Source organism: Manihot esculenta, chromosome 3 (genome assembly GCF_001659605.2).
Source record: "Manihot esculenta cultivar AM560-2 chromosome 3, M.esculenta_v8, whole genome shotgun sequence".
In the NCBI taxonomy this organism is placed as follows: Eukaryota; Viridiplantae; Streptophyta; class Magnoliopsida; order Malpighiales; family Euphorbiaceae; genus Manihot; species Manihot esculenta.
Window position 1 is genome coordinate 5648888 of NC_035163.2, and position 52419 is coordinate 5701306.

Here is a 52419-nt window from a genome sequence, read left to right on the forward strand (position 1 = left end):
ATGAAATGCATCACAACACAACTAATCATATCAAGGATGAACTTGTCACCATTTAGCCCTCTACATAAACCAATCATGCCAGGGGCGTAGTGCAGGCCACACCTGGTCTTTCTCTTATACATAACATAACATAACATACATATTTCATGGTGCCGGGGGCGTAGTCCAGGCCACTTCCGGTCTTTCTCTTACATAGTGCCAGGGGCGTAGTGCAGGCCACATCTGGACTTCCATATCATATCATCATGTCATAACATAGGAGGGCTAATGGATCATTCAACATTCATCCACATCAACAATATTTTATGCAATGCAACATATTCGTGATTTCTAATGCAAGCAACCTAAGATATCACATGGCATCCGTGATGCATGAACATGCTCAAAACTGATTTATTTATTTAAAAGCATAAGAGTCATTCCACTCACCTCTGGCTAGCTCTGACACTGACAGAAACAGCTGACTCACTGCTGGGGTCCTCGGTTCCTCGGGTCCAAACCTACACAGGTGGACTCAAATGAGGGACCAACATACTAGAACATAATTCTAAAAACATCCCCCAAAAACCCCCTAAAACATCTCAAAACATCCATGCAAAACGTGCAAAGAAAGGCTGGACAGGGCACTTTCGGCGGCAGGTTCGGTGGCCGAAAGTCCCTCCAGAGCTGAAAGTCAGGCAGGTTCGGCGGCACTTTCGGCGGCCGAAACTCCCAGACAGAGGCGAAACTCATGCATGTTCGGCGGCACCTTCGGCGGCCGAAAGTGCCAGACAGAGACGAAAGTCTCTTTTCGGGGGCAACTTCGACAGCCGAAAGGCCTGCCTTCCCAGCCATGTTCGGCAGCCGAAAGTTCCTTCGGCTGCCGAACCTGGTTTCTGCCAAAGGGCAGAAACTTGGCTCCTTAATGCACATTTGCCTCCCAAAACTTCCAACATGCATAAAACTCAATCAAATCATGCAAATATACATACATTGGCTCCTAGGGGCTTCAAACTAACTTAAACCCCAACTACAACACACAACAACAACACAAATCCAACATACATGCTCAAAACATAACATTAACTCAAAAACCTAACTATGAGCTAAACATGCATTCTACCCCATAGATCTTGCATAAAACTTTCTTTAAACATGAAATGAGCTTCAGATCGGCTCTTACCTCTTGAAGATCGAGAGAGAGACGTCCTAAACTCGGAGGTGGGAGATTTTGAGTTCTTGAACCTCAAATCTCCAAAACTTGCTCAAATCTCTTCAAAACGACATAAACCTTATTAAAACATGAAGGATTGAAGGAAAATTATCAAAAACGAACCATGGAGGAGCAAGAACTCACCGTGGCCGAAAATGGGGAGAAAACTCGCCCGTTTCGGCCATGGAGCTCTTATATAGGGGGCTGGCCAGTTCACGTTCGGGGGCCGAACGTGCCCCCACATCTCATGCATGTTCGGCGGCTGAACATGAGGTTCGGCGGCCGAACCTGGTTTCTTTCAAACCAAACTTTCGGAGGCCAAAAGTGCTCCCAAAACCTATCCACGTTCGGCGGGCGAACATGACTTTCGGCGGCCGAACCTGGTAAAGGTTCCATGGTCTTTTTCATTTGAAAACTCAAATTCATTCTTACTTAAAAATCATTAAAACATGAAAACATTTGTGAAAACATGATTCTACCCTACTAGAGGCTTCTGACATCCGAGATTCCACCGGACGGTAGGAATTCCGATACCGGAGTCTAGCCGGGTATTACACCCGTGTCTCCCAGGTACACTCCTCAATATTGTGGTGATTCCAAAGGACTTTCACCATCGGGATTTCCTAGTTCCTTAGCTTTCTGATCTGGGTGTCTAGGATCCGCACTGGCTGCTCAACATAGGTGAGATCCTCTTGGATCTCCACATCAGGCTCACTAAGAACCTTGCTCGGATCTGACACAAATTTCCTCAACATAGAAACATGGAAAACCGGATGGATTCTCTCCATCGAAGCAGGCAAGTCCAGCTTGTACGATACATTCCCAATCTTTTGCAAGACTTCGAAGGGTCCGATGTACCGTGGAGCTAGCTTACCTTTCTTCCCGAACCGAATCACCCCTTTCATTGGAGACACCTTGAGCAATACCAAATCCCCCTCCTGAAACTCTACTTGCCTTCTGCGAATGTCTGCATAACTCTTCTGTCTGCTTGCAGCAGTCTTGATCCTTTCTCTGATTATGGGTACCACCCTGCTGGTGATCTCTACTAGCTCAGGCCCTGCTAAGGCCTTTTCTCCAACCTCTTCCCAGCAAACAGGTGATCTGCACTTCCTTCCATACAAAACTTCATATGGAGCCATCCCGATGCTAGCATGATGGCTGTTATTGTAGGCAAACTCCACCAAAGTTAGATGCTGCCTCCAAGAACCGCCAAAATCCAGCACACACATTCTGAGCATATCCTCCATTGTCTGGATGGTCCTCTCTCACTTTATTGTGATTAATACTTAACAATATTATATATACCTATTACAATTTCTATTGAAATTAGTGGCAATTAAAAAAAAGTTAAAATTATGATTTTTTGTACTAGTCTAAATAAAAAAAAATAAAATTTGAGATTTTGAGCTAAATTACACTAATTTTTAAAAACTTGAATTAAATTACAAAATAATAAAAAATTTAAATTTTTATATTATAATATTAATTTACATAGTATTAAATACAATGAAATAATTTACATTATATTGTCAGGTCAGTAAAATACATTCTCTCAATTCAAATTTTATATTTGAATATAATTATAACAAAAAAATTTACAATTTTAAAAAATTTTATAAATTTTTTTAAAGTTTTAAATTAGATTATAAAATAGTAAAAAATTTTAAATTTTTCATATAAATTGCCATTATTTAAATTTTAATAATATAAACATTTTAATTATGATTATTATAATTAGCCTATATTGCAAGTATTTATGACTTGTGATAAATTTGTAGGAATAATAATAATTTAAGGATTATTTGGAATTACAGCAGAATTGTTATACATCAGCGACAGTTGTTTTATGACATTTTTGTCATTTAGTGACAGAAACGCGAAGGAATATCAGCATCGCTGGACTTAGCTCCAAATGTTTTCAGTCGCAAATGTCGTCCTAATGATATTAAAAGAAGTAAATTTCGGTTGAAAATTGACAAGGGTATCAAAAGCAACCGTTGGCAATTTATCGCATAAGCTTTTTTTTTTAGTATAAAAAAACTCTTAACCGATGAAAATATTTTATCACAAAAGTCTTTTTTTTAGTGAAATTTAAATTGAAAAAAAAAAACCCAAATTGTTTTAATCCAATGTTTTTAGCTAAATCAATTCTCAAACTTTACCTTTATGACTAAATAAGATATGATCTAATTAAAAATTATTTATTAACAACAAAATACTATTTTTTAATAATAAAATTTATTTTTTAAAATTTAAATATATAAATTAATAGTTTAATTAATATAAAATTAAAGAAATTAAAAATAATAAATACTTTTTAAAATTATAAAAATAATATTTTATTAAATCAGGACTTATTTAGTTATGTAGATAAATTTTAATAATTTATTTAGCCCAAAAATAGTATTCGCCTTATTTGGACGTTCATCAAAAGTTCAAACGGTTGATTTGAACTTTTTTTTTTAATTTAAATTTATTTTATAATTTTTTTCTTGAATAATAAAGTAAAAAATTTAAAATTAATTGCAATTTTAGTCAATTAATTAAATTAAATTTAAAAATTTAATAATAAATTATAATATAACCTTTAAATTTTTATGTAATTAATAAAATAGTTTTTTGAAGTAACTATTTTTATTTTAACTATGTTTATTAAATTAAACTATGTTCTTTTTTTGTCAATTACATTTATTTTTCCTTTTTAATAAATTAAAGAATTTTTAATTTTACTTTAAATTAATTACAAACATATTTTAATTTTTATATAAAAAATAATATTGTTAAATTAATTTTAACAGTAATAGTATTAGCATTTTTTACTACTAAATATTATTAAGCATGCTCAATAAGAAACTTAAGAGTATCATTAATTTTAAATACTGTTAAAATTAAATAATATTATTATTTTTTACTATAATATTTATTAATAACAATGTATTGTATGAGAAATTTAATTTAAGAACAAATTTTCATAATATTTTAATTATTTAAAGAGAAATAATATAATTGATAAAATAAGACGCAGATAAATTTAATAATAACAAATAAAAATATGGCTGATATAAAAATTTTTATTTTGAATGAGTATTTTATTAATTAAATAAAATTTCATTTATTGTCGATTTTGTTAAATTTAATTTAATTTAATTTAATTTATTAATTAAAATTGCAATTAATTTTAAAGTTTTAATTTTATTATTTAAGAGGATATAAATATAATTTTATGTCAGCATTTGATTTTTTTCTTTTCAATATGCTTTAATTAAAATATGAAAACTTTAACTTATTTAAAGATTTACTAAAAATTAAGATGGATTTAAACTTTTTTCAATAATTATACTCTAATTTATTTTTGAAAAATAATTTATATTTAAAAATATTTATTTAAAAATAATTTTATAATAAAATAATTTTTTTTTATAATCAATGAATATATTAAAAATGAATCAAGTATTAACATTCAAATCAAGTAGAGGCTCAATAATGAGAGTAGCCTCCTCAACTCAAATACATACTTAATTAGAAACAAAAAGCAAATAAGCTAATGCATGAGGAGGACCATTTCCAGCTCGCTAAATAAAGGACCATCCATAGAGTTGAAGCTATGTAGTTTGAAGAAGACAATCCCGTAAGACATCTCTTAAAGCATTATTAAAAGAAAAGCCCGATCGTAGTAATCTATAATGCTTCTGCAATTCGATTCAGCAATGATCTAAAAGAAACATAACTCCAAAGCAAGTTGTAGCCCGAAATCCATGGCCATAGCCTCACAAACAGTAAGCTCCCACCTATCATTAACATAGGTAGAAGCACAGGCTAGGATTTTTCCTTGGAAATCTCGAAACACCACTCCAAAGCCCACCAAACCGTTCCTCACAACCCCTCATCCACATTCATCTTTATTAACCCTTTCGGAGAGACCCACTTGTCAACTGGAAGCATTGGAGACCCAACAGTTGCTTCTGTATCCACTGAATAGAGTTGGTGGAACTTAGCATGCATCAAATTAGCACGACAGCTTATGGTAGTCCAATGCCATTCTTTTTTATCAAAGAAAAGTTTATTCCAACCGCACCAGATTTGATAACATACATGCACTACTAGACACAACTCGTCCATCGAAGCCAGGTCACCAACACTTGAAACTATCTTCAGAGACCGTGGTAACCCAACCTAGTCCACATGAAGACCAGAACCTATCGACCATTAAGCAATCCCGACATAAATGAACAAGACTCTCTAGCTGATCACACCGAAGACAACAAGCAGGGACAGATGCCAGACACTGATGAAGAATGTCCTGCGTGGGTAAGATATCCAAAAGAGCATGCCAAACAAAGGTCTGAATCTTTGGTGGAACCAAAAATTTCCACATTGCTGATATATTGTTTTCATTGGGAAGAAAGAAGAAGTGCCATATCTTGTTGATTCAATTTTAATGCAAGAGCAATGCGATACCCACTTTTAATAGTATAAAACCCCCTTTTTTCATAGTGCCAAACCCAAGTATCCTCCCGAGAGAACTTGAACATAGGGATGGAAGTTGTAACGACCCAGAAACTGGACCGCTACCGGCGCTAGGATCCAGATCGGCATAAAGCTGCCGGGACCCGTAGCAAGCCTAACATACATCTTGTATACCTGTTATATCTCATACATGATCAAACATATACATAAAAATTTTTAACTTTTCTATCATTCACCAAGCTTAACCTGTGCATGCACAACTCATAATCATAAACCCCACACTGGAGCCCTCATCAAATGCTCCAATGGGGTAACATATCATACATTAAGCTTGGTTTACATGAATATCAATAAATCATTTCATAAAAAGATCATGTACTCAAAAAGGGATAACATACTATAGGGCCAAGCACAATTCCATCCTCAATATAATTTCTTACATTACATGACTATTCAATACATTACATCACAATATCCTCATGTCCACAACTAACTATTACATAAAATACTTCTATTCCTGCTGATCTCCTGGTCTATCCCGTACCTGCAAATCTGGGGAATTTAGGGAAAGGGGTGAGCTACTAGAGCCCAGTGAGCAGAATAGTAAAACATTAAATTTAACATTCATGCTTTAATGGAATGCATCACAACACAAACAAATCACATCAAGGATGAACTTGTCACCAATAGCCCTCTACATAGCATTCAAATGTGCCAAGGGCGTAGAATGGGCCTCACTGGTCTTTCTCTTACATAGTGCCAGGGGCGTAGAATGGGCCTCACTGGTCTTTCATACCGTATCATCATCATATCATATCATATCATAGGGAGGGCTAAAGGATCATCCAACATTCATCCACATCATCATCATATTATGCAATGCAGCATATTCGTGAATTCTAATGCAAACAACCTAATATATCACATGGCATTCGTGATGCATGAACATGCTCAATTTTATTTATTTGCTTTGGAAATAAAAGTCCATTCTACTCACCTCAGGCTAGCTCGGACAAGACCCTGAAGCAGCTATCTCACTGCTGGGGTCCTCGGTTCCTCGGGTCTGAACCTACACAGGTGGACTCAAATGAGGGACCAAACATACATGAACATAACTCTAAAATACTCCTCAAAAACCCCCTAAAACACCTTAAAACAATCACAGAAATCATGCAAAGGAAGGCTGAACATGACACTTTCGGCGGCAGGTTCGGCGGCCGAAAGTCCCTCCAGAGCTGAAAGTCATGCACCTTCGGCGGCACTTTCGGCGGCCGAAGGTTCCTTCCAGAGACGAAACTCATGCATGTTCGGCGGCACCTTCGGCGGCCGAAACTCCCTTCCAGAGCCGAAAGTCCACTTTCGGGGGTAGGGTTCGGCAGCCAAAGGCCTGCCTCCACAGGCAGGTTCGGCAGCCGAAAGTCCCTTCGGCTACCGAACCTGAGTTCTTCCAAAGGGCAGAACTCAGCCTCCACAACGCACATTTGCCTCCCAAACCATTCAACTCAAAAACCAACACTTCCAAAACATGCATACACACATACATAAGCTTATAAGGGTCTCAAACTAGCCTAAACCCCAACCAAAACGCATCAAACATACATATACAACACACATTGTCCATATACTCAACATTTACCAAAAACTCAATATTAACCTAAACATGCATTTCTACCCTATAAACTTTCATAAAACTTATTTAAAACATGAAATGAGCTAAGGATCTACTCTTACCTCTTGAAGATCGAGAGGAAAGGCGATCCAACTCGGAGATGGGAGAGATCTAGCTCCTTGAACCTCTAAGTTCCAAAACTTGCTCTAAGCTCACAAATCTTCAAAAACCAAGCAAACACTTGTTACAACTTGAAAGATTGAAGGAAAATCATAAAAAACGACCATGGGAGAGCATGGACTCACCGTTGGCCGAAAATAGGGGAGAAAGCTCGCCTGTTTCGGCCATGGAGCTCTTATATAGGGGCTGGCCAGACCACCTTCGGAAGCCTAAAGTGCCTCCAAAACTCATGCAAGTTCGGCGGCCGAACATGGGGTTCGGTGGCCGAACCTGAGCCACTTTCGGAAGCCTAACTTGCCCCCCTAAACTATCCAATGTTCGGCGGCCGAACCTGGAAATGCCTCCATGATCTTTTTCATTCAAAACTCAACTTCTTTCTTGCTTAAAATCATAAAATACATTAAAACATTTTATAAAAACATGATTTTACCCTTCTAGAGGTTTTTGACATCCGAGATTCCACCGGACGGTAGGAATTCTAATACCGGAGTCTAGCCGAGTATTACAGAAGTAATGCGATCAACATCAACCGGAAGAAAAACAGCTCTGAGCAACTCTATATTCCAACACCTAGAATTGGTGTTAATTAATTATGATACCATAGCATTGAATAGCAAAATCTATTGTGGGGATACAACTTTAAAAGACAAAGGTAATGAAATCCAAGGATCCAACCAAATGCGGGCTTTAATATCATCTCCTATTTGCCACCGGAGACCCCGAGTTAAGATGTCCCTTCCAACCATAATACTCCGCTAAGTGAAACTGGGAACTGACTCCATTGCAGAATCAAGAAAAGAGGACCGAGGGAAATAACGGGCATTTAATAATCAAGCAACCATAGATTCAAGATTTTGTAAAATTCGCCACCCTTGGTTAGCCAATAAAACCTTATTGAAGACCTCAAAATCATGAAAACTCATTGCACCTTCCTACTTTGGTCAACACAATTGAGCCCGAAACAATAGGACATCTTTCTTTCATTATGATGTTGACCCATCAGAATTGACTAATCATAGCCTGTAGCTCATTACAAGGCCCAACCGGTGACAAAAAGCATTGCATAATGTAGGTAGGAATAGCCTGAACAACTACCTTAATCAACAGCTCTCTTTCCCGTCCGGATAGTAACCGCTCTTTCCAACCTTATAACCGCTGCCATAATCTATCCTTCAAAGTCGAGAAAACCATATTTTTATTTTTTTTCCAATCACCGTAGGCAAACCAAGATACACCTTATGGGTATCCACTATGCGCACCCCTAAAGTAATTGCTAAGGAACACTTTAAAGGATCATCCATATGAGCACTAAACACTACTTTGAATTTGTGAAAATTAACCTTTTGTCCAGAAAGAAATTCATACCATTGTAGAATATCAGAGATAACAGAAACTTCAGCCAATGTGGCTAGAAGAAATAAAATGCAATCATTTGCGAACAAAAGATGTGAAATACAATGTGCTCCTCTACAAATGCGAATGTCATGCAACTGATTCTCCATGATTGTTGTATTTAAAAAACTTGTAAGGCCTTCTATGAAAAATAAGAAAAGATAAGGCGATAAGGGGTCCCTTTGTCGAATACCTTGTGACGGAGTACTGTGGCAGACCAGATTCCCATTAATAAGCACTAAATACATAATTGATCGAACACAAGTCATAACCAAAGACACCCAAGCTGGCGAGAAGCCTAATGTAACGACCCAAAAATCGGACCGCTACTAGCGCTAGGATCCAGGTCGACTTAAGGCCGCCGGGACCCGTAGCAAGCCAAACATTCATCCTGTAAACCTGTTTAATCCCATACATGATCAACAATTATATAAAAATCTTAAAACTTTCTCATTGGTCATTCATTCACTCATTCATTCATTCATTCATTCATTCTATCATTCTTTCATTCATTCATTCCTTCACCAAGCTTAACCTGTGCATGCACAAATCATAACATAAAACCCCTCACTGGAGTCCTCATCAAATACTCCAATGGGGTAACATAACATACATTAAGCTTGGTTTACAATAATCATCATTTAACATTTAAGATCATGTACCACAAGGGGATTAACAATTATACTATGGTCAAGCACAACTCTAAACTTCCATAAGCAACATTACATTACATTTCTATACTATACTTTTACATTACATCATATTCATGTCCACATCTAGCTATTACAATAATATAACTCTACTCATGCTGACCTCCTGGTCTACCCTGTACCTGCAAACCTGGGGGTTAAGGGAGAGGGGTGAGCTATAAAGCCCAGTGAGCAGAATAGTAAAACATCCAATTTATCTTTCATGCTTTAATGAAATGCAACACAGCACAAACAAATCACATCAAGGATGGACTTGTCACCAATAGTCCTCTACATAGTCCAATCGTGCCAGGGGCGTAGAATGGGCCTCACTGGTCTTTCTCTTAACATAACATAACATAATGTCATAGTGCCAGGGGCGTAGAATGGGTCTCACTGGTCTTTCTCTTAACATAGTGCCAGGGGCGTAGAATGGGCATCACTGGTCTTCCGTACCGTATCATCATCATACCATAACATACGAGGACTAAAGGATCATTCAACATCCATCCACATCATCATCAAGTTATGCAATGCAACATATTCGTGAATTCTAATGCAAACAACCTAGTATATCTCATGGCATACGTGATGCATGTATCATGCTCAAAATTTATTTATTTGCTTTAAAACATAAAGAGTTATTCCACTCACCTCTGGCTGAAGCTCTAATGACTCCGAAGCAGCTATCTCACTGCTGAGGTCCTCGGTTCCTCGGGTCCGAACCTACACAGGTGGACTCAAGTGAGGGACCAAACATCCAAGAACATGACTCTAAAATACTCCCCAAAAACCCCCTAAAACACCTTAAAACAATCACATAAATCATACAAAGGAAGGCTGAACAGGGCACTTTCGGCGGCAGGTTCGGCGGCCGAAAGTCCCTCTAGAGCCGAAAGTCATGCACCTTCGGCGGCACTTTCGGCGACCGAAGGTTCCCTCCAGAGACGAAACTCATGCATGTTCGGCAGCACCTTCGGCGGCCGAAACTCCCTTCCAGAGCCAAAAGTCCTCTTTCGGGGGCAGGATTCGGCAGCCGATACATGCTACCATAGGCAGGTTCGGCGGCCGAAAGAGCCTTCGACTGCTGAACCTGAGTTCTTCCCAAAGGGCAGAAACTCAGCTCCAACATGCACAAAAGCCTCCCAACTCATTCAACATGCATTTACCTATTCTACAACATGCATACTCAAGCATATAAGCTCCTAGGGGCTTCAAACTATCCTAAACCCCAACTACAACACATCAAACATACATAACCAACATACATTACTCATAAACACACATTTAACCAAAAACTCAACATAAACCTACACATGCATTTTTACCCCAAGAAACTTCATAAAACTTGCTTAAAACATGAAATGAACTATGGATCTACTCTTACCTCTTGAAGAACGAGAGGAGAGATGATCCTAGCTCGGAGATGGGGAGAAATCAACTCTTTGGTCTCCAAGCTTCAAAACTTGCTCTTTTTATTCAAATATCTTCAAATCAACATAAAACTTGTTAAAACATGAAAGATCGAAGGAAAAACATCAAAGATCAACCATGGGAGAGCATGGACTCACCGTGGCCAAAAATGGGGAGAAAACTCGCCCGTTTCGGCTATGGAGTCCTTTTATAGGGGCTGCCAGACCACCTTTCGGCAGCCTAAAGTGCCTCCAAAACTCATGCAAGTTCGGCGGCCAAACATGAGGTTCAGCGGCCGAACCTTTGAAACTTTCGAAAGCCTAACTTGCCCCCCTAAACTATCCAATGTTCGGCGGCCGAAGTTGAGGTTCGGCGGCTGAACCTGGAAATGCCTCCTTGGTCTTTTTCATTCAAAACTCAATTTCCTTTCTTGCTTAAAACCATAAAATACATTAAAATATTTTAGGAAAACATGGTTTTACTCTTCTAGAGTTTTCCGACATCCGAGATTCCACCGGACGGTAGGAATTCCGATACCGGAGTCTAGCCGGGTATTACACCTAATTTCAATAACATGTTCTCCAAAAATGACCATTCAACTCGGTCATACGCCTTTGTCATATCAAGTTTTAGAGACATTAAAGAACGACTAGATGGGCATCTATTTCTCATATAGTGAAACAATTCAAATGCCACCAACACATTATCCGTGATTAAACGACCAGGTACAAACGCTGACTGAGAGGAATCCACCACATCCCCAATAATAACCTTCAATCGGTTAGCAATAATCTCTGTAATAATTTTCATAATTACATTGCATAAACTAATCAGTTGAAAATCAGATATGAGTGTGGGTTGTTTCACTTTCGAAATCAAACAAATATGGATATTGTTTAAGCCAGTTGGGATCCCACCCCCATGGAGAACATGCTGAACCAATGACACAATTTCATCACCAACAACCCCACAATATTTCTGAAAGAACAATAGAGGTAAGCCATCAAGACCTAGGGCTTTGATAGGATGCATCTGTTTAACTGCTAGCAAAATCTCATCAGCGGAATAGGGATATAGTAATTGACCATTCATAGCTGGATTAACCTTACTAGAATCAAAATTCAAATTATCATTAAACCCTCCACCAGATTCTGTGGAAAACAAGTGTGAATAGAACTGAATAACGTGGGCATGTAAAGCGCAACCCTATTCTTCCTGACTAGAGGAATCTGTAAGCAACTGAATATAATTATTCTTCATGTGCGACGTAGTTACAACATGGAAATATAGAGTATTATGGTCTCCTTCCTTTATCCACAATTGCTTAGACCGTTGACGCCACATCATCTCCTCTCTGCATTCAGTCTCAGCCAGTTTAACTTTCAATGCTTATCGACAAAGTTAGGGCACACCCATAGAAACTCCTTATCTATTCAACTCAGAAAAAATCAGCTGACGTTGAGAGTGTAAATTACCAAAGGAATTTCGGCTCCATACCTGCAGGCCTGTGCTAGAGTTAGGTACCCATTCCTTCCATTTAGTGGCAATTGTTGAAGAATCACCTCCTTTCCAACTAGAACATATAACATCCAGGCAGCCAGCATCTCGAGTCCACATCGCCCCAAACCTAAATTATCGTCTATGTGTGCATTGAACCTGAGACAGACCATCCATATGCAGTAGAATGGGCAAGTGATTAGAACTAGAAGTCAACAAATGCATAAGGGAGGCATGTGGAAACAATTCCTTCAATGTAGAAGAAACAACAACCTTGTCTAAATGCTCCTCAATGAAAGCTTGTCCCCTTCGGCCATTATCCCAAGTGTAAGGGTACCCTGAAAAACCCAAATCTGCTAAACCGAACCTCCAACAACACCTCTCAAAAAGCATCAATAAAATTTTCAAGCCTATTAGAAGCTCCCGCTTTCTCTTAATGAGCCATTATCTCATTAAAATCACTCATCACCAACCAGGGAAGAGAGGAAGCTGAACAAAGTCAGCAAAGAAGCTGCCAAGAACAGTATTTATTCCTCCACTTTGCAAAATTGTAAAAACTAGAGAATCGCCATGGTGCTAAACCACCACCTTGAGTAATTGAGAAATACACATGTTGTGCCGAGAAAGATAACAATTGCAAAGAAAGAGTATCATCCCAAAAACATGCCAACTCCCCACCACCATTAACACTCCAAACTACAAAAAGATGTTTAAAATCAAGAGTAACTTTAATAAAAGCTATTCAATCCTCACTTGAACGTGTCTCCATGAGGAAGAGAATGTTGGGAGTGTAAGACAAACATAATCGTTATGACCAACTGCTGAGGGACTCCCTAATCCTTAACAATTGTAACTTATAATTTTCTGCTCTAGGCTACCTTACGGTGCACCAGTGGCTATCTCTGTCAACGATACTGCAGTATGGGATAAACATTGCTTCTTACCAACCTCCGACTATCCCAAGCATTCCGAAACTATTAACTAGTCCACATCCCATTTGGGAGACACTATAACTAATGGTTCCACAAAAACTTGTCCCCCAACCCATTGCTTACAACGCCAACCAGCTCGCTTCTTAGACGATGTAGGGCTTCCTTCAATATCCACAATATCCCTTTGTCTAGGAGTGTCAATCACAGACGAATTAATGTCACGTTCACTATCCCCTAGTGCATGATCCTGACTAGCCGTCCCTTTGGGATTAAGAGCATGCAGAATCTAATGCAACGTACCTGAATTGTGCAAAAAGGAATTAACATCACTTTCCAAACGCGTTCCCGAAGCTGTAGAACCCTCCATTGATGGACCAACCGAGTTATTGAGGAGATCAGCCACTAATTGGGCTCCATTATCCTTATCAAGTTTGTTTCTCAATTGAAAAGACTTCTCCATGGACACAGGCAGACAATCCCCATATTGTGGTGTTGTGACAACATCCCTAATTGAACACTCCTTCTAAACATGACTTATGCAGCCACAACTATAGCAGAAACGAGGAAAAAGGCGTTCATATTTTATTGAAATCCATTTCACAGTTTTATTATCCAGTTTCAACAAGACACCACGACGAAGCAGTTGGGCTAAGGGAATAGTCACTTCGAAACGTAAGGCAGAAGTCCACCCTAAACAATCCGAATCATCGAAAGTAACAAACTTCCCTAACATATTAGCAATGAATTCAGCAGTTTTGATTGAGAAACAAGTAAATGGAACACCATATGCCCGTGCCCGAAAAGAAACCTTCGTAAATTTAATTGTAGAAAAGGCATCATCCTCACGCATAGCTTACAATAACACCAACTGATCATCAAAGCACCATGGACCCCCATCTAGCATGTGTGTTTTATCCTCCGCAAGGAAGAACTGGGAAAGAAACAAATTAGACTCTATCTATCAAAAGCCAAAACCCTTCTTTAAATGCCAGCTTCGTAATAGAGTTGAACGTAGAGCTGACACATTGAACAGCTTATCAGTTAACACCTTGTAACATGAGTTAAATTAAAATAATCTCTTATCAAATTTTAATATTTATTTTATAAAGGTCTGACCAAGTGTAACATGAGTACAATGACTCAAAAGCGTTTATGACACAGGACGATGGAAGAAATTTTTTTCATACTCACTCAGTGTTCTAGGTGCTTTATTATTATTATTATTATTATTATTATTATTATTATTATTATTATTATTATTATTATTATTATTATTTTCACACTTGTATTGCTTTGTTTAGAATAAAAGTAAAGTAAAATAACATATAAAAAAGTTTTTTTTCCATAAAAACTCAAATTTTATAAATATATATATATATATATATATATATATTTATTTTTAAAATTTTATTTATTATAATTTTGAATTAATAATACTTATTTTATCTAAAATATTTTAAAAAATAACATAATTGGGATTTCTTCAAATATATATTATTATTTCTACCGAGAAATATTTATTTTTAGTAAATCATTCTTATAATATATAAATACTTTTAAAAAAATATGGCACTGCATGTTATTTAACTTTTTTAAATACTTTCTAATAATTATAATTTAATTTTTTTTAAATGGGAATAATTTTTTTTTAATTATTAGTGATTAGATTGATAAAATATTTTGGTTCCAGTCAAAAGGATTTGTACACGTGGTAGGTGGGAAAGTTGAGGTGGCTGTTTCCTTACTGACACTCAATCAAGGAGGAAGCAGTGGGTACACGTGGCTATGGATATGGTTCCTCACCTTTTTTTTGCTCTCGAGATCTTTCTGATGCTGACTTTGCTTTAACTTTATTTTTACTGTTTCTTCTTTTCTTAGTTCTTATATTATCTCAATTTATTATTATTTTTTATTTAAATGCTTCGAGATTATCCACAAGGATTTAATACTGTGTGGTCCTCGGTGAGTCGGTGGGACTGCCTTCGATGTGAGCCAGCCGCGACTCGCTCGATAGAAGTCGTTGGGTTGGTAAATTTTGTTTTTTTTTTTTAAAGAGATTATTAAAATTTGTTGAGAAAAATAAATATGCATTTATGCAACTGAATTAAATTTTAATTAAAGTAATAATTATTTATTTATTTTTTATCATATAATAAATTTACATCTCAAGACCCAAAAATACATAAATATAAAAAAAAATTACAGAAAAACACCAAAAACTTAAAATACAAAAATCAAAACAATTTAAGATCAAAGCAATCCAAATCAAATTAAAATAATAAAAAATAATTAAATCAGCTGAAAGTGAATTAAGCAAATTACTTGAAAATGGAAAAAATACAGCAGTTAATTTCATAAAATTAAAGAAATTAAATAGTAATTTTTTTATTATTTAATTGTTATTATTATCATCATCAAAATTGCATTACAGCATTGCAAAAATGTGCAAAAATATTGTAATAATGTCTGAAGAAAATATAAATTACGTAATATTTAATTTTGCAGTAACAAGTTTTTTCGACTAAAGTTTTATCATGGTGTAAGTCTAATAATTAGCTATGGTATGTATTTATAAGTGACATAAGTAGATATCAATCAACTGTGAATATAAATGCCATTGATATTCTAATATTTAAAATTTAAATTAAAATAATTGATTAAATTAAATTAATTTTAATTTAAAAAAATAATTATTTTAATTTAATTTAGATTTGGTTATAAAATATTTGATGAATTTGAATCATTAGTTAACAATACTATATAGTTTTAATAAATAAAGAGATCAGATTCTATCAATATTGAAAATACTTTAATAAAATTTTAAAATATTAAAAATAATGTATACAAATAAAAGATTTATTAAAAATCAGACCGATTAAATTAAATTGAATTAAATTTTACTAGTTCACTTTATATTATTTTTTTTCTAGTTTGATTTGATTTTTATATATGCTTAAATTTTAATTTTTTAATTTTATTCGATTTGGTTCAATTAAATTAAACCGACAGAATACTCATTCTGCTAATATTTCACCACATAAAACTTAAATAAAATAAAATTATTTATATTTCGTCAAGAATTTTAATTAATATCGTCTGATTAAAATAAAATTTAAAAAAATTAAAAATTAAAATTTTTTATTAAATTTTTAAAAATTAAAAATGTTACAAATGGTAAAAAAAAACCATTTATAATAATGAAATTCTAATATGGAAAAATATAAAAAAAAATAAAAATATGTAAAATATAAAATTAACTTTCTAATCGAACTTTGGTATAAATTTGTAGCTCTTATTGTATTTTTAAAAGTTATCCATTTTAAAAAAATTTTTTTAAAAAAATTATTATGACATTTAATGAACATCGTATGAAAAAATTAAATTATTTTTTATCAATTAAATTCGATCTAAATTTTTTATAAAATTTAAAATTATTTATTATATACCATTAAAGACACGCCAAAGATCATAAGATAAAATTATAAAGTTAGTTTCAAAAGTCTATATTAAATATCAATTTAATTTCCTTTTATTAAATAGTATGTCTCTCATGTGTCGATCGCTAAATGCTAAACTTATTTAATAATAATGTGCACTATAAAATCTCACATTATTACTAACAATCACATTAAAATACAATAATAATAGTAATAATAATAATAATAATTATTATTATTATTATTATTATTATTATTATTATTTGCTTACGCTCTGGGATCGGATTATTATGATGGAGGATTAGTTTGGGATTGTGATAGAAAGGAACCCAAACTTATGTGGGAATAGAATGTAGTTAAGAAATAAGCCAAACAAGTTGGATTAAATGTAATGGGAAATGAAGAGGATGTCCGTCCATAAATCAGATAAGTAGCTAAAGCCTAAAGCATAGTGTTAGGTTGTCCTATTAATGAAACATTAGCCAAGATATTGACGTTGGAATTGGAATATATGAAGGAGTTAGTTCAATTACCGGTTCCTCCGCCCATTCTTTAAGATCTTGTGCTTACCATTTGTCCCCCCAACACCCTGAATTCTTTAATTATTTATAATTCCCAAATTAACAAGCTCATATTTCTTGTTTTACAAGAAAGCTTCTTCGACTTGCAACACTTCTTGTTCAAAATTCTTCACTTATTAAGGACTATAGAAAGTGAGAGGTTTACATTTTATTTTTTAAAATAAAAAATTACTTTACACTCTTAATAATATATAATAATCATTTAAAATAAATTATAAGTTATCATTACAATATAAATTCACGTGGCAATAATTTAACAAGTAAATAATGCAGTTAACCATTTTTTTTTTTTTTTTGAAATAGGGGGTGGGGGGAGTCGAATCTTTGACCTCACAAGACTACAAGGATGCACTTTCCACCAGACTAAGCCTCGGAGTGTAGACACCTTAACCATTATTAGTTACAATTCATTGTATTTTTATTATGCTTGTAATCGCGGGACTACTTACCTACTAGTTGATGACATCCTTTATTAAGCGGCTGCACACATCATTTCTGAATTATTAGAAAATTTTATATTTATCTCTATATTATTATAATTTATATTTATCTCTATATTTTTATAATATAAAAGGAAAAATATTATAGAAATAAATATATATTATTCTCTCACACTATGCAAATTTTAAACAATTATTAGCATTCGCTTTATCTTGCAATATATTGTTCTGACTCGAGCGTCTCGAGCGTCTTTCTTACAGGTCTAATCTATTAGAACATAACTCTTTCCAAACTACATTATATATAAAAATTAATATATATTTAGTTTTATTTTTAGAATTAAATAATTTATTTTTTATATTTTGACTCCATCAAATTGTAGGTCTTTTTATTTAATTTTTTATTAATTATCTTTAAAATAATTAAAATACTTTTAAATATATAAATTTATTTAATTTTTAAGTTATATCAAAATTAATACTTATATCTCTTTAACTTTTTTAAAAGTAAATAATTTAATCATTATATTTTAACTTTATGCCTTTGTGAAAAAAAAAAAGACATCTAGTTTAATGAAATTAAATTATAGAAATTAAAATGTTAAGTTTTAAAAATAAGGAATACATATGTTAATTTTATATAAATAATTTTTTAGTAAATAAATTTATTTTTAAACTATAACAAATAATAAATTATATAATTTTAACTATAACTTTCGACGCAAGTTTTCCTCTGTGGTTCCTTTGTGACTCAATACTCTCGTCTTTTCATCCTCCTTAAACCTAACTTTTTCTTTCCCCTTCCCTATAAAAGACGATCTGCATCAATTGACTATCGATGAAGAAGAAGATGTTGTTGTCCCTATTAAGAGTTTCAGAAATATTCCGATCGTCACTTATGATTTTTGTATGGTGGGGATGTTTCTCACATATAATCCAATCAATTTTCAGAATATGCAGACCTTTTTAGCAGATTTATGACATTTTTTAGAAGAGGTATCTATTAGGGAATTAGAGGCAAAAAGATATCTATTTCGATTTTTTAATAATGTTAATTTTGAAAATATAAGAAATGGGGCTCTTGGTTGTACAATTGATTCCTACTTGTTTGAAAGGAGATACAAAGTAATGAAAATCCTCTCCATATCCCTCTAACTTATTCTGATTTTTGGGTTCTGATTAAAGACCTCCCTTCTGGTTATTATAACAAGACGTTGGCTAAATCGGTCGGGGATTTTGTTGGCCACTATAAAGAGTATGATATGAAAAATGCTTCAGCTATGTCGCCGGGCCCTATGAGAGTTAAAGTTTGTTTGGACATTCGGCAACCATTGAAACGACGGAAGAAGTTTGTTGGAGATGATGGTACTATGTTTACTGTGAAGTTTCAATACGAAAAGCTGACTATTTTTTGCTATCTATGTGGAAAACTGGGTCATGTAGAGACTTTCTGTGACTTGCGACTGAGGTTGAAGAAAGAAGATATCAAGTTTGGTTGGGTGAGTTCCTCAGAGCACCTGTTCGTCGGAACTAGAGACCGACAAGCTTGTGGCTGCGTGATTCCGGCAATTCTACTCCGTCAGGATTTGTGGCAAGATTGGCATCAACTAGCAATTTTGAAAATACTAATTTGACAGCACATAATAGGCAATTCTCCTTATTTGGCAAAAGCCAACCCATTATAAATAAGGAGACTGAGGACCATATTATGGACATGAACAAGAATTCTGTGGGCCAAAGTAGTTCTGATAAGTTTGATGAGGAGATTGCAGCCCGAAAAAATGATGATGCTAAGAAAAGGCCAAGAAATACTAAACATAAAATTGTTACATGTTTTCCTTCCTCTCAACAGGATGTCTCTAACAACATCCCTGTAAATGTTAATTTGACAGGCAACAGTGAAACGGCTCATCCCGTCAAAGGTCGGGATAACCGAAAGCAATGATCGTCCTGAGTTGAAACTGCCGAGGACTCGATAATCCTCGGACAGTTAATGCATTGAAGGATTTAGTTACTAGTTATAAGCCAGACATTTTATGTTTTATGGAAACAAAAGCTCTTAGTTCTTGTATGGAATTTTTTTGTAGTTTTTTATATTTTGATGGTTACTTCTCAGTTAATAGACAAAGATTGGGAGAAGGCCTTTCATTAATGTGGAAGAGTCATGTGTCTGTTTTTGTGGTTGGATTTTCTTTAAATTTTATTGATTCGGTTGTTTTGGAATTATTATGGGTTTTCGGAATCGCAACGACGACGTCAGTCTTGGAACCTTATTCGAGCTATATCTCGTAGAAACTCTCTTCCGTGACTTTGTTTGGGAGACTTTAATGATTTATGCTCGAGAGATGAAAAAGAAGGAGGAGCATCTTTGTCAAATTATCTTATGTAGGGATTTAAACAGGCACTTAAGTAGTATTTTTGTCAAATTATCCTATACAGGAATTTGATTTTGAATGATTGTAAATCTTTGTTAGACCCTACAATATTTCTATTAGATGGATTCGTCTTAATGCTACTCTAACTGCTCATACTTTGATTAGAAAATCTATTAGGTATAATTATCTCTCTATTTAAAATAATATCCTTTTTATTTAATAAAATTTTATTAATAGAATTAGTAGATTTGTTTTAAAAAAAATAAATAATAAATTTAATGTAGTTAAAAGCATCATAAATTAATAAATTATATTGTATTTAATTAGAAAAATACAACTTATCCTGTAAATTACATTATCTTTAAAAGGAACTAATCTACCGATTAATGACTCCACAATTTGGTCTTTTCTATTGATTGTCTCATGATAGGACAGGTGTGAGCATCCACGCGTTGTTTATGCTTAATCGTGTTAAGCTTTCTTTTTAAAAGGTAACCCAACTGGGTTAATTTAAATTTGTTTAATACACTTCTTTCATGCCCGACCATTGTTTTTCAAATTGGATCTCAGCCCATCATAAAATATTAATATATTATTAAAGGGTGAAATGGAATAACGTCTGATCTCTTATCTTTTAATTAAAGATTTTAAATTTAAATTTTAAATATAAATTACCTATAAAATTAAATTCTATTTTATTTTATTTTATTTTTAAAATATTTTTTTAAAATATTATTTAATAAAATTTAATATCTAAAAATTTATATAATTAAAAAATTAATAAAAAAATTATTTTTTTTAGTGTGAAAAAATAAGATCAACGAAAATTAAGTTAAACTCATCTTAAATTAAGCTTGCTTATATCATCTAGCTCGGTTCATATACAGGCTTGACATTAATAATTATATTATAAAAAATAAATGCAAATATAATATAATTCAATTTAAAATAAAAATCAATAAAATCTTAAAATAAAAACTATTGGGTCCCATAGTATTGCTGGAGGCACGTGCCAATGAAATGTGGAAGGAGAGGGGAGCCATCCCTATTTATAGGTTCATCTCTCTACACAACTTTGTCCTATATCGTTTTTTTAATTTCATTTTCTATTAATGATATTTTTTAATTTTTATTTTACATCAATAATTTTTTATAATAAAGTTATAATAATATATTATATATTATGATTAAATATTCCTAACTCAAATTTATATGTATAAATAATTTAAATATATATATACTCTCCCTATTAGTTGGTGTTCTCTAGATAGTGTCGATGGTGTTCTTTCATTAAAATTTAAAATAATTTTTAATGTTTAAAAATATTGAAATAAATATTCTATTAACAAAATATTAGAGGAATTATTAATATTTTTTTGGAAAAGGTTGATTTTTTAAACTTAAATCATAAGATTTGGGCTAATTGGATAAAAAAATTTAATTTTGGCATTATATAAATCTTTCCTTAAAGTATAGGGGTAAAAATAAGATTTTTTGCATTTTAAATACTATATTATGCTTAGAAAAATCAAAAATTAAAATAAACATAAATATAAATTTGTAAAATATAAGATCAATATAAAATATGAAATTGAATTTTATATAAATGTATATTTTATTTAATCAATTAATATAAATAATTAATTTAAATATATATTTTATAATAATATTTTTAAATTTTTAATATATTTCCATTTGAAAATTAGAAGTTAAATATTTTTTTAGAAATATTAATTATTTACAATGAAAATTATTAATATATTTTTTTATAAATTATTAATTAAAATATATAAAATTAAATCAGTTCAGATATTATTTTGTTAATAGAACAAGTTCAGATATTAAATATTTTAATCGGATTTGGGTAGAGTGTTGGGAGATTCCGGTGGTTAGAGGAAGTTGGCCGTAGAATTTGGACCAGAATTATAGGCCTATGTTTAATCCATTACACGAAGGTTTCTGTTGCGAAAAGAGGACATGGCCCATCAATTCAAGCCCATTAATCAGATATTTTCAAGGTGGTGAACGTCAAGCTTTGTGCTTTTGGACGCTTTTAGATCGCTTGAAGGCTTTGGTGACGCATTTTGAAGATTAAGAACCGGTGGTGGAGAGGTGACAATCAATTCAATGCCACTATTTCTTTCTTGCTATCAAGTATCAACCTTTAAGCACTTTATGGACTCTCTGTCTTTTCATTCTTTCTGCCGGAAAATATTACCAATATGGGTGTCGGTTTTAGGCCAAGTCTCAAGTGCGGTTTCCCAGTTCACTCTCAGTTTGTCTCCAATTCCCCATCCAGGCTCCCTTCTTCTTCTGGTGAGTTCTTTTTTCTACAGATTTTTGTTTCACATGCGTTTATGGAGAATTCATAGAAAAGGGTCGTAGCCTGCTTCGTGTTTACCAATTCATTTTTGGTGATTTACATTAAAAATACTGTGACCCATTGCTGTTTTCTTACTCTTTTCTAATTTTAACGTTAATGGCTCTTGATCGTGAACGGTTCAGTTAAAGGCAGGGAGGGTTCTTTCAACCTGACGAGGTTATCTTTTCTGTCTGTTATTTCTGAAGAGGGTGACATTTTGTATAGAGATCCTCTCAAGGCATTTGCATGTTCACCTGGACTGCAAATCTTAGAGAATGAACATACCCAAGTGGAAGGATCTAAGGTTTGTTATTGGTTTTGTATTAGCTCTTTATTACATTTAATTATTGTTGTCTGCTGCTTGACATCAAATGTTATTTGTAATATTTCAGATGATTTTTGGCAAGGGATCTCATAACACAATTGACATTTTGGTTCCACCTTCAACTTCAAGCTCAAAAGACAGGCATTCAAGGTTTAGTTTGTTATTGGAGAATCTTAACATCTTAGAGGAGTCATTTGCTGATTCTGATGTGTTGAAGTTGGAAAGAGATATTCTAATGCATTTAGGAAGGCTTGGAGCTCTAAAATTATTCAATACATGCCTAAGGAGGACCTTTTCTGATGTTCCTACTGAAACTGTTGGAGAGTGTGAAATCAATGGCATATCAAATAATCATGTAAATGAAGTTATTGTCCGTTCTGCAAAAAAGGAAGAAAGAAAATCTAGAAGAAAAAGAGCTTCTTCGAAAACTAATCTAGTTGCTTCTTTGTCATTGCCTTCAAAATCCATTCAAAGTGGTCCTGGAAAGCCTACTTATTCTTCTGCCAAAAAAGCTTCAAATTCACAGAGTAGAAGATTGGTGATTGCTAGAAATGAAGCAGAAATGTCCAGGGGAGTTAAGGTTATTATAAACTTCTATAAGATAAAAGTGTTGTTTTCTTTTGTTGCTTGAAAGGTGATCTTTGTTAATTTTATCCTATGCTTTTTACAGATGGTTGCAGAGTTGGAGAAGATCAGAACAACTTTGGAAGAGGAAGCTGGGCGAGTTGTCAGCTGGAGTTGCTGGGCTGAAGCAGCTGGACTTGACATGAAGGAGCTGCAGCAGCGGTTGCGTTTTGGTTGGCATTGCAGAGATGAGCTCATCAGGAGCACTCGCCCATTAGTTCTATACTTTGCCAGAAATTACAGGGGTATGGGGATAGCCTTGGAAGATTTACTTCAGGCAAGTTAACTGTATCAATTTATATGTTTGTTTAAACAAAACCTCCATTTTTCATTAAGAAATAAATATCTTTTCATTGGATGCTGATTAACAGACACCCTAACTAAGTGTTTGCTCCCAAATCCAGCTGATTTACTGTCTATAGCTTTGTAGTTATGTTTAGATTGTTATTATTACAGAAGTCAAGTTTGGTGACAGCGTGCATCTAATGTCTTTTATCTTCTGATTTCCTGGCCATGATAAGGATTAAGGATGACACTTCTTGATGTCCATATGGTAGTTTGGTTAGCAAATAAAAATCTGCCATTTATTTAGGAATGTAAATATTTCCCAATTTCAATTCAATTGAGAAGCAGTCAGTATAAGTAGGATATCCTTTTCCAATTATCATTTCAAAGTCGAAAATTCTCCAGGTGAAGCTTTTTCTGCATGGATTTTCCATTGAGTGACAAAAATAAGTGGAGGAAGAAGAAGTACAGTTCTTCAGAGGATATGTCTTGCATACATTTATCTTATATTTTTAGTTTTGCTCTCAACTAAATGGCAGCTTCATTTCCAATGTTTCAGGCTGGAACTGTGGGCGTCTTGCAAGGTGCAGAAAGATTTGATCACACAAGGGGGTACAGATTCTCAACTTATGTACAGTACTGGATACGAAAATCAATGTCAAAGATTGTCACTCGGCATGCTAGAGGGATTCAAATTCCTGTATGTTCCTTCCTGTGTTTGAGAGATAAACTCATATAAATAAGATCTGGAGTTTCATCTGCTAAATTCTTATGCATTCTCTTGTTAGTGCACACTAAGCCAAGCAATAAACCAGATACAAAAAGCTCGAAAAGCCCTTAACACCCGCTATGGGAAATACGCCGATGACACTGAAATTGCCAAGTTCACGGGTCTTTCTTTGGCTAAAATTGAATCAGCAAGCAAATGCCTTAGGGTTGTGGGTTCAATCGATCAAAAAGTCGGAGATAGTCTCAATGCAAAATATTTGGTATGCTTTAATTCTTTGTTTAACCTATCCCCTATGTTTCCTTTAAATGATTGAGTTGAAGCTTTTGATTGATTGATTGTACAATGTCGTTGGAACCCTGGTGCAGGAATTTATGTCTGATACGTCGATACAGAGACCTGAAGAAGTTGTCATGAGGCAACACATGATAAAAGACATACATAATCTTTTAAGAGGCATGGAATCAAGAGAGAGGCAAGTATTAATTCTTAGATATGGTCTCAAGGATTATCAACCCAAATCACTTGAGGAGATTGGGAAGCTTTTTCATGTGAGCAAGGAGTGGGTAAGGAGGTTAGAGAAGAAAGTTATAACAAGACTTAGGAATGAAGAAATCTGCAGAAACTTAAGACATTATATGAATCCATAGTTTCATCCTAGATTCTCCTGTCATATTCATACCTGGTTTTGAGGTTAAATCTGGGGATTTTTGTCATCTATCATTGCAGTCTTCAAGAGATGGAAAATACACCACCAACAAAGGTGGTTGCCTTTGTTTTTAGTGGACTTGTCATTGTCATTCTTATGTGCCTTGAAATGGGGTAATTTACATGGACAGTACACCAATTTAGGTTCTATAACAGTAAGGCATATAGGCTTCATTCTTACATCACATCCAACTTACAGATATATTATTATATTGTTTTTGGTATAAACTGAGTTTACATTGTTCATGGTTCTATGATCTCTTGCATGGGGTCAGGATTTTGATTGTACAATTCTTGTGGAGATATACATAAGCATTGGATTGTTATATGCTATCATTTGAGAAGTGTATATGTACAAAATCTCAAATCACATTATTTAAACTTATATATTATTAAATAATAAGCTGTTTGATAGCAAAGTTGACAACCTGACATGCATATCTAGACTCATAGATAATCATCTTCCATTGATTTTTTTTTTTAATAGAGAAATGGGATACAAGCCTCGAATCTGGGTCTCTCTCATATGAGTGATATGCTTTTATCCACTGAACTAACTCAGAACCGGCGTCTTCGATTTGATTTTATAACATGGATTTGTTTTGGAGAAAATTTATTTTCAAACCAATCCAATTGAAAATGATTCTAGTATGGCTGAATATTTAGCATAACCAATCCAAGCAGGATATTTGGTTTGAATGGATTTTCATTTGGATATAAAAAAAAAAAAAAAAAAACTTGGATATCGAACATTTTTTAATTATAAAATATCGTATTCATAATTTTTTCCATACATGTTACTGATTTTTTTTATTTCATATAACATTTATCACAATAATGTTAATAAAAAATTATAATATAAAATTAATTCATCGCTCATTATCATATTTAAAATATTATGATAATCATGTTTTTTAAATATTATAAATAATAATAAAATTAAAATATCATATTGCCTAAATTAGACTTTTATTTTCCAAATAATAGAACCACCATTTAGTGGTTGGTTTATATCAAATTTAGATTCAAACTGGCCTCATCTAATTGGTTTATATCAAATTTAAATATAAATCGGCTCATTTAATTGATTTTTATTAAATGTAAATCCAAATCGATTCATATGAAGACTATTTATTTAGTTTGCAATTGCAAATTAATTCAATCCAATTTATATGTCATTTAATCGCTTTCGATCTCATCATTATGAATGTGATATTAATTATAAATACAAATAATTAGTCATTTAAGTCTCAATGACCATTCAGAGTTAATTTGTAAAATATAAAGATTTATTTACAAAGAAGTATATTGTTTAGAATCTAACTTATAAAATTGTAGGTACTTATTTGTAAATAAATAAAATAATTTATAAAAAAACTTATTTGTAAATAAGTATATTATTTAAGATCAACTTAAAAAATTATAGATATTTATTTATAAATATTAAAATATTTGTAGTTAAATTTATAATAATATTAGAATAAAATGAAATAAAGAATACTAATATGCATATCTAATTAAACCGGATTTATTTTATTGTTTTAGATGAAAATATATCGTAGATAGCATTTTAATTATTTTTAGTAGATTTATAAATAAATTAACTTTAATTTTGATGACAAAAACTGAATTATAAATTGTTTTAATTGTTAAGAATTTAATGTTAGTATAGAGCTAGTACAATATTTTAGAAGTTAGTATAATATTTTTAGTATATAGTATTCTCGTAGGTTCTAGTATTTTCTAGTTAGTGGTTTATAGATCTAAACTGCCTATATATAGGTAGTATATATACTGAAAATTTACTTTAGAGTATACAATACAAAATACATGTCTAAATACTCTCATTAAACTAAGAGGGTATCAGAGCCAATATTTACCTAACCTCTCTCCTTCTCCCGTCCATAAACATTCTTTAAGATAAGAAACCCTCTCTCATCTAGAAACATTCCTTGAGATAAGAAACCCTCTCCCGTCAAGGAACCCTCTCCCATCCAGAAATATTTCCTTAAAACCTCTCTCTTCTTCCGTCTAGAAACATTCCTTGAGACAAGAAACCCTTTCCCGTCCAGAAACATTTCCTTGAGACAAAGAAACGGCAAAAAGTAGCTCTGTTAGGGTACTAAGCAATTCGGCTCCAATGATCTCCAAGACAATTGTCAAAGATGCCTTGACGCTGCAAAACTCAGATATTCTGGCGATACTTCTCATCTCTGTTCAATTAAACGGAATCAATTACCGAGGATGGAATCAAGACTGAATTTTTACTAGAACAATTGGAGTGTCCTAATCTAGCATAAGGACATAAGGTACAAGTATATGAGATATTTTATGACAAGAAGCATGTGGATGTGGATTGCCTTAGCTAAAATCGTTACTATTCGAATAGATGTGGATTGTCATAAAATTTTCTCTTATAGCTAAAATCGTTACCATTCTAATTTTTATTACCTTAGCTACTTCTGAAAACTGGTCTATCTTTCAAATTGACATTAATAATGCCTTTTTATATGGTTTCATGGAAGAAGAAGTGTATATGCAGCCTCCTGCAGGTTATTCTAAAGCTAGTCCAGGACAAGTTTGCTTATTAAAACGATCACTTTATGGTTTAAGGCAGGCTTCTCGGAAATGGAACGTGGAGTTCACATCTTTTATCCAATCTTTGGGCTTTGTTCGGTCAGTACATAATAATTGTCTTTTCACGCGGGATGAAAAATGATACATTCACTATTCTACTTATCTATGTAGATGATGTGATTATAAGTGGTAATTATTAAGGATAAAGACTAACTATAACAGTTTTATCTATTTGTAACTTGAGTTATAGCTGTATACTTATCTTGTATTTAGTTAGTTGTAGACTTGTATTATATAAGCTTCTGTAATACGTTCAGTAAATATAACAAAAAACCCTTTTGTCTATATGGTATCAGAGCCGCAATCTGCTCTCACGAGTTTTCTGATCCAATTTTCTTTTAATTAATAGCTTCGTCATCTAATACTGTTATTCAATTAAATGCTCCAACGCATTTTCCAATTAAACTTACTCAGGAGAATTTTCCTGTTTGGAGAAAACAGATCCAATCAACCTTAATTGGTCTTGATTTACTTGATTTTATTGATGGTTCACGGGTTGCACCATCACAATTTCTTTCTGAAAAAGACAAAACAGCCAACCCAGCTTTCGCCTTATGGTTTCGACAAGATCAAATCTTGATCAGTGCTCTTTTAGGAAGTTGTTCCGATACTATTCAACCCTTGATTTCTTCAGCCAATACTGCCAAAGAAGCATGGGATCGGCTTCACCAGAGTTTTGCTAATGTTTCTCGTTCTATAATTTTGTCCTTAAAAACTAAATTAGCACAGAACTCTAAGGGAACCAAACCGATTGCTGTTTTTCTCAATGAGATGAGGGCTATTGCAAATGAGCTTGCTCTTACCCAGAATCCGGTGAGTGATGATGACTTAATTGTTTATATTATCACGCGATTGGGAGATGATTACAGTCCCATAGTTGCTGCGTTAAAAGTTCGTGAAACCCCAATAACCTTTTCTGATCTCTTTGAAAAACTTACTGACCATGAACGATCCTTATAAGAAAAAGATTCCACAACTGTTTCAGCTACGTCACAAGTGATTGCTACTGTCAATTACACTCAACGTTCTAGAGGGCGTTCACAAAATCAGAATGGCAATTATAATCGATCTCCACAAAACTCCAATTATTCTAGAAATCGATGTGGTGGTCGTGGTTCTTACTCTGGTGGTCGAGGTCGAGGTTCTTATCGACCTAATGTGGTATGTCAATTTTGTGAATATACTGGGCATACTACTGCTGAATGTCGCAAATTGGCTCGCTTTCTTAAGGAGAATAATATGTCTTTGAAGACTGATACCTCTCATTCTTCAGCACCGATACCTGCAGTTAATGTTACTTCTACTATGGCTGCTTCTTCTCCACAACAATGGTTGTTTGATAGCGGAGCTTCTCATCATGTTGTGTCGAATCCAGCTTCTTTGCAAAGCTATTCTGACTATGGAGGTCCTGAGGAAGTACAACTTGGTGATGGTAAAACGCTTGCTGTATCACATACTGGTTTTGTGCAAATTCCTGCTTACTCTAAGAATTTATCATTGCCTAATGTGTTATGTGTGCCTAATCTGCGCAAGAATTTGGTTTCAATTGCTAAGTTATGTCGCACTAATCATGTTTCTGTGGAATTTTTTCCATCTTATTTTGTTGTGAAGGATCTGTACACGGGGGCGTCTCTGCTACGGGGAGAGAACATTGATGATATCTACTGTGCAAGTTTTTCCAGAGTTAATTCTCAACGTCCTCAGCTGAATGTTACTACTCGGTGTCTGTCTTTGCTTTCTGAATGGCATCACAAGCTTGGTCATCCCAACAATAAAGTCTTTTTGTTAGTACTTCGAAATATTGGTCTTCAGTCTATGTCTAAATATGTTTCTAGTTTTCATTGTACTTCATGCTCTATGAGCAAGAGTCATAAATTACCGTTTTCTGAGAATTCTCTTGTTAGTAATAAGCCTTTGCAACTTGTTTATTCCGATGTTTGGGGTCCTACACAAAAATCTATTGATGGCTATGAGTATTACGTTACATTTATTGATCACTATTCTAAGTATGTTTGGCTATATCCCATGAAGAAGAAATCTGATACTCATGATTTGTTTATCCACTTTCAAAAATTGGTTGAAATTTATTTCTGTGTTCACTGATAATGGTGGGGAGTATCAAAAGCTTAAGAATCATTTTTTGTCTTGTGGCATTTCACATTATACAACAACTCCACATACGCCAGAGCATTATGGTACTGCTGAACGTCGTCATCGCTCAATAGTTGAAACAGGTCTTGCTATGTTACAATTTTCATCATTACCTTCTAATTATTGGTCTCATGCTTTCTAGGCTGCTGTTTATTTGCTCAATCGGTTGCCTTCGTCCGCTATTTCGTTTCAAACACCTTTCTCTAGATTGTTTGGTATGTCTCATAATTTTAAGAGATTGAAATCTTTTGGTTGTCTTTATTTTCCATGGCTAAGGCCATATAATAATTCTAAACTTCAGTGTCGTTCATTGCCTTGTATTTTTCTTGGATATTCTCCAACTCAATCTGCATACAAATGTTACGATCCAAAGGCTAATCGTTTGTATTTGTCTCGTCATGTTCAATTTGTTGAGCATATTTTTCCATCTGAAACTTGCACTAGTTCTCATCAATTTACAGATTATTTTCGAGATGTTTCTTGTACAGATTCGGCACAACAACAAAATTCATCATCTGTTGCACCAACTACAGTTGCTTCGGTTCCATTGGCAATTTCTATTCCAAGTGATTCTGATTTGTTAGTTTCGAGTACTGGTTCAGAATCTATTACAACATTATCAGCAGAATCTGATCAATCTGCCATGCCATTAATTAGTACTGAGCCTCAACAAGTTGAACCTTTGATGACTGAATCTTCTACTGCTGATTTAGATTTGCCACTATCGATTGTTTCACAAGCTTCAGTTCCAGCTCCTGTACAACAGCAGCAGCGACAAAGGAAGCCTAACTCAAAGTATTTTAATTCTTCTTTTGTTAATCTTACAACTAAATATCCTTTACTGGATACACTCGAACCAAGAACAGTTAAACAAGCTCTGGCAAGTTCACTTTGGCGGCAGGCGATGGATTCAGAGTACAATGCTCTTTTGCAAAATAAAACTTGGGAGTTGGTTCCGAGAGACAAACATCATCTTATTAGTTGCAAATGGGTGTTTCGGATTAAGCGTAACCCGGATGGTACTATTGATAAGTACAAGGCACGTTTGGTTGCCAAAGGATTTCTTCAGGAACCTGGACGTGATTATTTTGAGACATTTAGTCCGGTTACAAAACCGGTTACAATTCGGGTAGTTCTTACTCTTGCAATTTTTAAAGGATGGCAGTTAAGGCAATTGAATGTAAATAATGCCTTTTTACATGGCACACTTTATGAAGATATCTACATGCAGCAACCTCCAGGATATGTGCAACCTGAGTTTTCTGATTATGTTTGCAAACTGAAGAAGTCTCTTTATGGTTTGAAACAGGCTCCACGAGCTTGGTATCTTGAACTTCTTTTTTGCTCAAACTTGGTTTTCGCAAATCAAATGCTGATGCGTCCTTGTTTATTTTTTCCTCCAATGGGATTACTGCATATTTTCTAGTATATGTTGATGATATTGTACTTACAGGTAATAACAATCATTTTCTGAATACCTGTGTACAGAAGCTATCTGCTCAATTCTCTATCAAAGATTTGGGAATATTAAATCATTTTTTGGGGGTTGAAGTGATTTCTACAGCTGCAAGATTATTTCTTTCGCAACATCGACATATTGCTGATTTGTTAGACCGATTTGATATGGCTGGAGCTAAAGAGGTGAATACTCCTATGTCTACAGGAGACAAGTTGATCTTAAATGATGGTTCTAGTTCAACTGATTCCACCGTATATCGCCAAATTGTTGGATCTCTTCAATATTTGGCAATTACACGTCCTGATGTTTCTTTTGCAGTGAATCGGCTGTCACAGTTTATGCATGCACCGATGCAAACTCATCTTCAAGCACTGAAACGTGTTTTGCGATATCTCAAAGGAACCATACATTATGGCTTATTTCTCAATCGAAATTCCACTCATACTCTGTCTGCCTTCTCTGATTCTGATTGGGGTGGTGTCCTTGATAATGGGCAGTCTACAACTGCTTATGTTCTATATCTTGATTCTAATATTATCTCCTGGAAATCTAGTCGGCAAAAGACTGTCTCACGATCTTCTACAGAGGCTGAGTACAAAGCCTTAGCCAATGCTGCAGCAGAGGTATTTTGGGTTCAAAGTTTATTACAAGATTTGGGAGTATCAATATCACAACCACCAGTCCTTCATTGTGATAATCTTGGTGCGATTTACTTCTGCGCCAATCCAATCTATCATACTAGGATGAAGCATCTTGCACTGGATTACCATTTTGTTCGCGAGAAAATTAATGCTGGACAGTTAAGGGTTCTTCACATAAGTTCAAAAGATCAAGTTGCTGATGTGCTTACAAAGGCTTTAGGAAGAACTCAGTTTTGTTACTTTAGAACCAAGATTGGATTCTCCGATGGCGCCTCAATCTTGCGGGGGCGTATTAAGGATAAAAACTAATTATAACAGTTTTATCTATTTGTAACTTGAGTTATAGCTGTATACTTATCTTGTATTTAGTTAGTTGTAGACTTGTATTATATAAGTTTCTGTAATATGTTCAGTAAATATAACAAAAAACCCTTTTCTCTATAGTAATTCTGTACCTACTATTGATCAGATTAAAAGTGCCTTACATTGGAAATTTACTATGAAAGATCTTGGACATTTGAAATATTTTCTTGGTTTAGAAATCGCTAGATCTGCTTCTGGTACTCTTATCAGTCAAAGGAAATTTATTTTTGATGTTTTAGGTGATACTTACATGCTAAGAATGCTTCTATTCCTCTACCCAAAGGTTTGAATCTTGATTCTTCTACTAGTGATTTACTTTCTGAGCGTGATAAATATAGGTGGCTAATTGGCAGATTGCTATACATTAACATTACTAACTTGACATTAGCTTTGCAGTTCATTATCTCAGTCAGTTTATGTCAAGTCCTAGAAAGCTCCATTGGGATGCCGTCGGCCATGTTTTAAGATATCTTAAGACTTATCCAGTTAAGAGATTATTTTTTTCTGCCACGTCCGACTTGTCTAATCTTTTCAGCTTATTGTGATGCAGATTGGGCCACTTGTTCCTTTTCTAGGCAATATGTTACTGGTTTTTGTATTTTTTTTGGAGATTCTCTTATCAACTGGAAAACCAAGAAACAGAAGACAGTTTTTAAATTCTCTGCCGAAGCTGAATATCGAAGCATGAGAGCTGTCGTGTGTCAGCTTTTATGGATTTTATATATATTAAAAGACTTACGAATTAATGTGCAATTTCCTGTTTCTTTGCAGTGTGATAACCAAGAAGCCATTCGGATAGTTAACAACCCCATTTTTCATGAGAGAATCAAGCATCTTAACATAAATTGTCATCTGGTCAGAGAACAACTCCAAAAAGGTTTTATTGCTCCTGTCCACGTGTCATCCTCTTCTCAGCTTACGAATGTCTTCACTAAGCCATTGGCCACTCTACAACACCATTTTTTTATCTCCAAGTTGTATCGGATTGCTTTGCCCCCTAATCCAACTTGAGGGGATGTTAGTATAGAGCTATTATAGTATTTTAGATGTTAGTATAATGTTTTTAGTATATAGAATTCTAGTAGGTTCTAATAAGTTCTTGTATTTTCTAGTTAGTGGTTTATAGATCTAGACTGCCTATATATAGGTAGTCTATATATATTAAAAATTTACCTTAAAGTATACAATACAAAATACATATCTAAATACTTTCATTAAACCAAGATTTAATAATCAAATTTAAAAAATACAATAATTAAACCTTAGATTTCACTAAAATGAAGAGGACTAACTGCAATTTATTCTACAAAGTATTATGAAAGATTAAATAAAAAAAATATTATATATTAAATTGAAATATTATATAATACATTCCTAATAATAGAAAGATAAAAAAAACCTAATATTAATATTAGTTCTCTTTATCCAATATAAAAATATTAAAAATTATATTTCCTTGAAAAAGACCATACAGGTCCTAGAATTATAAGAAATGGAGGCCTTGAGCACATCAGAAGGGATGGTCTTAAAAGCTCAAAAACATATAAAGCTCAAGAAAGAACAAAATCCTAAGACCCATTAAGAAACTTGACCCATGTCCTAATCCGGTAGCAACCACATAATAGAGTCGCTTACTTTCCTTGCAAGCTCTGGTTGCCTTTGTCGACAGAAAAACTGATCACAAAAGGATCCTTCAACAACGTTAGCCTGGGCTAAACAAAACTAATTAAAGAACAAAGGAGATAGACCACATTCAGCCACCCATGTAATCTAAATAAATTAAACTATTCGTAAATTATTGATATTTGACTCGATAAAAATTTAATTGAATTCGATTTGATTTCTAAATAAATTAAATTCGAATTTAACTTTTAGACTCGTTTAGTAAACAAGTCAAATTTGAGTTTTATAGTATTCGATTCGTTAATACTCATAAACTGGACTCATTTTGAAATTAATAAACCGGTTTACAAGTAAACTCGTAAATAGTTTTGTTAAATATGCTGAAATTAATAACATAATAGAACTAAACTAAAAGCATACGTATATTTTTATTAGTCAAATTTAATTTCTTTTTAAAAATTCATCTCTACATTATTTAATTATATTTTTAAAACTTACAAATATTCGAATTATTAAAATTAATGAGCGAATATATATATATATATATATATATATATATATATATATATATATATATTTATTTATTTAATTAAAATTATTTAATTTTATACTTATTAATTTTAAACTAAGATTTATTATATATATAAATAAATTAAATTATTTGTGAACTATTATAAATTAAATTTATTAAAATCTTGACTTATTAATATTACTCATTTGCTAAACGAATTAAATTTGAATTTAATAAAATTCATGTATAAAAGATTTAGTGGTATTAATAAAAAAATAAATTATTTTCCTATAAGTGGTTTAATCTTTCTTTGATTATAAAATATTCTTTTTACGTTAATTTAAAGTGTTTTAGCCCTAGAAAGTACGAAAATGTCCGTAAAACAAATGAAATCTAAATAATATTTTGTGAATAGTTGGGTGAAAATTTCCTATTAATAATACATTTATAACAATAAATTTTAATTTTTAATGTGAATATATAAAATAATAGTTTTTTATTTTAATATCTATAAAATAAATATAATTAAAAATTAATAAAAAAATATTTTTTTAATATGTATGAAAAAATAAAATAGATAAAAATTATAAAATAAAAAAATATATTACATTTATAATGCGAATAAAAGAAAACATAGAACTATTAATGAAAATAAATTTAAATCCGCTCTTCTACTATTTATTATCGAGATTAAATAAGTTTATTCTATTATTTATGAAATAAATCCATAATTTTAAATTTAAAGTTAAATATTTTAGTCAAATATTAATTATTTAATGATAAAATATTATTTCTTGTGATTATTAAATATTAAAACTTATATTCTATTTTTAATTAAAATAAAATAAAATAACAATCAAGAATGATAAGATGTATTTAATCTTAAATCTCAAATGTTGGCCTACTTGACATTAAAAAAAAAATTAAAAATGAAATTATTTGACTCCAATGGTGGATTTAGACTTATTTCCTAATAGCTAAATAGTAATTATGAAGACATTGGAACCACTGTTAATATGAATTTTTTATGGGCATGATTGATTAATTAGCATAATAATTCAAATAACATGTTTATTCAAAATTTTTGTTATTTTATTTGAAATTTATTTAAAATATATTTAATTTATAATAAATCGAGTTAATGGCTAAAAAAACTCTCTACTTTTAATAAAATATAGTAGAAATAGTTTAGAAAGTCCCAACATTTCTCTTTTTCCACTTTAATATATATAGTATAGATTATTAAACTCAATTATGAGAGGATTATATATAAAAATTATAAATATAAATATAATAGTACTCTGAGGCTTAGTCTGGTGGAAAGTACATCCTTCTAGCCTTGTGAGGTCAAAGGTTCGACTCCCCACCCCTATTTCAAAAAAATATATATATATATAAATATAATAATATTTATACGTGTAGATGTAGAATTTATTTAAAAATAGTTATATTTCAATTATTAATTATGATTGGACTTGCACAAAATCACTATATTTAATAGCTATAATAAAAAATTATACTATATGTTTTATATATTTAAGTATACAAAATATAATTTATATTAAAGTTTAACTAAAATATGTAATTATCAAATAACAGTATTTTAAAACATACAAAAATAATAAATTAAAATTCATTTGAATTCTTTTTTTATATATATGTAATCTATTAAATAATTATTTTATTAATAAATCTAACAAATTAAAAGATTGTATGCAATTTAAATAAGAAAGTTGTTAAAATTGATAAATATATATAATTACATAATATAATCTAATAATAGAAAAGATATTGTAGTAATAAAATAAATTTAATAAATTATATTAAACTATAATTAATAGTTTATGATGTTAAATAAATTGATGGATATTTATTTATAATTTTTTTTAAATTAAAAAAAAAAAACTAGTGGGCGCTATTGGGGTATAGCTCTTAAGCCTCAATAGAGCTGCAACTCTCATTATGAGAGAGTGAGTATCTTTTTTTATTGATAATACAAATCCTCTCATGCAGGTCTATCTCTCACGTCGAGTAAAACAATTCTCTCCGGTTAGTCAATTTTAATTTCACTTTTATTTATTAATTTAAAGTATGATATTTAATTATTTAAAATAATTATTATTATATAAAATTTATATATAATATCTGTTTATTTTATAATTTTAATACAATACTTGTTAGCAATATAATATAAATTTTATGTGATATATTTATACAAATCGTTGAGTTTTAATCTTTTTTATAAAATATTCTATATATAATTAGACTATATGTTAGTAGATAATATAAATATTTTGAATAGGTTTAGTAAATAAATCTATAAGAATTTAAATGAATATAAAAAATTTAAATCACCTATAATTTAGTAATTTATTGATAATATTATTATATAAATAAATTTAAAAAATTATAATTGTACGATAGATAAAAAAAAAAAAAACAACGATAACAGAAAGTCGAACAAAAAAAAAGAGATTTTCACAAATTACAATCTCACAATAAAGAAAGTGATGAACATCAATGCAAAGTAAAGAAATAAATGATACAATGGTTATGCAGAGCATAATTAGAATCATATGAAGAAAACGATAAACTATTATATTTTAAAGTATATATATATATATATATATATATTATACAAATATTAAATTAATATGCAAATAGCACACCAAAATTTAATAAAAAAAAATTTTTTCAGGATAATTATTATATCATTATATATGTTCACCAATTCACAAATTAAAAGTTGTCACTCTGTGTATATATTGATGTGCTACGAGGTTTGAATATGAGATACCAACATTTTGCTGCCAAAATGGTAAAGTCAAACTTGATGATAAGAATCTCTGATTTGCTAGGTTTATTCACCGTAACAAGTGAAGCAATGGAATTTAGGAAATATATTAGGTTATATAATAATATCTTTGCATTCACATCTTTTGGAGTGACTTTAGTCAAGAAACTTGCATATGGTAGAAGGGGTGTCTACACTTTTCGTGCACAATGATAAATATATCATGATTTTCCTAATCTACTACCAAAAGATGATAATTCACGCTACTTTCAATGGTACTTTTATGACAACAATAATGAGCTACAAAATAAAATGAGAAACGTTATAAATGGGCAATTAAATGAAAATACCATGAAAAAACTCATGAAAGTCCTTGAAGATAATCCTTATGCACAATTCTTCAGATCATTGAATGATGTTTGTCTACAATGAGAACTTAGCAATCAAGATAGTAGCAATTGTAAAGTCAGATCAACGTGTGTACAATACACCAACAACAGATGAAATTGGAGCCATTTGGATAGAAGGTAATAATCTTAATGGTCCATTAGAAAGAGAAATTATTGTTATGCCCATTTAAGACAAAGTATAAAGTTAAGCATTACTTTGGTTGTTATGATCCATTACAGTATCCAATACTTATTTCTAGAGGAAAAATAGATGGAATCAAAATATTGAGAAACAAACTCAAACATTAGAGAAAGAGCTAGACACAGTGATGGCAGTGAATACAAGCTCCGTTAACCAAAATATTTACATCAGTTGTTGATGTCATAGAAAGTGAGGATAAATGTAATAAACAAAAAATACAATGTATCTTCAATATATATACTTGTATATTTTTTCGATATAATATTAGCAAATAATTAATGTAACGACCCGAAAATCGGACCGCTACCGGCGCTAGGATCCGGGTCGGCTTAAGGCCGCCACGACCCGTAGCAAGCCTGACATACAACCTGAAAACCTGTTTAATCCCATACATGATCAACAATATACATAAAAATTTGAAACTTTTCTTCAAACATCCAACTCAACCTAAACATACATGTACACGATCATAATCGTGATCCCTCTGTGGGATCTCATCAATACCCCAACGGGCGATACAACATGAGATGAGTTGGGTTTCATGAACATTATAAAACATTTTTGATCATGTAATAAAAGGGATACCTCATACACAATGTCAAGCACAATATCTAATCCTCAATATCAATACATGACTGAAACTGTACTTTTACATAACATTAATACATTTATCATGTCCACCCTAACTATTACATACACGTGACTTCATTACTCTTGTAAACCTCCTGGTCTACCTTGTACCTGCAAACCTGGGGAAGTTGGGAGAGGGGTGAGCTACTAGAGCCCAGTGAGCAGAATAATAAAAACATTTAAATCATATGGATCATGGAATGCATCACATCACAGCTAATCACATCAAGGATGAACTTGTCACCAATAGCCCTCTACATGGTCCAACTGTGCCAGAACGTAGAATGGGTCCTGGTCTTTCCCTTACATATCATAACATAACAGTGTCCAACTGTGCCAGAACGTAGAATGGGTCCTGGTCTTTCTCTTACATAGTGCCAGCGAACATAGAATGGGTCCCACTGGTCTTACTTTCCGTACCGTACATATCACATCGTCATATCATAGATCGAGGGCTATGGATCATCCAACATTCATCCACATCAACATAAAAATATGCAATGCAACATATTCGTGAATTCTAATGCAAGCAACCTAATTCATCACATGGCATTCATGATGCGTGAAACATGCTAAAAAGTTCATTCTTTGCTTTAAAACATAATAAGTTATTCCACTCACCTCTGGATAGCTCTGACCAGACACTGGGGCAACAGACTCACTGCTGGGGTCCTCGGTTCCTCGGGTCCGAACCTACACAGGTGGACTCAAATGAGGGACCAAACATACATGAACATAACTCTAAACTATTCCCCAAAAACCCCCTAAAACATCATGGAATAAACATAGAAAAACATGCAAGAAAGGGCTGGACAGGGCACTTTCGGCGGTAGGTTCGGCGGCCGAAAGTCCCTCCAGAACCGAAAGTCAGGCAGGTTCGGCGGCACCTTCGGCGGCCGAAACTCCCAGACAGAGGCGAAACTCATGCATGTTCGGTGGCACCTTCGGCGGCCGAAAGTGCTAGACAGAGACGAAAGTCTCCTTTCGGGGGCAAGCTTCGGCAGCCGAAGGCTGCCTCCACAAGCATGTTCGGCGGCCGAAAGTTCCTTCGGCTGCCGAACCTGGTTTCTCCCAGAATGGCAGAAACTCAGCTCCCCTATGCATTTGTGCCTCCAAAACTAACCATTCATGCATAAACCTATTCTACAACATTCCCAAGCATTCACAAGCAAACATACAAGTTCCTAGGGGCATCAAACCATCAAAAACCCCAACTACAACACACAAGCAACTCACATTGCTCAAAAATCACACCAAAAACCCATAAACATAACTATGACCTAAACATGCATTCTACCCCCATAGATCCACTTAAAACTTGCTTAAAACATGAAATGAGCTCAAGATCGGCTCTTACCTCGTGGAGATCGAGAGAGACGACCTAAACTCGGAGAGGGGAGGGGTTGAGTTCCCTTGAACCTCAAAACTCCAAAACTTTGCTCAAAGCTTGAAAATCTTCAAAACAAGATGAAAACTAGTGAAAAACTCGAAAGATCTGAAGGAAAAGACTCAAGATCGGTGAGGGGTGGCAGAGAACTCACCTTGGCCGGAAATGGGGAAAAAGCTCGCCCGTTTTCGGCTAAGGGACCCTTTTATAGTGGCTGGCCAGGCCACGTTCGGGGGCCGAACGTGCCTCCGCATGCATGCCATGTTCGGCGGCCGAACTTGAGGTTCAGCGGCCGAACCTGGACTTCCCTCACTCATGCTTTCGGGGGCCTAAAGGCGCTCCCGAAGGCATGCATGTTCGGCGGCCGAACTTGAGGTTCGGCGGCCGAACCTGAGTTTTCCTTCAAGGTTGTTTTCATGCAAAAACTCATTTCCATTTTACTTAAAACCATGAAATACCTTAAAACATTTTATGAAAACATGTTTCTACCCTACTAGAGGCTTCCGACATCCGAGATTCCACCGGACGGTAGGAATTCCGATACCGGAGTCTAGCCGGGTATTACAATTAATACTAACAAATTGAATTATATTTTGATTTCAGTTGTTAGAAGAGGAGGACCGAAAAATGTATCATGTGGAGAGTATTATTATTATAAGCTGCAGATCAAAGAAATTGAGGAATCAATATTTTTAATGACTGGATGTGTATTTCAATAATTCGTTGTATATATGTACATAAAACTAGAAACAATAAGACTTTATTATTTTAGGACACAACAATCAATATTAGGTCAAAATTATATCAAGGAATAGTGGATAGTGTTAGATTAGAAGACATAAGGGGAAAGAAAGTTGGTAGAGGAAGCATATTGCTCACATCATTTATTGGAGGCCCAAGAGATATGCATAAACGATATATTGATGCAATAGATCTTGTGTAACAACATAATAAGGCTAATCTTTTCATTACTATAACGTGCAATCCAAAATAGGAATAAATAAAGTATGAGTTAAGATCATCACAAGTACCTCAAAACATATATGACTTGACTTTTATAGTATTTCAAGCAAAACTCCAGGACTTAAAAGACCAATTATACAAGAAGAAATTTTTTGAAAAAGTTGCGGTACATGTACATGAAATCGAATTTCAAAAGAGAGGATTACCACGTGCACATATGCTAGTCATATTTCAACTAGGCTACAAGCTAATAAATCCAAATGACTGTGATAAATATGTTAGTACAGAGATACCGGATGAGAACAAATACCCAGAATTGCTAGAGATGGTTGCAAAACATATGATGCACGGGCCATCTGGAGAGTAAAATCCAAATTATCTTTGTATGATTGATAGAAGACGTAAGTTCCATTATTTTAGACCATTTACTTTAAAAACAATACAAGAAAAAGATAGATATCGTATATACAGAAGACCAAACAATAGGCGAAAGGTATGTTATTTATTCAATAGTTCAACATAATAATTTTTTGTTTAACATAATTATTTAATTTATTCATTTATTCATATGCTAATGATATATTCAATAAATATTATTATTTAAATTGATAAAAAAATGTACTATGTTGATATATTGTTAATGGTAAAATACAATATAGTCCCTATATTTAAGTGAATTCCTCGCTTTAGTTTTTAAAGTTTAAAAACACACATATTTAGTCCTCAACATTTGAATTAACCTATAGTTTAATCTCTGCCATTAGATTTACAGATAAAATGCTGCTAATTTTAGAAAAAAAAAGTTAAATACATTTAATTATATATTATAAATTAATTCCTAAATATTATAAATTAATTCCTAAATATTATACTTATTTGTAAATAACTATATTTTTATAAATTAGTTCCTAAATATTTCAATTATTTATGACTAAGCCCTTATAATTTAAAAATTGATTTCTAAAATATTTTTGTTGTTTATAAATAATTTTAAAAATATTTTTAAATTGATCCCTAAATATTATTATTAATTTATAAAAATATTAGTTTATAAATAATTATAATATTAGTGCATTAATTTTAAAAAATATAACAACTTATTTGTAAATAAGTATAATACTTAAGGACCAATTTGTAAATTTATGTGTGCTTACTCATATATAATCATTATAATAGGAATAAATTAGTAAAAGTATTAAAGTGAATTGTAAAAAATATAAAAATATAAATTAAGGGACTAAACTGTAACTTTTACTAAATTTAGTTGATTCTTTTGCATTAAAAATATAATAAATGGAATTTTAGTCATTTTTATACAATTAACTGTAATTTTAATTGTAAATCTAATGGTAATTTGTAGGTTTATTTAAATGTTAAGAACTCAATAGGTGGATTTTAAAAACACAGACTACAATAAACAATTCACTAAACTATAAAAACACAATTGTAAATTATCCTATTAATAACTATACAATGCAAAAATTTTAAAAGTATATATAAAAAATAAATTATAACATCGACCGTAATAATGCATGTATCAATAGGACGAAAGAAACTAGATAACAAATGGGCTGGTCCTTACAATCCATATCTCTTAATAAGATACAACTCCCACATAAATATTGAGATATATGCTGGCTTGAAGGGAGTTAAATATTTGTATAAGTACATCCATAATGGATATGATAGGATCTCAGTTTACATATCCCATAAATATGAACCAATAGATGAAATACAACAATTTCAAGATGCAAGATGGGTGTCAACTCAAGAAGCCATGTAGAGAATATTTAAATTTGAGCTCAATGAAATAAACCCTCAAGTTCTAAATCTACAGTTACACTCATCAAATTAGCAAATGGTATCATTTTAGAAAAATCAGAGCCTTAAGCATGTTATGTAATGGGATCATGTATCAAGAATGACGTTAATAGAGTTCTTAAGGATATGCTCACTCGATGAAGGAGAAAGAGGACTATTGTACAAGAAATTTCCAGAATATTATGTATGGAATAAATCAATAAAATTATGGTCCAAACGGAAATCAAGGCAAGTAATCGGTCGTGTAAATGCAATGGATCTGATAGAGAGTGAAAGATACTGCTTTAGACTGCGTTTAAGTCATATAAGAGGTCCAAAGTCATTTGACGATCTATTAACAGTAGAAAATATTCAATGCTCAATATTTAAAGAGTAAGTTATTAGAAAAGGACTACTTGAACCAGATAATAGCGCATCTGAATGTATGAGTGAAGTAGTCACATTCCAGATGCTATAGGAATTGAGGAGATTATTTACAATTGTATTAGTATATTGTGAGTCTGCTAATGTGAGGGGATTATGGGATGATTACTTTGATGCCATATATAAGGATTTTAATAGAATGCATCAAAACTCAATGCAGAAACAAATTTCTTTGACATTGAAAAGTATAAACTATCATTTACAGAGCATGGAAAAAGATATAAAGGATTATGATTTGCCAAATATATAAATGGCAAAAGATATAAAGGATTATGATTTGCCAAATATAGAAGAAGATCAAACACATTAATCAATCAAAAACTCATGAGAAATAACAGATGAGATGGCTGTAGATATTAATGCAATACAAAAATTAAATATTGAGCAACTCCATGCATATAGAATCATATTGCGAATGGTAGAGTTAAACACTAGCAGAGTCTTTTTTGTGGATGGATTTGGAGGGACAGGAAAGATATTTTTATATCGTGTATTACTCACATATGTAAGATCTATGGGAATGATAACTCTTGCCACAACATCAGGGATAGCAGTGTCCACTATGCTTGGAGAAAGAACTGCACAATCCCGATTTAGTATACCACTAAGCCCAATAGAGTCGAGCATGTGTGGTATATCCAAGCAAAGTGGATAACAGAATTATATGGGATGAAGCACCGATGGCAAAAAGACTAGCAATAAAAACAGTTGATAGAAGCTTGAGAGATATAAATAAACCTAAAGCTTCGAGACAAGAAAATATTATATCTTCGAGAATTATCCATTATATCAGGCAGGATTACCGGTGGTACCTAAAGCTTCGAGACAAGAAAATATTAGTGCAAGTCTCGTGAAATCTTATTTATGGAGTAAAATGGAGGTGCTAAAATTAACGACCAATATAAGGGCTATAACATATCAATATTTTGGAGAATTCATACTCAGAGTTGGTAATGGAAAAGAGCTAGTAACAAAAGAAGGCAATATAAGAATACCTAAAGAGATGGTAGTGAAATATGAAAATGAAAATAACTGTGAAGAAGCATTAATTGATGCAATATATCAATCATTGGAGGCAAATGCTAGATTGGCATAGTATATAATAAATCGTGCAATCCTGCCAACAAAATATGAATATATAGATAGCCTTATGTTAGGTAGAAATCTTAACTCAGAATATTGTGAGAATAGAAAATAGGAAGAGAGACAGAAGAACAAGAACAGAGAGGAGATAAGAAAATGAGAGAGAGAGAGAGAAAGAATGAAGAAGGAGAGAATTATTAATGACTCTTCAAGAAATCTTCATGCCTCTGTACATAGTTTGAACCCCTTTTTATACAAGATTTCTCTCCTAAAATAACTGCTCTAACTACTTCAGTAGTTATAACCATCTCTAATAACTTTTCCCTCCAATTACAGTGCTTATCTAGCCCTATTCTTATACCTTTTCCTCTGATACGTAATAATACCCCCTCCATTAAGGCATTCTTGTCCCCAAGGATGCTGAAACTCAAGGAATTGAGCTTGGATGAAGGCCCTGTCTTCCTACGTGGCTTCCTCGGCAGTGAGATTGGTCCATTGAATTAGGTCCTAATTAACAAATTGACCATATCTTTCAATAGTCCTTGTCTTGAGTACAACAACAGGAGCCACCAGTACTTCTTCCTCCACCATTGTAGGTAATTGAGTTTGAGGTACTGCGGTATCTCCCAATTTCTTCTTGAGTAATGATACATGGAATACAGGGTGTATGGAAGTGTTTTCCAGCAATTGAAGCTGGTATGATACTTTTCCCACTCTTTTCAACATCTGGTAAGGCCTATAGTACATGGCAGCCAACTTTAAATTCTTTCTTAGTGCCAAGGAGGTTTGCCTATACGATTGCAGTTTGAGGTATACCCAATCTCCTTCTTGGAATTCCCTTTCACTTCTTCTCTTATCAGCTTGTTGTTTCATTCTATTCCTGGCCTGCTCCAAGTTGGACTTAAGCAGATCATGTATATGCTGCCTTTGAGTAAAGAACTCAGCTATTGCTTGCACTGGAGATTCTGCTGGTAGGACAGCTGGCAGAACAGGAGGATAATATCCATATAAAGCCTCAAATGGTGTCATTCTGATGGCACTATGATAGGAAGAATTATACCACAATTCTGTCATAGGTACCCACTTAATCCAATGCTTAGGTTGCTGATGACACATGCACCTCAAATATGCTTTTACGCACTGGTTTAGTCTCTCTATTTGGTCATTTGTTTGAGGGTGGTAGGCACTGCTATAAGTTAATGAAGTGCCTAAGCCCTTGAAAAATTCCCTCCAAAAGAGACTTGTAAAAACTTTATCTCTATCAGATACTATGGACAATAGGGCTCCATGCAACTTATAAATGTTATCCAGAAAAACCTGGGCTATTGTGGCAGCCGTGAATGGGTGGACAGAGCAAGGAAGTGGGCATACTTGGTATATCTGCAGACTACTACCATTAACGTATCCTTGCCACTAGATTTAGGGAGTTTTTCTATGAAGTCCATTGTGAGATGCTGCCAACTTTGATTGGGAATTGGTAAGGGCTGTAAAAGTCCAAGGCTGGCTATTGTTTCTCCTTTACATTGAGCACAAATTGCACACTGCTGCACCCATTTTAATACTGTTGAGTGCATGCCAGGCCGAAAGAAGTGCCTCTGAAGCCTCATATAAGTGTTATTAATGCCTGAATGCCCCTCAAAAATATTATTATGATATTGATCCACCAGCATCTGCCTCAGTTTCCCTGTACTTCCCACATACAGCTTCCCTGCATGGTACAACAATCCTTACTTCAATTAGTACTTATCATGGGATTTAGGATCTAGGGAAAGTTATGTTATCAACTCAGTAGCCTTAGCATCTTTGTCATAGCTAAGGAGCGGCTGTGATTTCCATATTTGCACTATCACCGAATGCATGGCATATATTCCATCCTCAGGGTTATGTCCTCTTCTTGATAGGGCATCTGCAGCTTTGTTCTCAACCCCCTTCCTATAAAGTATCTTATAATCTAATCCCAACAACTTAGAGATACCTTTTTGCTGTAAACTAGTATAGAGTCTTTGCTCAAGGAGATGCTTAATACTTTCATGATCGGTCTTGATAAAAAAATTTCCTTGCTCTAAGTAGTGCCTCCATTTAGAGATAACATATGTAATGGCCAATAGTTCTTTTTCATACACAGAAAGAGCTTGCATTCTAGGGCCAAAAGCCTTGGAAATGTATGCAAGTGGATGGCCATTTCGTTGGATGACAGCTCCCATGCCATTGTTGCTTGCATCTGTCTCTATAACAAAGGACTGTGCGAAATCTGGAAGTGACAGCACTGGGGCTGAAGCCATAGTTGTTCTCAGGTTTTCAAATGCTTCTTGGGCTAAGGTGGACCATTTGAACGCGTCCTTCCTTAGTAATTCAGTCAAGGGTTTGCATATAACACCATAACCCTTTACAAATTTTCTGTAGTACCCCGTAAGCCCCAAAAAGCTTCTAAGTTCTTTGACAGACTTTGGTGGAGGCCAAGAGATCATGGCTTCAATCTTTGCCGGATCAATAACTACTCCTTCCCCTGAAATAATGTGCCCAAAATATTCCACTTTATTCTGCTCAAAAGAGCATTTAGACATCTTTCCAAACAATTGTTGTTTCTGTAGAACTTGGAACACAACCTCCAAATGTTGCATATGGGATTCCATATCAGAGCTATAAATCAATATATCGTCAAAAGATACTAACACAAACTTCCTCATAAATCTTTGAAATATGTGATTCATCAGGCCTTGAAAGGTAGTCGGTGCATTTGTAAGCCCAAAGGGCATTACTGTGAATTCATAGTGACCATGGTGAGTTTTGAAAGCAGTCTTAGGGATGTCCTCCTTCCTCATTCTTATTTGATGATATCCAGCCCTTAAATCAATTTTAGAAAACACCCTAGCGCCATGTAACTCATCTAATAAGTTGTCAATCATAGGGATCAAAATTTTATTTTTAACAGTGTTATCATTCAGCCTTCTATAATCAATGCAAAATCTCCAAGTGCCATCCTTCTTTTTGACTAACAGCACTGGGGGAGAGTAAGGGCTGGAACTTGGTTGGATTATCTTAGAGGCTAGCATTTCATTCACCAGTTTTTCTATTTCTATTTTCTGGTAATGGGGGTATCTATAAGGCCTAACATTGATAGGCTTTGTATTAGGCAGCAATGGTATTGAGTGATTGTGTGATCTCTAGGGCGGTAGGGACTGAGGTTCTTCAAACACAAATACTATATTTGTGCAGCAACTGTTGTAAGCGTGGATGAAGGTTACCTTTGGAGGTAGAGCATACTGTAGGGTAATTTGCATGGTCTGATTACTGTGACTTCACCCAAAAAATTGGAGATTGAAAATCCAGCCCTTGCTTGTGAAAAAGCTTGTCAAAACTGCTGCATTCCCGAACTTCACCAGCATTAGAATCCTCTTTAACCCCTTTTAAAGTAACTCTTCTCCCTCCTTTTTGAAATGATATTTGTAGCCCTTCAAAATCAAATAATATTGGATTGACACTCTTTATCCAATCTACCCCCAATATCATGTCAAAACCCCCCAAATCCAATATTCTCATAGGAAAAGAGAATAATTGTTGTTGTGCTTGCCATTGAAATTCAGGACACATAGTGGAACTCATTATTTGCCTCCCATCAGCAACCTTAACCACAGCAGGAGGAATTTGTACTAGAGGAATCTTTAATTCTTAGGCAACCCTTTTATCAAAGAAAGTATTAGTGCTTCCACTATCCACTAAAATCATTAATTGTCTATCCTTATACCTTCCAAGGACTTTAATGGTGTCCTCTCCCTGGCTACCTTCAATGGCATGGACAGACAATGTCATTTCAGCTTCTGCCTGTCCCATTTCTAGTACTTCTTCTATTAACCCTTCCTCCATGTACTCATCACTACTTTCCTTACCTTGCTCTTCTATTCGCAATGCCATGACCGCTTTAGCCTTGCATTGGTGCCCTGGAAAAAAATTATCCCCATATCTATAGCAAGGTCTTGAGGGCTTGGTAGTGTTTACAAGATTCGTATTGCTTGGTTTGGTGGAGGTTTGGTTTACGGAGTTAGTACTAGTTGTGGAGTAAGGTTTAGTAGGGACATTTGAGGCACTTTTGGAGATTGTGCTCTCATTTGGGGGTTTGGTGGTATAGAGAAAATTATGGTGTAGCTAAGCAGTTTTATAAGTCAACGATTGAGGGTTAATGGTATTGGGATTGGAAGTATTTTCATAGAAGGAGAATGTGGGTTTCGAGGCTAAGGTGCAGCAGCTGCTCTTGCAACCTTGCAATCTCAAATGCATGAGCAAGATTGTTAGGTCTCAACATTCTTACCATAGGTCTGATTTCATCCCTAAGACCTCCAATGAATCCTGATAAGAAGTAATTTTCCTCCAAAGCAGGTGCAAATCTTTCCATCCTCACCCTTATTGTAATACCCGGCTAGATTCTGGCATCAGAATCCCTGCCTTCCGGCGGAATCTCCATTGGAATCTGGAATTTTTGAAGATGCCAGAGGCTTCTAGAGGGGTAAAATGTGTTTTCTAAAATGTTTTTACTGATTTTATGGTTTTAAATGGAAAAGAATTGAGTTTTGAAAAAAGAAAAGACCAAGGAGGTGTTTGCCAGGTTCGGCCGCCGAAAGTGAAGTTCGGCCGCCGAACATGGAAAGGCTTCAGGAGCGCCTTTGGCCTCCGAAAGTCTTGTTTGAACGAGCCAAGGTTCGGCCGCCGAAAGTCAAGTTCGGCCGCCGAACATGCATGAGTTTAGGGGGCACGTTAGGCTGCCGAAGGTCTCTGACCAGGCCACCTATAAAGGGCTCTCAGATCGGAAATGGGCGAGTTTTCTCCCCATTCTCGAGCTCAGGTGAGTTTTTGTCCTCCCTTGGCCATTTTTCATGTTTTTCTCCATCTCCTTCATGTTTTCATGAGTTTTATGGCTGTTTTGAAGAGTTTTCAAGCTTAGATCAAGTTTTGGGAACTTGGAGACCCAAGGAGTTGGTTTCTCCCATCTCCAAGTTAGAGCTCGCACAAACCCTCGATCTTCAAGAGGTAAGTGTGGATCTATGCTTCCTTTACGTTTCATGAAGTTTTAAGTAAGTTTAATGGTGTTTTAATGGGTAGATATGCATGTTAGGCTTCATGGGGTTTTTATGTAAATGTATGTTTATATGATGCTATGTTGAATGTTTACGCTAGGTTATGCATGTGGGAGAGGGTATGCATGATTGGGAAAGAGCAAGTGAGGTTATGGGTTGTTTTGATGGTTTTGGCCTATGTGGGTCATAAGCTATCTATGTATGTTTTGATGTTGTTTTTGGAGTTTAATCAAGCTTTTAAGCTCCTTTGTGCATGGTTTAAGGGTTATGCATGTTTTGGTAAAGTTGGGTGCTTGTTTTGGGGGTGTTTGGAAGGTTTGGGAGGCTTGAATGCATGAGAAGCTGAGTTCTGCCCTTCTGGGAAGAACTCAGGTTCGGCCGCCGAAGGTGGTTTCGGCCGCCGAACCTGCCTTTGGATGCATGGATTGGCCGCCTAACCTTGCCCCCGAAAGCTGAGTTTTGGCTTGAAAGCAGACTTTCGGCCGCCGAAGGAAGGATTCGGCCGTCGAAAGTGCCTGACTTTCGTCTCTGGAGTGGGACTTTCGGCCGCCGAAAGTGCCCGAGTTTCGTCTCTGGAGAGAGGGTTCGGCCGCCGAAGGTGCCGCCGAAAGTGCCCTGTCCAGCCTTTTCAAGGTTGTTTTCTATGCGTGTTTAAGTGATGTTTTAAGGGGTTTTTGGGTAGTTGTTTATGAGTTGTTTAGAATGTGTTTGGCACCTCATTCGAGTCCACCTGTGTAGGATCGGACCCGAGGGACCGAGGAGGCCATCAGTGTTAGCAGTTGCAGAGTCAGTTCAGCGTCTGCTAGAGGTGAGTAGAACTAAACTTAACCTTTATTTTATGAAATCAAATGCCTAAAGCATGCTCATGCATCATGTTTATATGTAATAGGTTGACTGCATTAGAAATCACGAATATGTTGCATTGCATTATTAGTGTTGATGGGATGGACCAAGGACGACCCCACTAGCCCTATGGAGAAGACCTGGCTGGACCAGGCATTACGAAGTCCTGTGGTGCCCTCTATGGTGGCCGGGCAAATAGCTTAGGGATGTTTTGGGGTTGGGTCCAATCCGTGATATGATTTGTTTGTGCTGTGACGCATTTCATGAAAGCATGTAATTAATGAACTGTTTTCTTTGTTTCTACTCATTGGGCTTTTTAGCTCACCCCTCTCCCCTAACCCCAGTGTTGCAGGTTTGAGGAAGATCAAGAAGTCTCAAGAGTTAAGGTTTTGCTTATGTAATAGTATTAGCTTAGTACTTTTAGTGTGGACATGTGATGTAATTTGAGATAAGGTTATGTAATGTAAAGTATAGTAGAGTTATGTTTATGGATTAGTACTGTGCTTGGCCCTGAGACTTGGTTAGCCCTTGTTTAATACATGATGTATGTTTTGGTTTAATGTGGAGTTGAGTTTGAACTAATCTTGTGGCATGTGTTGTGTACCACGCTAGGTAAAGGGATGAGGACCCTAGAGGAGGTCTTATGTTTGTGGTTTGATGCATGCACAGGTTAGGTTCTAGTTCTTTGGATGTAATCCCAGCTTGATGTATGTTATGTTGACCCAGCTAGAGTTTTGATGAGGGCTCTAGTAGGGGGGTTTTCTTTATGTTGTCAGTTATGTCGCATACAGGTCAGGCTTGGTATGTACATCAGATGTTTAAGTTTTTATGTTAAAGTTTTGATCATGTATGGGATTTGACCAGGTGATAGGAGGTATGTTTGGCTTGCTACGGGTCCCGGCGGCCTTAAGCCGATCTGGATCCTAGCGCCGGTGGCGGTTCGGGCCGTTACGGTAGAGTATCGGTTTTCGGGCTGTTACAGAATGGTATCAAAGCTTTGGGCCTCATTAGTACGGTGTGTTGAGCAAAGATGCTCAAGGATTTGATATATCCCACATCGGAAAGAGGTTGTTTAGAAGTCATAGAAGGGCAAGCACAATAGGCAAAATCATGTCCACTAGGATAGGATGTTGAGTCCTGTCTTGTATGATGATGATGTGAAATGCCATGAGTTTATGCATGTGCATTAATGTCATGTATGATATGTTATGTATGATATGTTATGTATGTGTTGCAGGTTCATGTGTTTTCATATGAACCGTATGATGCTAATGATTGATTGTATGCTTGTGTGTTGTTCTTCAGAGGAGCCAGAATGCGAGGTGCTCGTCGATCTGTGGAATCGACTGGAGTTCCATCTGAGAGGGAAGGTATGGACACCTTTCCCCCTGCTCTGCCAAGAGCGCAGTCGTGGGGAGTCAGCAGATGGGGAACATCAAGGGACCCTGGAAGGTCTTTTGATGCAAGCAGAGAAGGAATGGCTCCAAGAAGGATGTCAGCTACTATGAGAGAAGTAGAGATGGATGTTCAGAGAAGAGATTACAGTTTGGGAATCAGAGTGCCAAAGGAAGGCATGGGAGATTCTCAGGAGGATGCTCAGACTCAGGATTCCAGGATCTCAGGTTCAGGAGGGATTGATCCCTCCACTTTGAGTACAGCCTCCACAAAAAGTAAGAAGTGGGGCAGAGGCCTCAGAAGGTCGAAGAAGAAGTTTTGGCAGAATTTGAAGGATAGTCTGGGTTTTGGTGGCTCAAGCTCTGGCTCAGGCAGTTCGAGATGTTTGAGGTGCGAAAGGTCGCACAAGGGAGTCTGCCGTTATGGGACTAATCTATGTTACAGGTGCGGACAGGAGGGACACATAGCACGTGAGTGTCCTACTGTGCCCCGGGTAGCACAGTCTCAGCCAGTAGTTTCAGCCATGCTTCAGGTTAGTGGTCGAGGCAGAGGAAGAGGGTCAGCCCCTCAATTCTCAGGTTCCCGTGGAGAAGGTCCGTCAGCTCCAGCTCGGATCTTCACCCAAGCTCAGCAGGAGGCAGACACATCGAACATGGTGGTGTCAGGTACGCTCACTTTTGAATGTTCTGATGTGTATGTTTTTGTGAACCCTAGTGCTTCTTTTTCTTTAGTTGCTCTAGGAGCCGTCGAGAGGTTGAGTTGATAGCTTCTGGGCTAGAGTGTTCTCTTCGGGTCAGTGG

The 52419-nt window shown here is 34.3% G+C and overlaps 1 protein-coding gene across 2 annotated transcripts; it reads left to right on the forward strand.

Moving 5' to 3' along the window:
• Positions 1-22260: 22260 nt before the first annotated feature.
• On the forward strand, positions 22261-25560 carry LOC110610293 (RNA polymerase sigma factor sigC). Of its 2 annotated transcripts, none has more exons than XM_021750153.2 (7): positions 22261-22516; positions 22709-22870; positions 22959-23471; positions 23562-23792; positions 24360-24500; positions 24589-24789; positions 24896-25560. In XM_021750153.2, exons 1-7 carry the CDS (start codon positions 22427-22429, stop codon positions 25175-25177), a joined length of 1620 nt encoding a protein of 539 aa, XP_021605845.1. In that variant the 5' UTR covers positions 22261-22426; the 3' UTR covers positions 25178-25560. The 2 variants fall into 2 exon arrangements, with proteins under 2 accessions (XP_021605845.1, XP_021605843.1); XM_021750151.2 differs by having other exon boundaries at positions 22262-22520; positions 22710-22870.
• The last annotated feature ends 26859 nt before the right edge of the window (positions 25561-52419 follow it).

What these genes read in the sequence shown, in the direction of transcription:
- LOC110610293 (XM_021750151.2), top strand. Translation starts at nt 22,427, where the DNA reads ATGGGTGTCGGTTTTAGGCCAAGTCTCAAGTGCGGTTTCCCAGTTCAC. An exon ending in AAATGTCCAGGGGAGTTAAG is followed by an intron (nt 23,472 to 23,561) that starts GTTATTATAAAC and finishes TGCTTTTTACAG; the next exon opens with ATGGTTGCAGAGTTGGAGAA. An exon ending in CTAGAGGGATTCAAATTCCT is followed by an intron (nt 24,501 to 24,588) that starts GTATGTTCCTTC and finishes TTCTCTTGTTAG; the next exon opens with TGCACACTAAGCCAAGCAAT.